Source organism: Amblyomma mixtum, chromosome 4 (assembly GCF_055824585.1).
Source record: "Amblyomma mixtum isolate Tamu chromosome 4, ASM5582458v1, whole genome shotgun sequence".
NCBI lineage: Eukaryota > Metazoa > Arthropoda > Arachnida > Ixodida > Ixodidae > Amblyomma > Amblyomma mixtum.
Window position 1 is genome coordinate 107,085,087 of NC_143015.1, and position 72,089 is coordinate 107,157,175.

Here is a 72,089-nt window from a genome sequence, read left to right on the forward strand (position 1 = left end):
CAGCTATCATTTTAACCCGGGTGGTCGAAATTTCCGAAGCCCTCCACTACAGCGTCCCTCATAGCCTGAGTCGTTTAGGGACGTTAAACCCCAATGAATCAAATCAAATCTTTCCATAGCTCGATGCGTTGTCCTTAACTTAAGATGAAGCCTCTTTGTTAGCCTCCACGTTTCTGCCTCATAGTTGAGTACCGTAAGATACAGCTGTTGTATACATTTATTTTGAGGAATATTGGTAAACTGCCATTCATGATCTGAGAGAACCTGCCAAATGCGCTCCACCCCATCCTTATTGATATTTCCTTCTCATGATCCGGATCAGCGGTCACAACCTGCCCTAAGTAGACATATTCTCTTACTACTTCCAGCCCGTCGCTATCAACATTACATTCCCTGCCAAAGCCCATTCCTTCCTCTTGATTTTGGTTAGGATGTCATTAACCAGTGTTTGATCTTGGCCCACTCTGCCCTCTTCTGATCTCTTAACGTTAAACCGATCATTTTACAAGAACTACCGTGTTCTAAAAACAAATACTTTTTTGATACTGTTTTCTACATCTGACCTTAAACGTAAAAATATTAGGCTCCTCTCGCCAGGTGTACTTCAGACCATGCACGCCGATAGCACCCAGAGCTTACCGATGAGGCGCCGGCACCTAGAAGCCATAGTGCCACCATGAAGGGTGTGAATGAACTGAGATGAACCAGGGACGTAGCGCTCGCCAACGCCATGATCGTCGCCACCAGCAGGACCATGATTAGCAATAATGCTGGCAGCAGAAGAAGAAAAACTGCTGCTGCCAGCACCACTGCTAGCACCGGAAGCGCTTGGAGCACAAACATCATCAGTCGTGCCTTCGTAAGCAGTGGCTCCAACAGAAAGATGACGGTGTCCATTGTGGGAGGTGAGCGATGGTCCACTAGACCTATAGGCCCAGGCGGAGAGCTGCTTGGAGCTCAGGCGGCAACGGCCGCGGTTGAAAGCACGGGATGGGCGCCTGCTACGGGATTAGCCACGGCCGCAGTGAAGCCATGGCGTTAGACGAGTAAGTGCAGGAAGGCTTTTGAAGCTACGTGGGTGTCCAGACCGGCTGCAAGGCCTGAGCAAGCCCCGAGGCCGAGACCTACTGCACCGCAGCAGCCGAGACGGATTTTGATTTGGGCGAATACCGGTTGCTACTGATATTCATGTTGATGCGGCCATCCGGCTTTCTATTCGGGGATCCCACAGTGCCAGGCTAGTTCATGAAGAGGAGTAAACGTTTTAGTGGAAACCAGAAGCGCATATGATTTACAGGAAAATACCCTCAGAGCTCTCAAACCAGTGCGGCGGATTGACCTTAGTCTTAAAATAGTAAAAGCTCTTGCTGGCAGGTCCTCAACCTGCCCAAAAGAAGTAGCTTCTTCGTCTACGCCACCTTCATAGTTGTGTCTAGCAACCTGATTTTTATTCCAAGCCTCTTGGTTGGTGCCATTCCGCCTTGCGTGGACCATGTGGCAATAGCAATAGGTGGGGGGCAAGTAAGGGGCAATAGATGATGGCATGCGGCATGGTTTCCTGCGTCGCACCACACATGCGTCACTGGTTTCTCAGTATAAGAGCCATATGAGGTTAGGTATTGTTTAGATGGGCGTTGGTTTTAGGAAGTAAACCCCAGGTGTTGCTGCGGCATTCGTCCGGCGCTTTTTCGTTGCTCTTGACCACGTTTTTTTTCTTTTGGCTGCTATTAACTTTTGTGCCAACTGATCTAGAAAGAGATACAGAAGGGGGGGAAAGGCAGCTGCCAGAAAGGTTTCCGGTTGGCTACCCTGCGCTGGGAAAGGGAATGAGGGGATTAAAAAGGGAAGAGAGAAGGAACGGGAAACAGTCACAATCTGTCAATCTGATCTAGATTTCTATTCGTCGAAAGGGCCTCCGAATCGTTCCATCGAGAAAGGAACATCCATCGTCCAACACATAGCAGTCCTAAGATCCGTGCAGTACTGAAAAAATGTAGGGAGTCGGTGTTAAGACAGGTCCGTCCAAAGATATTGATATTTTCGTACACAGGCATAGGGCTCTGAGATCCTCACTATTCTTTGAAATAACAAACAAAAAATGCGCCAAAGTTTCGCTTTCACCCATTCCTCCTCCATCACAAAGGCCTTGTATAGCCTGACAATTTATTAAAGGAACACTGCCGAAAAGTCAATTTATCGTGTATGTGCAGATTACCACATACTAATTAAAGGTGATAGTCTAACTGAGAGCTACGCTTTTACAGTGAAGAAAAACCCATGAAATGAAATACAAGTGCCACCAGCGTTCGCCGTTGTCGCAAGAAAACTGCTTTTTGGTTTTGTGAAGACTTGTAGCAACGAAAAGCAGTTTTCTTTTAAGCTTCCACCAACTTCCAGTTGGTGATCGCGGAGCTCTTTTTGGCCTTCACGTCACGAGCTTAGATCGAGTGACCGAACAAAGACTGTTGAATTGTCAAAATAAATTTTGCCAGAAACAAATGCGTTGTTAGCAGTCGACAGAGATCAGCATAAAGAGAGAGAGCCACTGAGCCAATTGTCATTAAGAACAGGCTCACGTTATTAAAAATCTACTCAAGTTAAACACACTAAGTTGGATTTGGAGACTACAGCAATGACCCCGAGGCGCGAGGCTCTCCTGCACAACGGGGGCTACGCCTGGCCTTTAGACGCTAATCGATTCCAGATCCTAGTAGGACATGTTATAGGGCTAGTTGGTGTAATTAACCTCAGGCGGTTGAAATTTCCGGACCCCTTTAGTACGGTGTCCCTCATTGCCTGAGTCGCTTTGAGACGTTAATCCCCCATAAAGCCATCTTCCGACATGTTAAATTTGGGAGGGAATTAAACGTACACAAGACAGGAGAGAGGACTTGAGCAGCTCCTTGTGACAATCCCTAGTTCAACCTGAAAAATTGGATGGAGTTGTCCGCATTTCATTCTCAATATTTTGTTAAAATTTTGACCGATGCGAAGCAATGCGAGGACGTTAAATCCATTCTTCGTGGGAGCACCACTCAGAGCAAGTGCGACCGTCGAAGAGATATTTTTTGCTTGGACAATTGTATCGTGACTAGCATCGGCATAAGAACATGGTAGCTGATCTTTATAGTCTACTAACTTGTTCGGTTGTCATTTTTTCTTTCATCCGTTGCTGCAGTGAAATTATATGGGTCCTTTGCTCCTAGACGCATTATTTAGTCTGAAATACCTCGTAACACAAAGGATACCGCCATTCCCGAGTAAATCGCTGTCACATTTCGAACTGTTCATTACTTCCGATAGAATCGCAGCGCATTTATTGGCCCTACACTTTCAAGCCAGTAAAAATGTCCAAAATATGTAACTAAATTTGCGCCTAACCTCTGTAAGGCGGCACTCCCGCTTCAAGGGCGACATCGTTTATAGTCAGGGCCCAGTTACGCATGCGAGCCGTCGACGACACGCTACACCCCAAAACAATTCAACGAACAACCCTCAACGGTAAGCGTTTGCTACTCGCAGCTTTCGCTCATTCCAGAATGCCCCAGGCAGGATAACTTGTCAAGTCCTATTGCTCTGTGTTGTCTGATGGAGGCGGAGGAGATGCCCTGGATTAAACTATCCTCCCTATAGAGGACAAACTATCTCTAACTGGCAAAGAAAGTTCGGCATTAAGACACGTAGCTACCAGCATCTACTTACGGTTTCAGGACCTAAATCCGACGAATCCTGTTAACGATTAATGGAATTCATTTAGCCGCGTCACATTTAAAATTGTTGTAAAACAGCACCACAATAAAGAAAATGTCGCGGCTGAGAGTCTAGCTGACTGTAATGTCTGCATGTTAGCAAACACCATAGAAAGACTGTAAACGAGTCCTGTTGTCCCAGCAAGACAGCCAGAGTGCCATGAATTGATTCGTTCCATAATGTTGATGATACAGAGATTGTAAATAGTAAAATGGTATATTGCTGTGGTGGCCGTCCCCGCCACACAGTTTCTACAGATCACAAAGGTCAGGGAACGGAAACGGGTCTAAGAATGAAAGCTAGGTAGTCCATGCAACAGATTTGTTTTATTTACGTACTTATAATACAGTGCAAGCCCTATAGAGCTTTAAACGGGAGATAGGAGAACTGCCAAGATTACAAGCAAAGAAATTCTACGAACAGAATATCAGTTTCAACAGCAGATTCACAGGGGCAAATAAACATGGAAAAGTCAGAGGTAATAAAAACGCGAGCATACTGAGCAAAGTTGAAAATAACTCGATTGCGCAAATAAGCAGTCAGTGTCACGTTTTATTCAGCGGGAATAAGCGAAAAAAAATTTAAACAGTGAAAAGGAAAATAAAAGCAAAAACAAACACTTCCGATCTGCAGCAATTACGTCGTCGGAAAAACACGCTGATAAATTCTTAACAATTTTTATTACCCACTTTTCGGCCCTTCCATCCCGTTGGGCTACTGGAACCTTATCTAAAACTATATTAGTGTTTCGCTGCTAGGTCCCTCTGCCATCACATATTAAAGGTTCAGTTTTTGTGTCGTGTGTTAGTTCTTGGTAGACGCGTCTTTTATTAGCAGTGCAGCTGGTTTTGTCATCCCTGAATGTCTTATTGGTCAACAACTCATCTCAGCCCACGCTAAGTGCTTCCCACACCTTTAGTGTATCAAAAAACAAAAAGCTTGACACATACACTAAAGGTCATCGCCGCCATCCGACATGCTTCTCTGTCATTCACAGCGTGCAAGGTTATTAAACGTAATGAGGCATGTTTACTGTGTCATATTAACAGGCGAAATACGGATACAATGGATTTTGTGATAGGAGCCCGCATGGAACGAAGGAATTTCGACGAACTACGAATGGGCATTTTTATGGCCGCTGTACTGCAATCAAAGAACATTCATCAACGATGGAGCAGCTAAAGTAGAACTGCAGATTAGTTTATAATGTGCAGGGTCTTCCACTTCTGAGGCTTACAAACAGGCACGAGCAACAGGAACAGCGGTCATTCAACCCGCGCTTTTAGCACGTGCGCAATAATGTGGACGTCATTCTAATGTGATGCTTCGCGCAGCTGTGACGTGACATCATCAATCTCTTGCGTATGCCTCAGAAGTGGAATGCCCGGTGCATCCTTTGTCCAAATTATATCTGCTGAAGGCTAATGGACTGCTGGACCAAGAGGTCCACCCATCCTGGCTCCGTAATAGTTTATTGGAGACCAATAAGGAGTTTTCTCCATCCAGGTCAACACTATTGCTTCTGGACCGCACAATGGGGATAATGCAGCATCCCTTCCATTCGTAAGTTGTGTAAAGGAGAAGACTCTTTCTCCTGAAATAGCCTTAGTCATATGAAACGACTCCCTCTGGATGCCCCAGAGGAAGAATCGGTGGTTGATAATGTTTCATCCTTGCCCTACCTGTGTTTGTTTGCAATGCAAAGTGACACGCAGTAAATCAACAGCACAAGAATGAACATTTAAATGCACTTGGTTAGCGGCTAATCACTTCACGTAAATTGTGAAGGTCGTATATGAGGAGCATGTGTGGTCACATCGCGATCTACCGTCTTGAGGTAGAAAAAGAGTTAATTTTAAGACCACTAAAATAGATGCAGAGATTGCACACATGTCACCCAGTGTTACTAGTTTGTCTGCCTCCAAAGTCTCTCGCGTAGTAAATCAGATTGTTGTTCACTCATTGGAGCTGCCGCAAGAAACGGGACCACAGCACATTTTATTTTCTGTGAGCGACTCTCGTTAACAACTATGTTATTGTCGCCAGGGGCATCCTGCGCACATAGTCTGCGATTTTATGCATCTAAACCGCTCTCAGTTGTGTTGCCTCAATTTATCTACTAAGGCTGAGGTATACCAATTGCCTCAAACCAAAACAAACACATTCTTAAAACAAGTTCACGTTGATGTTCACTAGTATGGTGTGCGTGCTTAAATTCACAAATGCACCGCTCGAAAGCTTGAAGAAAAACTAGCTGCGCATCCCGCTTTCCTCTATAGCTTTCTTGAGTACGTTTATGAAAATGCATAAGGCTGGTACTAAACAGAATATTTCACCACAAACACGTTTCTCACGTATAAGCTACGGAACGGCTTCGGCATTGGAGGCTGATTCAAGTGTTACACCCGTTACCACTATATCGAAAAACGCATCAGATGTTTTGTTGTCACAACATATATTTCCTGTAGTGTGTTGGGACCTGACAGCAGAAATTCTCGTAGTAACAACATGCTTTTCTGTATTATCGATCATTCTCCTGTCGCAACGACCGATCCAGTTCTGTTGCAAGGACAGAAAACTTCCCATTACAACAGAAATATGTGTCGAGATGACAAAATTTTTTTCACGTTTGGACCGGATCTGTGCTATTCGACTGAGTGGTGTCTTCCGGAACGTCATATTTCCTGATACCTTCTGCAACAGTGCAGACTAGGCTTCAGCTGCTTAATAACACTGATCATCGGGCGTGTTCACCTTGTCTGGTAGGGCAAAATTGCTTACAGAATGGCTAAACGGCAAGAAACAACGAGGTGTGAAGAAGAACAAAGAACGAGCGCTATTTTAGTTTGTACACAAAGCAGTACCGTCAGTGCTTTTGTAGATTATGTCGCAGCGATCGCTGCTTGTTGTGTTGCACAGCCTTTATGCAAAAGTTGTAAACGTTTGAGAATTGCGTCACGTCCACAAAATTTAGTTCTACACGTCAGTATAGTGAGTATTGAAGCTAAGCAAGACAAGCTTTTTTACCCGTCCACATCTGTGAGCAAGTAGTACATGAACAAGGAAGGAATTAGCGTTACGACGACAACTATCCTCATAAGCACAATACAAAGTGCAGCCGCCGGCACCACTGCGAGCATTGAGGGGACGACAACGATCCAGACCACCACCGTGTCCACAGTCGCGTCCACAGCGTCAAACGGCACAGGGAGGGCCAGAAGCAACATAGTAAGCAGCACCCTCGCAACGACTGAGACCACGGACACAAGCTCAACAAATCTTACCAGTGGCATCACAAACTGCACCAAGGCAGTCAATAGCACCAGGTAATCCATCGCCGAATGCAAAAGCCGCCGCAGCAGTCGATTACAAAGGAAGGCAAAGCGACGACTACGGCAGGCGCAGTAGAAGCGCGGTACCCCAGACTTGCTCTGAGGCCGCGATCAGCACGGAAGCCGAGACAGAGTATGTCCAGTTATGCCGGCACAGCTTCCGTGCAAGGTAAAGACGTTGGAGGGTACGGAGACGGCGACTGTGGATGCTGTAGCGATGGTAGAGGTGGCGACGGTGGCGAGACATTGGTCGGCTCTCACTGTGTTAAGCGCCATTACCGTTGTCTAGACGAGATCCTCTCCCAGCTCTCAGGCAACATAGCAGCCGACGGAGGAAGCGATGAGACCGGTATCCGGGGCCAGAGTAGAATCGGACAAGAGCAATGGCGTCCTGTGTGGGGTGAGAAGAAAACGTGGGCAGTGCCTCATTACCGAGTAACCGACCAAGTGAGCATGATACGGTATAACGGAAATGTCAGCAACAGCGTTGTGTGCATATGCTTGCATTCTGGCCTGTGTTTAAAGCATCCGCCGACCAGACGGCAGCATATAGAAGTGACAGCAATTAATCAGAGGAGGTGGTGTAAGTTGATGTATAATTGTGTGTATCAAGAACATTGAGGGTAAAGGAACCAATAGAAGAATGAAAACAGGCAGCGAAACTGATAAATAATAAAAATGGTAAAGCTGAATGCATGTCAGCGCCCTGTCTTTGTCCTCTATTCTCGTCCACGTCTATATGCTGTTCCGCAAAAAACTGACCCCATGCACTGTCACATGCGGTCTGCTTTAAGTTGATTTCAGGCCCAGTTTGTCGGCGACACGATCGAAGTGCAAAGTGTGCGGACGAGACGGGTTCAATTTTATGGCTATGGCTTCATTAACATGCCCTGACAGCGCACAGCACACGGACGCCTATTGCGTTTCACTTCCATCGAGACATGACCAGTGTTCCAACCCACGACCATACCCTCAGCATTAGAAAGCCATTGAAGCTAAGCCACTGCAGAGATGTTTTAATTTATTTATTTCATTATCACTATCATTCTGGAGTGCAGGCATAATAAAGAAAATTTTTCGAGTTCCACTAAAAGAATTGCTAAAACTGAGGCACTGCTAAACTAAGCTATACCACGGGTTATTCAAGTACTCAGTGCCAGCTAGACGCGACTGAATTTTCTTGTAGAACATGTGCCCCTATAGCGTGCTCCATGCAGGGCCCGTAGCTTTGAGATCTTATATTCTGCCACCTGAGTGGCTCAGTGGTTATGGTGCTCGCCTGCTGACCCGATAAACATGGGTTTGATCCTGGCCGCGGCGGTTGAATTTCGATAGAGGCGAAATTCTGAAGGCTCGTGTACTGTGCGATGTCAGCGCACGTTAAAGAACCCCAGGAGGTCGAAATTTCCGGAGCCCTTCACTACGCCATCCCTCATAGCCTGAGTCGCTTTGGGACATTAAAACCCCGTAAACCAACCTAAACCGAGATCTCATATTCTAAACATTTCCGTCAACCGCGCTAACATGCAGGCAACGCGATAAAGTTAACCCGTAGCGGACATAACGGCTACTCACGCGAAGAGCCTCTAAGCCTCCCGCTTGCTTCAGCTCGCCCGCCGCCGCAGAATCAGTCGGGACGTCATCCACGTCGAGTCACGACAACACCCCATCTTGGCCGTTGACTCTGCCGCTGATAAAACGACGTGCGCACTCATGCAAAGCAGGTGCACAGCGCAACTTCTTCGCCGCAGCAAAACAGAGGACGTGACAGTCGACAACCCGAATGCTTTTTAACTCAAAAACCTTGTGCGAGTGCCAGGCATCGTCATCTTCTTTGCAGAGTTGTTTTGGTCAGCCCAGATGCAAAGAGCCAAAGAAAAATACCTTTATTTCGGTCGAAAATTAAAGGGCACTGCGGACAAACAGAAGCTGGCCTATATGCAGTTATTCTTTTAATGTCAACAAGGCTGCTATCATGAAAAAGACAGAAGATTAAGTGCAGGTATCGGCGGCACTTCCTGTTTCCAGCAGCAAACGGCGGTATGTCAGGGCATTTTATACCGTTTTCGGTCCCGTCCGCGCCAGTAGAATTTCGATGGAGGCGAAATTCTAGAGGCCCGTGTACTTTGCGAAGCCAGTGCACGTTGAAGAACCACAGGTGGTCAAAATTTCCGAAGCCCTTCACTACGGCTTCCCTCATAGCCTCAATTGCTTTGGGACGTTAAACCCCCATAAACCATAAACCATAATTACTCATTGGCATCCACCCAAGCGCTGCCATACGGCTGCAAAGGAAAGCCAATGAGTAATTACTCCGTTATTACAAATTTACTCCGCTTTGGGGGATTCCCCTAAACATTTGACCAACACTGTTCCCACTTCGAGTTATTGATCAGTTCGCTCTCACCCTACCATGAGCTTGCCGTCCCGGTTAGCTCAGTTGGTAGAGCAACTGCTCTGGTGAAGTGGTGGTACCGGGTTCGAACCCCGGCCCAGGACGAATTTTTCTTTAACTACGAAGTGTTTGAGAAAGCTGTATAGCTTTCCTTTGTAGCCGTATGGCTGCGCTTGGGTGGATGCCAATGAGTAATTACTCCCTTATTACAAATTTACTCCACCTTGGGGGATTCCCCTAAACATTTCACCATAAACCATAAACCAAGTATTTTATAAGCAGGTCACCTAAGCTAAATCGCACCACCATCCTTTTACCAAAAATGCGCATGGTTTCGCGACAGCCACACCACCATCGCCAACGTCACAAGTCTGAATCGAATGGCGGGAAATATCATGCTGTCGGAACAATAGAGTCTGCCCCAATCACACTAGGAAGTAAAGGAGCACCACAGGGCTCCGTCCTGTCCCCTTTCCTTTTTAACCTCTCCCTCATCAAAATCCCCCCCCCCCCCCGATTGGCACAAATATCAGACCTACATCACACGTTCTATGCAGATGACATCACACTTTGGGTAACCAAAGGATGCGAAGGCTAAATAGAAGACACACTCCAAGAAGCAGTGGACATCGTTGAGGCATGCGCATGGGAATCCGGCCTCACTTGCTCAGAGCAAAAATCTGAACTCTTCGAGGTCCGTCATAAACAAAGAGGTAGGCGTACTACAACTCCCCCCTTACAAATAAACGGCTATGTTAATGGACGATCTGTCAAGGGGGCACAAACCATGATAATACTGGGGTTGTATTCATTGTTTGCTGAGGCATATGACTATCGCCTCAGCAAACAATATAAAAAGGAGGTGAAGAATAATACGTGTTTTTTAAGCCACCTAGCAAACCTAAACACTCACTCCACTACATATAACACGCGAAAGTTTGAGCGATGGCAAGTTGACACGTGCAGGACTACGTATGGTTTGCAAATGCTAAAAAACCGTCTTCCAAGATTGTTAAACGCACTGCATAAGGACAATATAGAACCCGAGAACATTACTTTCAAGAAACTTCGCGATCACTTTAGTAATTAAAAAAAAACTTAATATCGCTAGTTCACTGGTTATAGTTTCATTTCCGGCGATAAACACTTGTCGGAATTTCATGCTCTCTTTCCTAATGATGCTTTGTATAGGTTATCTGTTTCAATGTAATAACTTTTGTTTTGTTGATTGTGAATGTTAACTTTTATTTTTATTTTTTTCCAATGTATGGTGGAATCTCAATACACGTAACTTGTAGTTCTAGACCCGTAACGCGGTTTTCTGAAGCATTGAATGCCGTCGTTTTATGTTTTCCCCTCTCTGTGCTCAAAATAACTAGTGCGAATTTCTGTGTTTAGTTATATATTTTCCTTACCACTGTGTGATGTTGCCAGTGCGGGGGCCTTTGGCCTTGTCAAGCTGCCGTTGTGACAGCTTTTTCCGCAGGCCTCCGGCATCATGTATGCATGATGTGAATAAAGTTATTATTATTATTATTATAAACAAATGGAAAGAATACTGACACACTCACTAAGCTAAAACGCACGGTTTTTCTGTAAGGCGCAGCTTTTCAATTTCTCAAGTTGGCGCAGTGCCACTGAGCTCACGTTAGAGCGAACTCGTTTAAACTTCATCGAACTTTCCAAACTCCGTTGAACCTGTAAAGTCTGAACTGAATCACGAACCACCTTTGCAGGCTGATGGTGTTCGAAACTGCTTTCGCCCCCGAAAGGACACAGCGGGGTTTGCGGAGCCTCTTCCAAGCGCACACCCCTGAAGAAGCCGGGCGCCGGGCCGGGGGTGGCTTGTACCCATTTTTACCGGTGGGTGTCCGGCGGTGGGTTTCGAACCAACCACCTCCCGCAGCCGAGGCGGACGACCAAGCACGACGGTGCGATTATTCCGCCGCATAGCTAATCGAAGACAAGGGGTAAGGGAAAGAGATTTATGCCGACTAGTGCAGGCCTTTGCGTTAAGCAGGATACTCTATGCCACCCCTTATCTCATATTTGCGAAAGCAGGAAAGGACAAAATTGATGGCGTGATACGGCAGGCCTACAAAGTTGCGCTAGGACTCCCACTAAATGCCTCAACCGAAAGGCTTATGAGGTTAGTAATGCATAATACCTACAATGAACTGAAAGAAGCCCATTTAATGGCTCTAACAGCGAGATTAGCCAATTTCAGAACTGGCAGGAGTATTCTTATGAGGCTTGGAATTAACTTTCAACCTACGAATAAAGATTCTAAAGTAGACTTGCCCCGCGACTATAGGACGGCCCTACTAATCAAACCACTCCCCAAAAACATGCACCCTTACACCATGAGGGTAGAAGACAAGCACGAGCCAAAGCCTTACATAATAAATACGGACAGTGCGCTGGAACACTTTATGTAGATGCAGCAGAATACAAACATACGAATGCCTTTGCAATTGTGGCCGTGAATGAGAATGGTGACCACATCGTCTCGGCAACAATCAAAACGAAATCTTCTGAAACGGCAGAAGAGGCGGCTATAGCCCTCGCCCTAGCGCATACCTAAGAGAGCATCATCCTCAGCGACTCCAAAATGGTATCAATAATTTCGCAAAAGGGCGAATTACAAACACCTCCCTTAGAATCCTTAACGCAACCAAATTCTCACCGAATTATTCCGAACTGGTTTGGGTCCCAGCCCATTCGGGGAATCCGGGGAACGATGCAGCCCTCAATAAAGCCCTCACTGGTGTGTCTGCCTTAAAAACTAAAGCTAACTTACCCAGCCTTGAAACATTTCTCGATTGTGTCTCTTTCATATGTTTTATCATTCATCTTTAGGAGAATCAGTCATATCACCTGCTTATCGCCTCTCAAGCCGTATTAACCACCATAAGGCCGTCTACGCCCCCACCGCAAGAACTACCGCTCATTCTCGATCTTTTTATCACGTCATCCCGGGACTGGAATGATCTACCACAGGACGCCGTGCATCACATCAACGCCATCCATTTTAAGAACGCCATCAAGACCATTGTTGTTTAACTGTCATGCCCATCCCTCATGTAATGCCCCATACCAGGGGCCTTTGAGGTATCAAATAAAAAAAAAAGCCCGAGGTTTCGTCGACCGGGCAGTGGATGAGTCTGGCTCCCTGAATTTCACGAAGGACTCCATGATCACATATCATGATCTCACCAATCATTTTAAACTAGAGAGAACTTTCCCCCTTCCAGACAAAAGCCGAACTAAAGAACAATAGGTTACGTGGCGTCGTCTACAGACGAGATCGATACGCACCCCATCACTCCTCGCGCACATTTATCCAGATCTTTACAACCCAAACTGTAAATACTGTGGCCAACGAGCCACCTACGATCGCATCCTGTGGGACTGCAAAATAGAGCCACCTCCGGGTGATCTAGTTACCGCTCCTTCTCTCGAGCGGTGGGAGACCGTGCTGGCTAGCTCTGACCCCAGAACGCAAGTTCTGGCGGTGGAGTGGGCTTACAAAGTCGTCGAGGGCTACGTACTCTCGACCACTTAACGCGACCTCTTACCAAGCTCTTTCGGGCGAATAAAATGTTTTGCAATCAATGCTGTGTGCGAGGAGGACTTTCCTCCCTCCGGACAAAATCTTCACTAATGATCAAGCTGTTACGTGGCGTCGTCTGCAGACGAGATCGATACACACCCCATCACTCCTCGCTCACATTTATCCAGAATTATACAACCCGAACAGTAAACACTGCGGCTGCCAACGAGCTAACTACTATCATATCCTATGGGATTGTAAAATAGAGCCACCTCCGGGTGATCTAGTTACCGCTCCCTCTCTTGGGCAGTGGGAGACCATGTGCTGCCTAGCTCTTTCCCCAGAACGCAAGTTCTGGCTGTGGAATGGGCTAAAAAGTCGTCGAGGCCTATGTACTCTTGACCGCTTAACGCGACCTCAGGACCAATCTCTTTCCGACGAATAAAATATTTTACAATCAATCAAAAACGGTGTTCTGGCGGTGGAGTGGGCTGACAAAGTCGTCGAGGGCTATCTACTCTCGACCACTTAACGCGACTTCTTAGCACCAAGCTCTTTGCGACGAATAAAATGTTTCACAATCAAAATCTGTGATTGCGCAATCGCTAACCTCAGCGAAAGCTTGGCACAAAGAGCGCTAGCGAGCAATGCTGCCTGATCACTACCATGCCTCACACCGCTCGTTATATCCTTGTTGTGACGTCACTAGTCTGCCATATTCACACCGCTGGGTTCATGCAGTGTACACACGCTCATGAACACTCGTTGGCGAATTCCATTCAAACGTAAGACATCGATGCGATATAATCTTGCGCGCTCGCTCATTGATAAACTAACAGAGTGCGGTCGCATACGATGCTGATATTAACCACCATAATAATATCATTTATCATCCTCACCCGCTGTCTTCGCAGTGGAATCGCGGCGCACAGCAAACGCAACAAAGAAAAAGAAAATGATAAAGAGAGGCAAAGAGAGGCGAAGAGTGCCGAGGAGGCGTCAGTGCTTCGCATTCTCGCAATGGGGATCGTAGCAGTAATCTCTCATTCATTCATTCATTCATTCATTCATTCATTCATTCATTCATTCACCGGCAATTCAGACTACCTTCGTCATAAGATCAGAAACGCAAGCTGCAACAAGCCAAAATATTAATAAAGGTAGAATTTTGGATAATTTAAAGCAACCCCAGGCACATCTATTTGTGCAGACATCCCTACGATTCGCTAGCAAGCGCTCCTCCCTGTTGCTTCGGAGAAATAGAGGAGTACCACGTCGTTCAAGCCGCAAATGCTTGGGAACAGTGTGATCCACATATTGAAATCATGGTGATCGCTGTCGTGTCATTTGCAGCGTCGCACAGAAGATTAATGGCTTTATAGGAACGGCTATCGAATGCTTAACAGCACAGTGATACCGCCACGCTGTTGAGACTGCCCTGTTAAATGCAATCATGGGCGCGACGCAAACAGCGAGGGTGGCCGAGTGTGTAAGACCACTCTCAGATAAAAGTAAGTTTATTGGGGCCTGAGATGCTTTGCTGCACAGGTTTGGCGTACTCCCTCCTCTGCAGCATTGTTCATCACAGTTTCAGTAAGTTTTGAATAGAAAATACTTATAGGTATAGAAGCAATTCATATGTGAAGAGTCAACTTGGCGGAGTTTTCGCCGACAACAGTATGGATAAAGACTATTCAAAAGCTGAGAGAGCGAAAGCACACTATGCGTGAATGTGTGCTAGTAGGCTAATTTGATGATCCGTTTTGCAGGACGCATGTACCTGGGGCAGAAACTCTTTGTATGCTCTCCAGGCGGCGCGGAATTGAAATTACCTAGCGAGCAAAGAAAGTCCGCTCAAACGGACACACATGAACTTCCGGCTTCCATAACATAAGACATAAGACTTCCGGCTTATGGTCCGTTCCTACAAAGAGATGGACCGAACACCCCAAGAACTACGACCTTGAATCCAGACTAACAGACTTAGATGGCAACATTGAACCAGATGCCGCTAACAAAGAGGATCGACGCAATATGACAGAGTTGTACGTTTGGACTCCTAGTACCGTCAAGCTCGTACTGGTTTTCAAACTGGTGCTAGCTTGTCCCCTGGCCTAGAGCTCGACTTGTCTGGGGTGGAATGCCTGGAAGATATCTTTGACCGACAGCTCGAGCAGACCAAAACAGGTTATTTTACCAAGCTCCCCTTGCACAAATAAAATAAAATCATAGTCAGTAAAAAAGTGGAATCACTGGGGAATCATATATAACAGAATATAACGCATTTCTTTTTATTCATTTCTTTTTATTCAAAGTACAGTCTCAACCAAGCTCTTCAAGGTGGCAGTGGAAGTTTTTTTGTGTAGAATTCGATCTTGTTTTCAGCACTGTTTACACTAACAACGTCCAGTCGTGGAACTGAGTCCTTCATCCTTGAACAAGGACTTCGTGCTTCGGTCCATTCTTCTGATTTTGTGTCTACTCCCAAGAGCTTGTTGGAGACGTCTCTGAAGAGGCATAAATTAAAGCTTCTTGGAGCAGTCAACTTTCATCTATCCAATGCGCTGACTTGCAGATAAGATGCTGGTATTAGTGCAGACATGAAGGCACAATTCTTCTGAAAAAGAAAACGAAGCACAAGTGTTTATACAATCGTCAGTACATATGCATCAACTTTTTCGTCAACCCACATGTACCCCAACAAGAAACCGATGGATACCACACAGCGCTGTAATTATGGTCCCAAACATCTACACTTCTGCCTATGAGCAATGATACTGCTTGCAATCACTTACCACCACTTGAGAACTTTTACGACGGTTCCGTAGCCACCACCGAAACCACCGGCACCGCCATATGCACCAGCTCCACCGAACCCACCGGCGCCACCGAGGGCACCGTGGCCACCAGCCCCACCAAGACCGCCGAAGCCGCCGGCGCCACCAAGGCCACCAAGACCACCAAAGCCTCCAGCCCCACCAAATCCACCAGCGCCGCCGAAACCACCGCCGACTGCGACGGTGGGCACAGCGGCAACGCTGGCTACAGCCGGGACAGCGACAGCTACAGGACGGGCCACAACCACGGGACGGGCCACAACCACGGGACGGGCCACGGCGACAACTGGACGAGCGACGGCCACGGCGGGCGCAGCGACGACACCGTATCCGGCACCACCACCGAGGCCGAGACCACCTCCGAAACCACCAGCGCCGCCCAGACCACCACCGAGGCCAAGACCGGCTCCACCGTACAGACCGGACACGCTTCCGGTGCTGACACCATACGAGGTAGAGACGCTTGCGGCCGGTGCAGCTCTGGCCACAGCGGGTGCTGCTACAGCGACTGGGGCTGCAACGACGGCAAGGCCAGCACCACCACCGGCACCACCAGCTCCGGCGCCTGCTCCAGCTCCGTGGCCGTAGCCTCCACCAAATCCGGCGCCGCCACCAGCGCCAAATCCGGCGCCGCCAACAGCACCAAATCCAGTGCCGTAGCCACTGTAGCCACCAATGAAACCGGCCGAAGCGGCGGAGACGAATCCAAGGAGAGTGGCGGCGAGCTGTGAGGCGTGATAGAAACGTAAGGAGGGTGAACTGTCAGAGGGTGACCGACTTCTGTACACGTGTTGTGTAAGGAAAATCTGCGTCTCTCTACGTGTGTAAACTTTTCTGGATTTTTATGGCTCTATAGCATTTAGACACAGGACGCCCATGCAGATTTTAGGTCCTCATCTAGATTTTCCTGCCTAAAGAAGTAGCAATGTTAGCTGTGCCTAACCCCTTCCCCCCATAGAGAGAGCACCTGCTCTTCAGCTCACCTGGCACCATGCCACCTGTGTCGCATGGCCCCAAACGGCATTTTCTCTGCATAGCCCACTGTCCTGTTCGTATGGCTTAGTCTAATGCAGCTCACAATCTTAATCACTTTAATCACCTGCCCATGAAGGTGGGATATTCAGTTTGGGGCGGGCTATTTCATTATTGAGAACCACAACGATACCAGGATCCATGAAAGACTTTTGGAATGGTTTTTGAAACCACCGCTCTTAACTGATAGTGGTCAGTGGTGCCAACATATCCAGAATAACCGGCAACGATACGTGTTTCGGGGTGATAGTGGCTGTAACAGGGTTGATACGTAGCTTTAGTAGCTTAGCTTGCCCCGGTACACCTCTTCGAGAGCAGCCGTTTGTCAGTAATACAGTGGATTGGCCAGGTGTCGAAAAATAGCTGGGACATAATGCCGGTACAAGAAACTCCAAATAGTTACCCAAGTGCTGGGTCTTATATATTTCTTTTTCACATTTTTGTGAACGGAACTCCTTATCGAGACAGGTTTTCTGCATGGCCTTTTTCAAATACGTTGATTAATCCTCATCCGCAGCAGACTAACTACGCCCAATGCAGCAGAAAAGCTTCTCCGATATGATTCCAATTAATCTAGTTCTGTGTCAGCTGCTGCCACCTTGCTGCCACAAAATTCTTGATTTCATCACCCCACCTTCATACCCAAATTCTATTACGGCAATTAGAATATTTTCACCAGCTCTAGAAGTCTCGTCATGGCCAGCCTTCACGTATTAGTTTAGTTTAGTTTATGGGGTTTAACGTCCCAAAGCAACTAAGGCTATGAGAGACGCCGTAGTGGAGGGCTCCGGTAATTTCGACCACCTGGGGATCTTTAACGTGCACTGACATCGCACAGTACACGGGCCTCTACAATTTCTCCTCCAAAAAAATTCGACCGCCGCGGCCGGGATCGAACCCGCGTCTTTCGGGTCAGCAGCCGAGCACCATAACCACTGAGCCACCGCGGCGGCCCTTCACGTATTAAGCTCTGCAGAAGGCTCGGATGCTGACTGATATACGTCTAGTTGGCACGTATATGTACTAACTCGAGCCGAATACCAGTCTGGCCACCCTCGGCTACCACTTCGCTGTTGTACCGAGAGGCTAAAGTCTATGCGGACTGGACCATACTCAGGACGAAGACCTCCGATGGATACTGCCCAGGGCTACCATACTCACCACGGCGTTCATGTCGATGCTGGTTAGTTCCACTGACGTAGTAAAGATCCGAGTAACCAGAGCGGTGTGAGACTCGTCGGTGGATGCGGGCAGTTTATATACTCTAACCCGCAGTGTGCAGGGATGGGCGGCAGTCCTTCAAGGGCTTTAAAAAAAGAAATAGTAGGAGAAGCAGCCAATGATAGCGGAGGACGTCGCTTCGGAAGCGAGCCATAGGATAAGGTGGAAAGGAGAATGGTGTACGCGTGAAACTTACACACCGTTCAGTCAGTGACCGCTTCGAACGAAGCTCACGGGAAATCCCCTCTCGAGTCCTCTCCCTGGTGGCGTCCCGGGTGGCTTCTAGTTTCTCCTCCCCCAGCTTTTAGTAGGGCGGGCCGAAGCGTCCGTCAGGGTCCCGGATCAAAAACAAACAAGTAAAACTTAGTACGCAGTAAAAAACACGGCACCACGTCCTCCGCATCGCTTAACCCGATGTAACCAGAGGCGCCGCCCTCCGACTCGCATTCCTCTCACTCTTAACTTGACCGTCCGAGGGGGGGTCTCGGACCGTCCTCAATCCCTGGCACCGCCAACAAGAGCAACACCCAAGGTTGAGGAGTTGAATCGCTGCCAGACCAGGACGGGACCCACAGAACGTGATGAGCGCTCTGGAAGCGTAACCGCGGCGGCAGCCCAAATTCACTTTGTGTGCGAGCGCTGGTTTAACCGGCGGCTCGGTTTCGTTATGCTGGTCTCGTCTTATCTCGGCCGCCGCGCCTGCGTGTCGGGTTGATGGAGCCCCTCGCGAACCTCTCTGCCGTGTTATCTCGCTTTCGATCGTAATTGCAGATACTGAACTGTTCTTTAACTATCGACGCGGGTACCGGACCGGAAGAGGCTTCGGCTCTTCGCAGGCGGCTTTAGATAATTCCCATACTGGAGCGAATCATGTTCTGTCCCTGCATGCCGCCGGTCTTAATGTTCCTTTTTTTTTGCTTTGTGAATACTGTTCGGAGATCTCTCCAGCGTATAATGTTCTATGAAAGACTCGGGAAGAATTCGTTTTAATTTTTGAGGTTTCCGGTGTTGCAACCGTCCGTGGAGATCAGCAGTATGTTTGCGATCAGCAATGAAGGCGTCACCTATGAGATTAAAAATGACTTCCCACACTGGTAACACCACTCGACATAATTTAAATAACGATATGAAGAGATATTTTCGGCGTTTTAGATGTCCACCTACCGACAAAGACTGCCAGTGTGTTACCCATTCATCGATTTCTCTTCAGTACCGATCTGCAGTTACCGCATGCCAATGGAGCTGAGATCACTTCTGTAGGGAGTTTTATTATTTAGATGTGTTCTGAAGCTGAGTGCAGTCTTCATTAAGGATGTTCTGCTGCACACAAGATCTTCATTTTCCACAAAACAATATTTGAGAAAAAAAACAAGCATTCATCTTATGCTTCGTTAGTGGTCGGTAGTAATAGGTCGCTGATTTGACGTATGCCAAATATGTAAGCATAAAAAAATAATATTAAACTCTTCTTGAAACTTAGAGTATTTGGCCGAAATGACTCATCTTAAAAGCCGTTAGTGGTCGATAATAATAGGCCGCTAAGTTGACTTATGCGAAATATGTAAGCATCAAAAAATAATATGAAACTCATCTTGAAATTGTAGTGAGAGTATTTGACCGAAATGACTCATCTTAGAAGCCGTTAGTGGTCGATAGTAATAGGTCTCTGAGTTGACGTATGCCATGTATGTAAGCATCAAAACATAATATTAAAGTCATCTTGAAACTTTAGTGAGAGTACTTGACCGAAATGTTTTAAGAAAATGTTTTTCAAGTGGGATTAAAACTTTCCACATGAGTCATTAGGGAATGCGGTTGCCGACGCGTGATTCCAGAAGGTTCTTTCGTCCTCGCCTGAGTGAGCTCATGCAAATGAACGAAAACGAACGCCCAAGGACCCTGAAAGTTGCTCACGATGCTCAGTTTAGTCAGCGACGCAAGAAGATTGATTAAGTGTAATGACGGCCCCCGGTGCAACTAAATAGCACCACCTTCAGGCACAAGGACACCACCAGCCACGAAAACTTCGGAAGCTAACATTAAGCGTCGCCTTTGTCATTACGGTGCCTCTTAATCGTGCAGCTGGCCCGCATGGTGGGACACGAGAGGAAGATTAACGCTTTTCACTGCTCCAAATTTTCCTCTCTCAGTACAAGGTTGTGGTATGTTCACCAACGAAATCAGACTTGCACTGTGTCGCTAGAAACATGTGAAGACAGTTTAACGCTGGCTTAGACAAGTAAAACTTTTCGGTTTTCGGTGAGGCTATTGCGAGAGGGGTGTCAGTGGTGGGGACACGAAAGAACAGCACACATGAAAGCATCATCATGGAGGACAGTTGGGCTAGTTGGTGTGAATTCGTTAGTGACTGCGACATTGCAACTAGCGTGGAAAGCACAAGGACAGCGACAAAAGGAACCGACGGGACAGCACTAGCGGGCTGTCCCGTCGGTTCCTTTTGTCGCGGTCCTTGTGCTTTCCACGCTAGTTGCAATGTCGCAGTCACTAACATGAAAGCATGCGTCAAAGCCGCGCACAAAAAACAGCACAGCGCCAAAACAGCCCGTGCCAAAATAGCTCGTCGGACAAAACGGTCCAGAAACAAAACAGCACAGCGAAAAAACCAGCACAACGAAAGAAGGCCACACGGAAAAAACAGCACGACGACAAAACACCACATCGGAGTACAGTGCTGCGCTATTTTGACGCGTGCTGTTTTTATCCTGTGCTGTTTTGTCGCTGTGATGTTTTTTGCGCGCCGTTGTGACATGTGCTGTTTTTTCGCATCTCGATCAAGTCTGCCGGACATTTAATTGTTCCCAACGAGAATGGTAGTCTTCCAGCGGGACACGCCACGTTTTGTCTCTTCCATTTCTAAATAACAAGTGCCCTCCAGCAGTGTTTATCAGATTACCACCAGTGTGACGGCCGCCTCCGTTACTTCACAGAATACGTTTCACTGAAACGTTTTGTTAATGTTAAATATTACCAAGCAACCGATATTTTGCTTCCTATAAGCATCTTATCCTATAAAGTTCAAACTAAGGTTTTTAATCGTAACTGCGGGATAATATTGTGAATATATTTCGAGCATTAAGCTCAGAAACTTTTTGCACTGTTGGTACAGTAATGTTCGTCTTCAGTTAATAGAACTGCGCTGCAAGTCTGAACACCCGCCACAGTTTTCGTACATAGCAGTAAAACTTCATGATAAAACTTTGCTCACTCAGCTTAACCATTTGTAAGAAACCCTTCATGACTGGCTATAAAAACATGAGCCCATTGCATCTCTATTTCAAGCTAAGGGTTTGGTAGCATGCTTTAGCTTCACTGTACTGTGGTGCGCTGTTGTTTCTCTTTCCCACGCTGTTTCTTCCTCCTTGCACAGCGTGGATTGAAACTGTGTGCTCTCACAGAGAACGCGTCTGGCCCTGTATGATTCCTTAAGCGGTATAGCTTAACTTGCACGTGTGTTGTTTAAACGCGTAAGTGGAGTTTGGAAACGATTACTTCAACATTTATTTTCAGTTTTTCATACACGCTTGAAAGAAAAAAACATCAAGAACAATATACAAACGTTCGACTAAAGCAATAAGAATAACACAGTTCTAGCATTTTGGTGTTATTTGCAAAGAACGCGATGCTGAACTTGTAGGTATTTACAGCTGAATAGGTTGCGATTTACCTTCCCTTAGTCTTGACGTGCATGTTCGTCCAGCTATGCGGTAAAACACGTCCAATGTCCACCTCGTTTTGCAGGCGCCCCCTTAGCTATTTTTGTCGCGTTACGATCATCGTGCTAGCCTTCTCACTTCCATTGTACTCGACGTACAGGTATACGCCACCTGGTCACGCTGTTATTTTTCAGCCGCCGCTAAACGCAGCCCGGTGCATCCAACAGCGTTGGCGCATTTCCTTCGCCCACAAACCACGTGCTTTAGCTCTCATGCATCGGCGACAAATACCTGCGAAGAAATTGCCGCTTTTCTCGCAGAGCAGGCGCCGAAGGAAGCAGACGCAGCGCCACTGTGCGTGTTGAAAATGCTATACATGTTTCTTAAGGCCTCTGTTTTATCTTCGAGAGAGAAGGGTCTGAGTTTCCAAAAAAAAACGCATTGATGGTGGGCTTTATTTTCTTGCCCATGTTTGTATGTGCATTGAATGCATATTGTTCTTTTTTATTTGTCTGAAGAACGGTTGTTGTTCAACTGGTTGTTTTATTCACTGTCACACTGTAATGAGTGATTATTGCTGTACCCTTGCTTTTGCTGCAAGGGTAGTGTAGCTTCGGGAGGATAACCATGGCGCATCGTTCCTCCATTTTGCATCGCCACCATGACTATGATGTCTAGTATTGTCAGGGCTCGAATAAACTGAGTCAAATTTTTAAAAAAACCTGCCACACATCGGGAAAATAAAGGTGGAGCGTATTCAAAGATACACAGCCCACAGACGCTGTGGCTCGCATGAGAGACGAGCTTTCGCCCTTGCGCCACTAAAGCTCAGGAAGCCCAGAGCCCTTCTACACGGCTTGGGCTGCATGTTTATGACAAAAGCTGTACCTATTTTCGCCAGTGCCTCCCGTGCCAAAATAAACACTTATTGCAGTCCGCTTTTGTTATCCTGACCCCAGTTCATGGTGTTAGAAACACGTGTATGGGAGAAGTACCATAGCATAATAGCATAAAAGCTTTTCATGCGTTGCGCCGTAACTTTACTGACGGAAGCTTTTTAAGGGTCGGTTATAAATAGGTGTTATCAGATTAAGTAGTTATCAAAGACAGCAAGCACATGCTTCTGGAGTAGAATATGAAGACTGTTGAAATTGCCAATTAGGCAGCACTCGCTTTCGCCGAAAGCGTTGTCACTTGTTCTTACATGCTGATTCACAGCGACTGCAGCGCCACCACCTCCAATGGCTGAGTCGAATAAACACTGATCGCTCTCTGTACTAGTGAGAGAGTGAAGAAATTAAGCGTAGTTTTCGAAGCCATATTAGCTGAAAATTTTTAAAGAGTTGCCCAGAGATAAGCTTGACATGTAGTAATCATTTAAAGCTGAACATTGCAGCAAAGTATGCTTCCGTAACTTAGTGTAATATATTTTCTGAACACTGTACACCTCGCGACCGGAATTTTGCCGAATTCTGCTTAGCTCGAGAAGCGAAACTGTGCTATTTTTTCATGTTATTCGCATAACAAGTCATTGCGTATGGCACAGAAGAGGGGAACAAGGCATGTTAGCCTTAAGTAAACTGAGCACACTATTGTAAGCACAGTGCAATTAAAATGACGCACAGAAATGTGCGAGGGGATCGCTACGTATGAAGAAACAACTTCATACTAGGTCGAAAAAAAGTAAATTTTAAAATGTCAGTGAACCACGGCAAGGAAAAAGGTACAAGATGATACACAAGTACAAAACCCTTAATACAAACAAAAAATTTAGTTCGTTTTTATATCAGATTAAGACAAAAACACTGAATTTAGCATCCCAGAGTTATTAATAGTAAGCGATAAGAATAAGAAAACTTGGCACGCCCTGCTACAAGTTCCCGGGCGCACTTGCACTGAGTTTCAGGCTTTTTTTTTTCACCTTCGCGGCTTTCTATGGTCAGAGAGAAGTGTAAAATTTTCAGGTGGGGAATGTAGTAGCACGAAATGTGCGTTGTAGGGCCCAAGATGAATTTTCCCAGTTTGTCTTTTCAAGTTGCAAACTGTGCTTTGTAAGTTTCACACTAACGTAGAAACTGATTTGCTCCCTGGACTTGCTCAGCAGTGTTTCAAGTAGACGTAATCAAGCGTTTCTGCCATTCAAATGATAAAGTGTATTTTTAGTAATGAATTCATAAATTGCATTATCTGGTGTTTTCGTAAATATCTCATGCTTCAGATCATAGATTCCTTATTTCGAATGTGTTATCATTCGTTAGTATGTAGTAAAAGGCGTCATACATCAATCTTGCTCTCAAAGCAAGCTAAACCCATAGTCCAGTAGAAGTCGTGAGGAGCGCTGGATCCAGAGTAGTCCAGGGAATGCTACACAGGGACAACATTAACGGTTGTAAACTCGCTCCTCGTCGCTGTCTCTGTTCATTAATATGTGTCTATACGGTCTATACGGCCAATATATGCAGCTCGGTTTACATCATACCTGCTCAGGGCCTTTTTCAGCAAAGTTGTATCGTTATCATCATCCATGCTTTGCCCACTGCAAAACAATACACTCTCCAATTTATTTCCTGTCAGCACGCTCCTCCGCACTTAATCTACTTCCCCGACCCTTCCGCCTACTGCTACGTCTGTTTCCTTAGTATGCACTCTGTTACATTAGGCACTGCTGTTGAAAGTGAGATAGGAGACGTCCCCATGTCACATACTGTGCTATGACCACACAGCTACGCCCCTGCCAAATGAGCTACGGCTCTATCTGCTTAGCTATGCCTCTAGCAGCTGAGCTGCGGCTCTACCATTTGAGCACGCAACATCCGCAGGCCGTGGGCTAGAATCACACGGCCTCCATGGGGCTCTCTTTTCTTTCTGTGAAGCTATTTTTTACCTAGACGACTGCGCAACTAATTTCTCACCCTAGCCAATACCACCCCAATGAAAAGTTACATTTCTCTATGCTTTACCATTGTTTCGCTCACTGTTAGTTTCTTTCGCTTGTATACCCGTGAATGACTAACAAGGCCTGCAGCAGCCTATGCGAATGGCTGTTTGGAGACTTGTGCACGCATCAATCGCAAGGGGTATTGATTACATATCAATGTGCTTTTTTGAGACCATCACATGTGAGTGTGCAATCCAGCCGACGGTCATTTTGAGGAAGAGCTTCGGACATAGCAGTTCCGATGTAAACAGGAGCACATGAGCAAATGACACAGCATGGAGGAGCGCGTGACGCTGTTATAACGAAACGCAGTGGTTTTTTATTGAGCAACAAACTTCTCAACTTAACTCGTCTCACAGCTAACGAAACCAGCTGCCGTTTTCTTTCGAACCCTGTCTTTGGACCCTGCGAAAGTGCAACTAGGCAACCTATGGAAAACATTTATTCATGTGGTAAGCTTGTTGAGAGTATTGTAGATCAAAATAAATTACAAATATTTTTAGCCGAGCAAGATAGTGTGAACTGAGCACTTTGACTTGAAGATGTGATGAATCCGAGCGTAGTACGAGGCCTCCATGTTCTGGAAGAAAGAAAAAGATCTTGCTTAGGAAACATAGCAAAGCGTAGCTTACACAGTACCGATGTAATGTAGAAAACAAAGAAGAAAGGTTCACGAATGGTTTCCTTCAACTATGATATCAGGTCTTCTTCTTTGTGTAAATCCTGACGTCTCGTTAAGCGAGAGAACAGCTTTCGCTGTTAGGCTGTGAGCAAAATGTTTGTTCTCAGAGGTTTTACAAAGCAACCTGTTATTCGGCCAGCTACGTATCATCGGGCCAAACACGAACTCAGAGGCGAAGTGCACAGCAAATTGCGATCTTTAACAGGCAGATGACATGTTACTATTTCCAAGACGATAAAAATTTCACAACGGCATTGCACAGAAGAACAAGAAAAACCAAAACTTCAACAACACAATTCCAGATAAATGTTATGCCACCTTTCATGCTGTACTGTGCAGATGATACACAACTTTGGGCATAAGTTGCGTCGGGCACTTTTCTGACAAACTCAGCAATTGCAGTTGAAATGCCGCTCTGAGTAGAGCACCACCCGTGCTCTACTGAACTCATTCGTTATTTTTAAAAATGTTCTTTGTCTCATATTCAAAAATTACCCCTTTAGTTTAAAAAGTTGACGTTACAGTTGTTGCAAGCCTTTTTGGTTCGCCTGAAAAGTTCGGTGGAAGATCCGCTAATGAAGGAGAATGCACGAGTACATGCGATGAAAAGGGGGCGACTAGCAACAAAAACGAAATTTGGCATCAAATTCCTTTCCCAGTCCTACACTGCATCCGTGCGCGGTCTTTTGTATAAGTAATAACGACATCTTCCGGCCTCCGCCATTGTACAAGCTTACCACCACTTAGCTCCGTAGCCGTACGTCACGCCGAGCTTGCCAAGACCACCGTATCCGAGGCCATGTCCGAGACCATAGCCGAGACCATAGCCGAGACCATAGCCACCTCCGACAGCACCCAGGCCACCTCCATAACCACCACCGATACCACCAAGGCCGCCAAAGCCACCAAGACCGCCGACGGCGATGGCCGGACCAGCAGCGACGGTAGCGACAGCCGGAGTAGCTACAGCCACAGGACGGGCCACAGCAACAGCCGGAGCTGCGACGGCTACGGGCCGAGCTACAGCCACAGCTGGAGCTGCGACGGCCACGGGACGAGCTATAGCCACGGCTGGAGCTGCAACGGCTACGGGCCGCGCCACAGCAACGGTCACAGGACGAGCGACGGCCACGGCGGGAGCAGCGACGACACCAACGCCACCTCCGAGACCACCGAGACCAGCACCGAAGCCACCGAGGCCGCCCCCGTAAACCAGACCAGCGCCACCATAGCCAAGACCAGCGCCACCGTATCCGAGACCTGCGCCACCGTGTCCGGCTCCGCCATACAGAGTGGTCACGGATGTGGTGGTGCTGCCGTAAGAGGTGCTGGCGCGTGCTGGGACGGCGACGGTCCTAGCGATAGCGGGGGCGGCGACAGCGACAGGTGCAGCGGCTACGGTGAGTCCGGCACCGTAGCCAGCTCCGTAGCCAGCGCCGAGCCCAGCGCCGTAGCCGGCGCCGAGGCCACCAGCGCCGTAGCCGCTGTAGCCGCCGAGGAAGCCGGCGGAAGCAGTGGACACGAGCCCAAGAAGAACTGCGGCGAGCTGTGCGGAACGAGATGGCAAAGCGCGGATAACGAGTTGCTCGGCGTGAAGCCAATCGCGCTTTACAGAGGGCTCCATTACCACAGCACAACATTGCTTAGCCAGTGGTCATCGAAGTTAGGCCTTAACTGTAGCTTGTGAGCCGCAAAGCTAAGCAGTTTTCATGATGTATAGTCAGTTTAAGTGCACTTTCTGAAGTTTCAGACCCTTCAGGAAACGAAGTTCCGATATTTATTTTCATGAAAAAAAAAAGAAAAATCGAGCGTAGACTATCACGTTCGGTCGTACTATAATATCAGGTTACCCACCCGCCGCAGTGGCTACGTGGCGCTGCAGCTCTGCTAGTGAGCGCAAGGTCGGGAGCTCGATTCCTGGCACCGGTGGCCACATTGTGATGGAGTGGAAACGCAAGCGGTTCGTATGCTGATGTTTTCGTGCTCACTAAGCTACCCCGTGTTAAATTAATCCGGAAGCACCTGCACTACACTCCACATAAGGACCAGTCCAGAATTGGCAGGCACAAATTCTTTGCTAAAACTCGGGTCACCTAAGAAGCGGATGCATAATCTCAGTGGAGAGCACACGCGGAAATCAAAACGCTCGAAGACTCCTCCAATGAGAGAAACACAGATTTTTGCTGGTGGCATTATTCGCTGTAGGATCTGGGAGCGTTTATTTCTCTTTTTCTCGGCTTTCTTCTCGTTCCTTCCGGAGTTAGAGTTTAAAATTTTAGAGACGTACTCCTCACAGTGTTAAATTGCTGTTCATTAAGAATTATTATTTAAAAAACACCACCTAATTTCGCTACTTGCACCTAATTTCGTGACTTGCGACCATTTATAGGCTTAGTTGCACTACTGGAAGTTGGTTGGGTCATTGTCAAACACGCTTCCCCGTATATTGTTTAAAAGATCTTTCGTCGGACATCTCTTTGCATCGTAGGGAACGAAATGGCGCCCAGTCCATATACTCACGACGGGATTCATGGCGAGGCCGTTTGGTATCTCTGCTGCGGCGAAGAAAGATCCGAGGCGGTGTGTGACCACTCAATGTCGATGCCCGCCTCTTTTATAGTCGAAAGCGTAGTGCTGCAACAGTAGCGGCAGCTCGTGAGAAAGCAAAATAAAGAAGCAAATACGCCAACGGTAGCCAATGGTCGCTGCGGATATCTCCAAGGAAAACGTTCAGAGGAGAAAGGAGGAGGATGAAGCGAATGGCAAACTATCCAACGACCTGCGCCCCAGCAGAGAATGCTCGGAAGCGCGTCTCCTACCGGGGAAGCCCCGACTCGGAGGCCTCCTCGCGTCTTCCGCGGTGCCTCTCCTCCAGTAGGGGCGGGCCGGGACGTCCGCTTGGCTCGTTCAAAGAGCAAGCGAGTTTCAAACGACACACGCTGGGATGAAGCCACTGCTTCGCCCTCGCTCATCGCTCTTAAGCCGATGTAACCACGACTACAAGCTGGCACCGCCCTCTACCTCACTCTCGTCACCCTCACCCTCGGAGGGGATCGTCCGAGAGAGGCGCAGGGTCCGTCCTGAATCTCATGCTCACCAGTTCATTCCAAGGTTGCTGCAGTGAATCGCTGCCAAGCAGGAGAGCCGCTGCTGCACGCTGCGGGATGTGCGTGCAAGAGCGCTTGCTTTGTGGCCGCGCGATTAGTATACAGCGGAACGACGACGTGGCTCTTATCTTGGCGCGCCCTGTGTTATCTGGGCGTGAATGGCTTACGCCCACCAGCCCGCTTGTAAAGCCGGAAAAGGTTTCAAGACAGTGGTACGTAAACTTGTACTCTTGACTTTAATTGCTCTCAGTTTTAAGTATGCGCCTGGTGCATGCCACGGACTTAAAAGGGAGCGGAAGGATTTACTTCAGTGGTTATTTGAGTTTAGATGCGTTTTTGATTTTTTGGTACGCTTGTAGCATGCTTTCAGTTGCGCTTTCGCAACGTCTGTTGTGTTAGCTGTGATACTGAGTGGATTTTTGCATACCAAAAATACACGCAGATCATGGGAAAGCGTGCAGATAAGTTTCAACCAGCTTAGATAGCTTAGATTTCCTCACATACATCAAAATTTTCTTAATGACGTACCTTTTCGCACTTTGCCTTCCCACCCCTTCACTAATAGCGCAGTCCAGAGGTCCACCTGAAGTGAGGTGGTCACTGAACCTTTCCTCTTTTCACCATTTTATCTAACCTAACTGAACCTAACCTTCGTTTCCCTTCGATCAGAATGTAGCCGGATATTATAAACCCAAACTGGAGCTCAGCAGGAAGGTCGTATTAAGTTATCAGTCTACGATCTCCTCACATCGCCTGTATCAACGTTCCTTTGAGAGGTTTTTTATGGTTACAATCTTTATATGATAAGCAATACTAAGAACTGACGTGTTCAAGCCACGCTGTGTTTGTGTGTATATAATATATAATCTTGATTCTAATTTTGTTCCAAGACATTAAACTTATACAATGCTGAATTTACCAACGTCATCCTTATCGCAACCCGTTGAAATTGATTAAGCTTCGAGGCAATGGGTTAGAATTCAAATGCATTAATATTTTATGAGAACTCTCTCGATCACTCTACGATCACTCTACGATCACTCTCTCTTTTCGGGCAGTTCACATATGCCCTGAGAGTCCATACCATCACCAGATGAAGCGTTTACGTCAGCAAGGCCTACCGTCAACTTTCTGTTGTGTTTTTATGCGCGGTGGGTGTTTCTTTTTGTAACTGTATCGCTGAGCGTCTGCAGCGACAACAGGCAATTCCAATTAATTACGCGCGGTTCTTATTCATTAGTGAGTATTCACCGAGAGACCAGTTTACGCTTTCAGTGCGGCCGTAGAAGCAATGAGTTATATCTTGGGTCAGAAATGTTGCATTCGATTCCTCATGTTGCAGGAATCCTGGGCAGCGGTCGAGGCCTACCTTCTATATTTCTTCACTTTAAAGCTTTCTACAGTGAAGCACAAATATTGATCATCATCATCATCAGCCAGACTACACCCACTGCAGGGCAAATGCCTCTCCCCTAACTTTAACCCTGTCCTGTGCCAATTGCGGCCACGGTATCCCTGCGAACTTCATAATCTCATCTGCCAACCTAACTTTCTGCTGCCCCCTGCTACGCTTGCCTTCTCTCGGAATCCACTCCGTTACCCTTAAGGACCAGCGGTTATCTTGCTTTCGCATTACATGACACCCCCCCCAAGCCCATTTCTTCCTCTCGATTTCGACTACAGATTTCATTAACCCGCGTTTGTTCCCTTACCCACTCTGCCCGCTTCAGGTGTCTTAGCGTTACACCTATGATTTTTCTTTCCATAGCTCGCTGCGTTGTCCTAAACTTAAGCTGAACCCTTTTCGTTAGCCTCTACGTTTTTAAATCTTGGATAGGCATTTTAAAAATTCAGAATTTCAGTCACCAAGATTGGAAGCCCTGTTTTGTGAGGAACGAAAAAAGAAAAGGTTAGAATACGCACATGAGTTTATTCGCAGCCAGAAGGATAGCCGGATAGCTTATCTTATCAGTGTCCAATAATTAAAGTTTACAGTGACCACCTAGATTAATATACTGTTCTGCATTGTTTTACCTCAGTGCATTGTTTCTGAGTGAATATCCCACAGTGCAGTTTGTTTCAACGAAGAGGAATAACTTCCCATTGTTCTAGTTTCCGCATGTTCGCTCCACTCTTTCTTCCTTCCATTGTACGGATTTTGAAGCTAAAGTTTTAAACACTATTCTTAGGTTTAAGTTGCCCTCGCAGTTGCAGCGAAATCCTTAATTGGCCAGGTCACCCCACTGCCCACGTGGAGCGTCCAAGCGAGCTTTGTCCATTCAAAGAGAGAGAGAAAGGAATTTTAATGAGGGAAAGGTGGAGAGGTCGGCCGGTGGTAACATGGCCCTGGCCTGCTACTCCACAGTGTCCATTCACTTACACGGACAGAGTGCTTATAAACGCGCTGAACAGTGTCACCGCCTTTCTACTCTCGATAGAACACAAAGAGTTGGTGTTCGATGGCCCAAGTAAAGCGCTTATGGAAGTCGACAGTGGCTAAATGAACTTCCGCATAGGTCACTTGGTGCATGTATGGCCGCTGGTGTGGTCACCAGAGCGGATAGATGCCGGGAACAGTTGAGGAGTCATTTTTAAGACCACCTGAGTTTTAGAACGAACGTTTCTTAAATCGTTTTCCTCAATTCACTGAGTAAACAACCTTTAACTGTGCCGCCCTAAGACAGGGCCGTAGAATCAAAGCACTTAAGAGCTAAACATGTTAGCAAAAAGAAAACAGTTTCGAAACTTTGCAATGTGAGATGTGTGTGGTAGTGGCTGTTGAAACCTCAACCATAAAACCATAATCTTGATATTCTAGGAAGAACTCAATGGATACTTTGATTTAAACGGAGGTAGATTTAGCTGCAGTTGCCCAGAATTGGTGCCAGTGACACCAGTTCTCAGACATGCGTGCTGCAAGAATGGCAACTTAGGATAGTTGATTAGTCATTTAAAAGTGAACAGCCCAGCACCGAAGACAGGAGACCAGTGAAACACGCAATGGGCGCTGACTAGGTTGTTGCAATTCAATGGTCATTTTAGTGCGATAACATCATGGGGAAAAAAATGTGCTGTCGGCCAGAAAGTTCAGTGATTGGCTGGAGCAAAGTGGCGTCTCCAGACCGGATATGACGTCACATCCGGTAAAGGCATCAACAGCTTCGAATGCTATCGTGTTGCCAACACATAATAGAACAGGTGCTGCTGTAAATTTTACAAAATTCTGAATTTCGCTCGTCTCTCGACTTCGTTCCTGGGTTGCTTGGCCTCGAACACACATGCACGCCTTTCGAAATCCTGTGACATGTTCCAGTGAGTGCACCTGCAACGATGAATTGAATTATAGATCACACCTCGCAAGTTCCTCGGTTCAAAACACTGCAGTCAGGCACGTTGCTCGAGGTTTCATAGCCTGTTTATTATTCCGTGCGACACCATTCGAACCAGTGTGTTTGTGCATTGTTCATGTCGTAATCTAGCTTATTCCGCCTTCTTGTATTCTCTAATAAGTAAGTTGTATCTTTACGAGCCAAAGACACCGACTAAACGCTGTTGGTCTGTTGAAAAGACCCTATAGCAACTGTAACTTCCCCTTTATTTTTATTCTCACCACTTACGTTTAAAGTTGTTCCCGTTCTTTCCTAAGTGCAACAGTGATGATGTACCAGACAAAAACAAGTTCATGGAGGAACATATGTTAGGTTAGGCAATAAAAAAGAAATGAAAATAAAGCACAGTGTGAAGCAATTATATTGTAAGTGGTTGTGGGAAGCAGGTCACGAAGCATTTCAGTCCTGACAAGAAGCTAGGCTGGGCCGTGTTGTACATGTGCATCACGTACGTACGACGCATTGAGTGGTTGCGATGTATTTTTCTATCTCTATTCTCACTGGCTATGCAGTCCCCGTGCACTCATATTTTTATTTTGAAGTATTCTCCAAATATATGCACTGAAATAAGTTAGAATTAAGAATTGAACGTACAAGTGACGAATTATTGGTAAATAAAAAACAACGAAAACCTTTTCCTTCTTGCTGGCACTGCGGACGCTCAAATTATTAGCCTAATCGCAAACTATCAAGAAAATTATTCCGCAGCAAAATGAAGGGGGAAAGAGAAGGAAACACGTGTGCATAAGGTGTGAGGGAGAGAAATAGAAGGAGAGAAAGAGAAGAAGAGGGAGGTTTATTTACAAGTCAAGAGAGGTTGACCTCAGTGATGGTCCTCTGGGCCGATTTTTTGCGAAACATGTATCAACTAAGCCACTAGAGTACAAAAACCCAGGGAAACGCTCGGCTAGCTTCGCACTCAGGGCCTTCAGTGATATTTTCAACACACTGCGACACAGGACAGATTGTTCTAGCGCCTCCCTTTCTCCCTAGTTATATCCTTGTTCTTACAAGTTTAGACATTCGGTTTAACACTGTGACCAACTACTGCGTCTCAGTCACCACAGATGAGACTCCACAGCTCTACCGCTTATGTTAGAATCATCATCATCAGCCTGACTACGCCCACTGCAGGGCAAAGGACTCTCCCATGTTTCTCCAATTAACCCTGTCCTTTGCCAGTTGCGGCCGCCATACCCCCGCAAACTTCTTAATCTCATCCGCCCACCTAACTTTCTGCCGCCCCCTGCTACGTACGCTTGCCTTCTCTTGGAATCCACTCCGTTACCCTCAATGACCAGCGGTTATCTTGCCTTCGCATTACATTCCCTGCCCAAGCCCATTTTTTTTCCTCGTGATTTCAACTAGAATGTCATTAACCCGCGTTTGTTCCCTCACCCACTCTGCCCGCTTCCGATCTCTTAACGTTACGCCTATCTTTCTTCTTTCCGTAGCTCGCTGCGTTGTCCTTAACTTAAGCTCAACCCTCTTCGTTAGCCTCCACTTTCTGCCCCATAAGTGAGTACGTTAGAATATAGCCCTTAAAACGATACATTTTTTCGGTCACGTATGCGCTAAAATAACGTGCGATGAATTATTTTTTCCACTTTTTTTTTTCACTCCAAACACATGATAGGATATCTAGTAGAAATTATGAAGTGATTTTTTGGGTTTCGTTTTATATTTAGTTTTATAGTTTATTATCTCAAAAATCTAAGAACATGTCTACTGCTTACAATCACGTGGTTGTTAAACGTTAAAAAAATGCAATGTAGTCAAGATATATACTAAGAAAACTGGTTATTTTTCAAGAAGTAAAAACAAAACAGCAGAAATTCTACCTCAGCACCAACTTTCATTGGCACCACTAACAAACCAAGAGCCTCTGAGTCAGTCACTAAGGAATGAGGTTTATCAGAGTGAGTCACAAGCCTTGCTTCATTCTCGGCAGTGCCCTTCACTCTGCATCTGCGTTCACTCAAGGACGCAGCGACGAAAGCGCGGGGTTGCCAGAATGGTCGTATTTTAAGCACAGTGTCCCACAAACAGGTGTTTGGCTACAGCTTCACGGCTGGAAACCTTGGGCGTAGAAACAAGACAGAATGGTTTTAAAGCCACAGTGGACACTAGTAATCGGAACGAACATGCAAAAGTGTTTAAACTAACACTTCATGAAGAAAGAAAGGGCGCAGCAACTGTTTCTCTCTAGGTGGACATATTAACCGTACCACAAAGAAAGGAAGGATGGAAGGGATGAAAGACGGAAGAGAGAAAGAAGCAGCATAGTAGAGGACTCCGAATTAATTTCGATCACCTTGAGTTCTTTGATACGCTACGAACCCTCAGTACACGAGTGCTTTTGCGTTTCGCGTTCATTGGGATGCATGGTTGGCTGCCGCGGCCGGAAATTGAACCCGCGACCTCCTATTCAGTGAAGTAGTGCCACAACCATTGAGCCACTGGGGTGGTAGCCGCAGTGGGTGGGGCAGAAAGGCAAAGGCGGGGGGGGGGGGGGGGGGGGGTACAGGACGAGAGGGCCGCGCTCAATCGCTGTACTCTGCTTAGATGCTGGCTTGGTTGTCTTCAGTCGGCCTTTGTTTTCGTGTTGCTCACGTGCACAGAACGGTCGTTCTGTGCACGTGATGTGATTCCGGAATTCGTTAATGGTTTCAACGTGGCCGACCGGGGCGTAAGCGGCTACTACAGTTTGGCTGATGAACGCGGCAAGACGAATTCATTCCTTCTACGACGGCCATGCTAGCGGTGCTGGCGGACGCCTTCTCCATTAGGCGTCGGCTTACTGTCTTGCTGTCTGTCTGTATCTAGACGGAATGTAAGAAAAAGAAAACAAAAAGGAAAACGGCATCTTTGTACTGGGGTGTTGGTGCACGAGGAAGCATATTCCAAGCGATCCAAATCAACCCGGATTAATTGATTGATTGATTGATTGATTGATTGATTGATTGATTGATTGATTGATTGATTGATTGATTGATTGATTGATTGATTGATTGATTGATTGATTGATTGATTGATTGATTGATTGATTGATTGATTGATTGATTGATTGATTGAACAGTTTTTATTACTTACTTTTGTGACGCTGAGTGTGCCGCGCGGCATAAAACGTGGTGTTAGTCACGAGGGGTAGAACAGTTTTTATTTCCATCATAAAAGACGTTTATCCCCGTCCCCGGCACGCAGGCCTGGGAGACGGGAAGTTGCGTGTCCGCGGTGAGAGGCGCATTTCACTGAGACATCACTCATAGCCAATGTGTAGCCTGCACGAGTAGGACCCCCACCGTGTTGTGTTACTCCGCTAACATATCGCAGAAAAATTAGAATAAGCTTTTAGTTTTTCACTCCACTAAGCAAGTCAGGTGCATTGAAATTCTTGCGCTTATACTTGCGTCATGTGCTGAGCTTTTTGTTTAGTTAACAGGAAAGGGTCTAACAACGAACTATTTTTTGTGACAGAGGAGCAGTGTAGGCAGTTATCAGTGTGAGCGAAGCTTGATTGCAGGCCAGTTTCATCCCGCTGCAGTAAGTTTGTTGCGGACGACGAGGATCCATTTTCAGTGAGGAGTTTTATACATTGGCAAAAATAAAAATGCATGCAAGAGTGCGCGCTGGGAATTTATAAAAAAAAATTGTTTCAAACGGGCATGGGCATGGTATGGGATAGTCAGAGTATGTCTCGGACGCTCCGTGAAAGATTCTTTGAACCTAGGTCAGTCGCTGAAGTTTGCCCGGCGAACCCTGTAGAGCTCCCGGCGCGCCATAGCATTTTCACGGCCTAAGAAAAGCACTTCTTGTTCATGGCTAAAACTTATGATGTTCCAAATAATAGAACGAGACTCAAGGCTTGGGTTTCTTCACTGCGCGCGCCAGGAGGCCTGACAACTTTTTTTATGTCCTGTACGTAAAGCTATACTGCCGGTTTCGAACCAATAGAGATTTCGCATGCCGCAAATCCGAGGACTGTGCCAGTTTATGCGTATTTTAATTTTAAACCACGATAGCGATAATCAAAAAATTATTTATTCACATCGCGCATGTGTGACATACACAAGCGGGGACTTTCATTTTTAGTGTTTTGAGTTTCATGGATTCTTGGGACACCTAGCGAGGCACACTATGCGCACATGATTAGGGTTTTCATTTGCATGTTTGTTTGTTTTTTGTCAGTAGAACATCGGTCGCAGTGTATGTCAGGGAGATGTATGGAAGGCAACGTCTTTCTGATCAAACTCAGGAGCTTCGTTGAATTTATACATCCCATTTTTTTATTTTTGTAAAGCGTAACATCTAATATGCACTACATGCACTTCCATGAACAGCACAGGTGTTTTGCTATTATCATATCAGTGATAAGGTTTTATCTGATCTAAATTTGGATAGTCCTATTGCAGAAGCCGTGCTTTCCTGTCAGGAACCGTCTAACGCGCTTCGCAATCTAATTATTCAACAAGAATCTGAAGCTATTCGTGAACTTTAAAGCATCAGTGCCATATTAGCGAAACGCCGAGACCCCTCCAATGATTGTGCTGCGTGACAGAAATCACACTGCACCCACAGCTGAAGCGAAGGATCGTTTGTGAGTCACCTAAACGGGTCAACTACAGCTCTGTGCAGCGCCTACAAAAAACTATGCTTCTATCAAGCGCTTTACCTCCTATCTCAGCGTGCATAAAGCAAGTGCAACACTTCAGTGATACATCACCTTCCTTTTCAAAGTAATTTGGCCCTGGTGACTTTCTCTCCTTTAGCTCTCCCGTAACGATACAAGCAACCAAAGTTGCATTTTATTCGTAAGGCTAACTCCACCTGCCCCTTAAAGCCACCAGCCACCTAAGAGTATCGCCATTCCTTTCTCACCGATATAAATGGAATTAAGGAAAGATATATGGCTTATGAAAATAAACGTCTAGAAAACTTCTTTGATGTCTTTTCACCGCCGTGGTAAGTACCAAGCTCCCACTTACCGCCTTTACGACTGTCCTCTAAACGTAACCGACACGATTAAGTACCTAGGGATTAATATTTCCCGAGACCTATCTTGGTGCAATCATATTAATCAAATTGCTTACTCTACTAACCGCACTCTTGGCTACATATGCCGTAGCCTTGCCGTAGCCTTGCCGTAGCCTTGCCGTAGCCTTCCCTTAGCGCCCCCTACCATAGAACTTATCGCCCATGTCACACTTGTCAGACCCAAACTAGAGTATGCTCATTCCATATTCGGTCCCCATCAAGCTAACCTAACCAATTTGCTCGAATCTGTTCGAAATCCCGCGGCTACATTGATACTTCTCAACTGCTCGCATCACACTAGCGTCACCGAATTGAAGTCCCAACTTGATCTCCACCCCTTAGCTTCCCGCCGCAAACTAGCACGCCTTTGCCTATATACCTAACTTGTTCATGCCTTGCCTCCGGACAACATCCCCATCCATCCAGCCCATCACTTATACCGCCACAGTCATTCAAAAGCCTTTTATCCAAAGCACACCTGTACTACGACATTCCAGAAATCATTTTTCCTACGAACAGCCCAGGACTGGAACGACCTTCCCTCCCAGATCGCCTTGTTAACAGACCATCAATTTAAGACCGCCATTGAACGTCACCTGTAAAATCATCTGCGTTGCCGTACTCCACGCCCACCTCTCAAGTAATATCCCGCAAAGGGGCATTTTAGGTATAAATAAATAAACAAATAAATAAATAAAATAAACGTGCAGTCGCGTAAGGCCTTCCATTGCCTCTTGAGAGACAGCAAGGTCAGCTGAATATATTTGTCCTGCTTTAGCGATACTCCGACTCCCTAGCAACTAAAGGGCCCGTTTCCTACACGTGTCAAATTTTTCCAGCCAATAATTTTAAGCATCTCGGGAACGGACTTGCACTTGCGTCATTTTATACCTGCGCCAAAGCTACTGCGACTGTATTAGAGAACGGAATATTTTTGTCTTGCTTTTCAAAGCGTATACGTATCTAATGCATTAAGAGCTTTGATGCCAGTCAATAAACGTTGGTCTTCAATCTTGCCGCGAGTGTTCGTCGGTACTCAAGGTTGCTACACTTGATAGACAGCCTCTCTTGGCCGCAGGTATATCCGCCTTTCTTATAAGATTGATTGCCAGCGTTTGTAGTATTGGCATAATCGATATGCATTCACGCGTGACCAAATTGCCCTTAAAGCATACCGAGTGTCTCTTTTTGCACACACTTTGCAAAGCTATACAGCACTTTGAAGAAAAGGGTTCATATGTGCCCCAAGGATACAGCAGGCGTCAGTATATCGCACCAAATGCACCAAGGTATTCGCACTTTCGAGTAGACTTGTCTGACACAACTTGCGCTATTTATATTCGCGTGTGCAGGGGCTGAGGGAAGTCACAAACCATTCATATATCACGTTAAGGGCTTGCCAAGTTTGATCCCTCACAAGCCAGCATCAGGTGTATGCCATTCGCCGTAGTGCACAGATCTTGTAAGACAGTGCTTTGGTCGGTATCAGAAGGCAGTGGCGGATCTGTTTCTATGCGGGTGTTGGTGCAAACTAGGCTTCTATGATAAAGGAAGTTAAAACGTTTCTAAAAGGTTTAATTCCGGTGAGTTCCTATGTAGCTTTTGCTGTGATAACATGACCCTCGGTAGGTGGTGGTGGTGGTGGTGAAAAACTTTAATCCAAGAGAGCTTGAGGGTAAAAAAAAAACCCCTGCTGCATGGTCGGTATCCTTAGTCCGGGACACCGCACGACGAGGCCCCGTCTCGCGCCCGCTTGACCAGAGCCCTTTGGGACTCCAGTGTGGAGCAGTTGAGGAGGGCAGTCTCCCATGCCTCTCGGGTGGGGGTGGGGGAGGGGGAAGGTGAGGATTCTGAGTACATGCCCACACCATGTGAAAGATATCGCAGATCTCTCCACAGTGCGGGTAGCGCCCATCTGTGTTCGGATCGAAGTGTTTTGCTATTGCAGGACAGAGAAGGGTTCCTGCCTGCAGGCGCCGCAGAGTTCGCTCCTCCGCCTTACTCAGCCCCTTGGCAGGTGCCGGGTAGAGACGGTGGCTGTCGCAATAATAAATTAGGATTTCGCGGAACCGCAGAAGCGGTTTATGAGCTTCTGAGCCATGAGAGCTAGGATGAGGAGCCCGGTGTGTGAGCGCTCGGGCGGCCGCATCAGCGGCCTCATTGCCTCGTAGACCCTGGTGGCCAGGAGCCCAGATCACTTTTGTGCGAGTTGGATCGGCGAGAGCGCGTCTTAGAATTTGCGAGGCAAGAGGTGATATTTCGCCTACAAGATAATGTTCACAGGCCCGGCGAGAGTCGGTAGGAGCGCACCTCGAAAATTCAGCTTTAAGATAACAGAGGAGCACCAATGTATTTGCAAGCGAAGATGATTGTCGCGAAGAACACGTGGGTCTCTTTGGAGCTCTGGCAACAGAACCACAACCGCAATGAAAAACATCCTTACCTCACCGAACTTTTCTTCGCGAAGTAAATTTTTTCGACTTAGTCTTTTCCATAGAATGTATCATCATAACGCTGTATCAAAGAATCAACCTTTTCCTCGCCCTTCATGCATATCAATTTGCAGAACAAAACTGTTTCACAATTCATTTGTTCCCAAAACCAGCGCAGACTGGATCGACGTTTCATCCTTCATCGCTGTCATTTCTGACATTGACAATTTCAATGCCACTGTATCTTTTGTCGTTTTGTAAACTTAATATTGTGTCATAATACACTGTTTTTTTTATGTACTTACCACTCCTTTCTGTAATGCCTTCGGGCCCGGAAAGTACGTGAAATAAATGAATAAAATATATAAATCCACTAGCTGCATAGAGGAATGCCATATTGAATTTATGTTGCAGGTTCTACGTTTGGGCCACAGGCGTTTGCGAATTTCGTTCAGTTTCATTTTATTCACCATCGATCACATAAAACCATTGCAGAGGGAAGCGGTGGAGGGAAGCGGTTTTACACTTTTTACAAAAGTGTAAAAAGCTCGAAACCAAACAGAATGCAAACATATATGTGATGTTAATCTATAATAAATAGCTTACTACAAAACAGATTACCTGCTCATTGTGAAATAGAATACAGTTTAAACGGCGGCCGCTATCCCTTGGGCAGCGGCGGCGTCTTCAGCCAACTGGGGAAGGTTGATCTGTGTCGCCGGGTCGGGGCTGAGCATTAGAACCTCCCAATGATGTGAATCAGTTTTAGTTTATTTGAACGAACAAACAGTACATACACATATTTGTTAAATACAGGAGGATGTCCCAAAGCCAAAGGCTGCACAAGGAACCTCCGAGGGACCTCCAGGGGACCTCCTGAGTCGTTAATGAAATCATTCGAGGATAGGAACTGCGGCAGTTCCATATCACATGATTTATATCAGCTTTGCTATCATAATTTTCGCATTTGTTTGAGTCCTTCCGAATAGAAGCTACACAATTAGGGATTGTGTAAAATCCCCAGTTTTGTAGCTTCCCCAATGGTGTAGAAGAATACAATATCTTTCGTAGACCAAATTAATTGGACTATGAAGTCATTCCTCATGGAATGATGGTAACCCAATGTCGCCGTGAACTTCCAAAAGGGCTCCATACCGTGAGATTAAAGCCGTATAACACGCGCTAATGTACTTATTGAGTCTGCATTCTTAACGTTTATTTTTGGCTGCCTTTCTTTACGTTCTGAAGCATCGGGCCTATATTTCCCTAAGAGGAGGGTAATATTGTGAACGTTTGTAATGTTTGTTCATGCTCAAGCCGCTGGCGCACGGCTCTATTAGGTTGTTTGTTGAGGTGGGCTAAGGCGAGTGCACCAGGTCACGAAAAATCCGCGCGGGCCACCTACCGCGTGACGCAAACGTCACTCCTCTGAGTGATCTTCAGCGTGCTGCGCCCAAGTGAACTCAAAACCAAACGCTCACTGAGATGCGTGGCGTTTGCGCCACGGGTAGGCGGTCCGCACGAGTCGTCGCGATCCCGTCTGCTCCTCTGAACCCTTTTCTATGTTAGATGCGATCATCATCATCAGCCTGACTACGCCCGTTGCAGGGCAAAGGCCTCTCCCATGTCTCTCCAATTAACCCTGTCCTTTGCCAGCTGCGACCACTGTATCCCCGCAAACTTCCTAATCGCATCCGCCCACCTAACTTTCTGCCACCCCCTGCTACGTTTGCCTTCTCTTGGAATCCACTCCGTCACCCTTAAGGAGCAGCGGTTATCTCGCCTTCACATTGCATGCCCTGCCCAAGCCCATTTCTTCCTCTTTATTTTGTATAAAATGTTATTAACCCGCGTTTCTTCTCTCACCCACCGTGCCCGCTTCAGGTCTCTTAACGTTACACCCATCATTTTTATTTCCATAGCTCACTTCGTTGTCCTTCGTGAACCCTCTTCTTCAGCCTCCACTTTTCTGCCCCATAGGCGAGTGCCGGTAGGATACAGCTGTATACTTTTCTCTTGAGAGATATTGGCGAACTGCTATTTATGATCTAGGAGAACCTGCCATATGCGCTCTGCCCCATTCTTATTCTTTTAGTTATTTCCCTCTCATGATCCGGATGAGCGGTCACTACCTGCCCTAAGTAGACATATTCTCTTACTACTTCGAGCACCTCGCCACCAGTCGCGAACTGCTGTTCCCTTGCGAGACTCTTGAACCCTACTTTGGTTTTCTGCATGTTAATTTTTGCACCACCGTTCTGTTCTGCCTCTCTAACTCATTGATCATGCTTTGCAGTTAGTTCATGTCCTGAGTGATTTAGCAAGGCAATGTCATTAGCGAATCGCAAATTACCTAGGTATTCTTCATTAACTCTTATCCACAGCTGTTCCCAGTCCAGGCCTCGGAACACCTCCTGTAAACAGGCGGTGAATAGCATTGGCGAGACCATGCTTCGCTGCCTGACACCCTTCCTTATTGGAATTCTATTGCTGACTTTATGAAGTATTATAGCAGCTGTGCAGCCGTTATAGATATCTTACAATGTTTTCATATGAGACTTCTGTACACCCTGATTCCGCAATGCCTGCATGACTGCTGATGTTTCAACTGAGTCAAATGCTTTCTTGTAATCAATAAAACCTGTGCATAGGAGTTGCTAATATTCTGCGCATTTCCCTATCACCTGAGTGATAGCGTGATAATGGTCTATGGTCGAGTATCCTTTACGAAAGACTGCCTGATCATTTGGTTGATTGAAGTCTAAGGTTGTCGTGGCTCTATTAGCGGTTACCTTAGTAAATACATTGTAGGCAACGGACATTAAGCCAATCGGTCTATAATTTTTCAAGTCCTTGGCGTCTCTTTTCTTATCAATTATAGTAATTTTATCGTTCTTCTAACCTTCTCGTACTCTCGAGGTCACAAGGCATTGCGTATACAGGGGGGGGGGGGGGGGGGGGCTAGTTTTTCGAGCACAACCTCTCCTCCGTCCTTCAACAAATCTGCTGTTACCTGATTCTCACCAGCTGCTTTCCCGCATTGCATTGCTCCTAAGGCTTTCTTCCTCTTTCATTAATGGCAGGATGCCCCACTGCTGTGCGTAAAGACTCTGATTAAACTGACTACTGCATAGATTTGTGTAGAACTCTTCAGCTACTTTATACTTTACTACTTTAAATACTGATATACTTTAATATACTTGTACTTTACATTATTTAATATTAAATTACTTCGCATTTATTTCGGCGAGTGTCTACTTTAACGTTATATTGACATTGTGTGCTCAGCATTGGTTCACTTATGGTGCAGATACATGGCGGCTTGACGAAAAGGATTCAACTGAAATTGACCACAGCGCAACCAGCTGTCGAGAGGAAGATTATAGGTGTAGCGTTAAAAGGTAAGCAGAGAGTTTAATTGGTTAGGGAACAAATGCGAGTTGATGACCGCCTACACGAGATAAAGAAATAGAAATGGGCTTGGGCAGGGAATGTAATGCGAAGGCGAGATAACCGCTGGCCCACAAGGGTAACGGAGTGGATTCCAAGAGAAGGCAAGCGTAGCAGAGGGAGGAGGCGGGGGGTAGAAAGTTAGTTGTTCGGATAAGATTAGGAAGTTTGCGGGGATATGGCATCCGCAGCTGGCACAAGATAAGTTATGTAGCGAGATACATCAAAATCAAATAAAATCAAAATCAGTTTATTCGGATATGAAACACAGTACATGCCCACGGGATGAGGCAAAAGGACGCTAATAGCATACTTCCTGACGAAGCCTCACCGCGGGTTATACATCAATGGCGGAAGGATGGACAAATCCATTTTCCTAAGAAAAATTAAACAACAAGATATATGAACAACACAAACACCATCAATTTATGTTTTGACATAGTTAGTTATTGCGACACATATGGCATTATAAACACAGAAAAATACAGCAGTAACGCTACAATTCGTGACACAAAAGGACTGATGATGGGACTAGGGAAAACACTGCATGTCATAGTATTTGGTACATCAGGAACTAGTGAAAATAGCAACTTCATTTTCTTTTTAAATGGAAAAATAATTTTACTGCTTAAAGCGTTAAACTGGAGACGCATGGGCTACACGGTAGAGGCATTTGTCCTGAGTTTGGCGTTGTCAGGATGATGATGATGACGATAGTGGTGTGGTGATAATGAGAACCAGTGGTCGCTAAGACCACACGGAAAGAATACGGTGCTAAAAAGTTCCCGATTAGTTGCAAGGATCATGTCTACAGTGGGAGACGAACCAGCAGTAGTGAGGGCTGGGCTATAAGCCATATGAGTGAAGATAAAAAAAAAAAAGAACTGTGGAATGCCTGATACTCCATGAAAAATGTTGTGTGACGGGGTGGAGTCGATGTCCAGTGTGTAAAAGGGTAGTTAAAATCTACTTCAGCAGCACTACGAATACTTGGTAAGCCTCGTAATAGTAGTGTTACTCGTATCATGCAAAGTCATTAATAAAACTAGTATCGGAATTAGGGGACAATAGAAAGCTCAAAGTATATAGTTTTTATTCTTATTTGTAATGCAAAGAGCTACACGGATTCTGGTTTGCTGGCAATGTTTATATGACATGAAGTCAGTCCTTTAGAAACAGCCAAAAAAGTCCCACCCCCTTGCCATCCATCGCGGCGAACCTAAGCACATATTAGGGCCTTAAAGTTCGAAACATTTCTCTGTATTCGACCAGGGAAAATTGCTGGTCACGGCGGAAGCAGAGCGGTGCTAAGCGGACAGTTTTCCACTATTCCACTATACCACACGCCGCAAACTCTAAGATACATGTTCATTTTTTAAAACAAAGCAAGACCAGGAGTACTGGCGCAGTTATCCCCTTCCCTGCTGACGTGGTAGGCCTCGGATATCTCACGGTGTAACCTCGTGTGTCTTCAACCAAGCACACGCGTGGCATCAAATGCTGGGATGCACCCACAACGCCTACAACGTTTTGCCAAAAATTTCTCCGTCAACACTGCCTAAGTGTTCGACTAGAGAGCGTTAGCTACGGGAGCTTCAAGTGTATACATCGGCGTGCTCAGCAAACGGTGAGAAGACCAACTCTAAACATCCGCGGATGTTTCCTTTCCTAAACATTGCTTCGCTCCGCGGCCTCGCGGAATGTCGCTCTGGAACAAAAACGCATTGACACAAAGTGCAGGGCGGAGCGAGCTACGTCACAGGCGCTCACAGACGCTGTGTTACAGTGTGAAGCTGCCTACCAGGGTGACATTTTCTCGCTTCGTTACGCGCGCAAAAACGTTTTTCATGAAAATCTTTTTTCTTGGCGGAACTGTTTGGAAGACGATCTCCAATACTGCTAATACAACATATCCCCTAAAATAAAAATGATAAAAGTTAATTAACGTATTCAGTTAATCAGCGAACTAATTAAAGTAGTTTGACTCTTACCTGGTGTCCGCCGTAGCCCTCAGTATAGCCCCAGGGTTAAAATAAATCTAAAGAAATTTACCTTTCTTTAAAAATTTTGGACCTTCTAAAAAAAAACACCCGGTATATATATATATTGGGCTTCATCTAAATTAGCAGTTTATCCTTAGAAATATTCCAAGTCATATGACACCACCTCATACGTTCTGCGTCGAATGGGTGGCCCCCAAATTGTATGCAAATGGTGGCCCCGCGGTTGTGGTCCCACTTCGATGGCTGCTATACTGGCCCATATACCTATAACTGATCGAAAGTATAAGTATCAAATGAGGCGCTACGCATCCACTGTTGCTATGTGGTGTAGTGTGGTCACGTGGTAATTGTTTTGGCGAATTTGAACTTGATTGCAGACAGACGCGTCCTTGACAAACGTAAATAGTAATAGCTGACGCTCTTAAAAAACCGCCCGCCGCTAATGAATCACCTGCTGCATGGTGCTCTTATAGTCGGCCGTTTATGCAAAAGTCATTACATTGGAAAACTTGTATTATGATACAATTTTTAATGCGACAACATGAGACTTCACATCATGCGATTTCGCGACCTGCGTCGGTCGCAAATGTCGGTGATTGGAAGAGCGAAATCCTGACCTTCTGACGTCATCACAACCTTGCCACCGTGGCAGGTGGCAACCTACCCACTGGGTTCTGAACAACCTGCCCACTATGGCAAGTGGAAATTAAATTAATTCAAATAAATTCAATGCAATTGCTACGTGCCCACCGTGGCCCTGCACGCCATGTCATGGCGCGTTCTGCATTAGTAAAAAAGTCGCTATTGGTCGCGAGGACGTTAACTTCACAAGTGACCTTGCGGCGTCATCCCAACCTGCCCGCCATGGCGGCTGAGAATTAAATTAATGCAGTTAATTTCAATTCACTTGACACCTGCCCACTGCGACGCGAAAATTGAAAACTTAAAAACAAGGCAAGAGCGTGCCACCAAGAAAGTCCGAGACAAGCAGGTTGGAGACAACCATACATGCTGCTTGTAAATCTTACCCGGTGCCCATACTCATCCACTGGGTTCCAGCTCGCACAGACGCCCATAGCATCGCACCTGACATATCTCGTTCGACTCATGTTCCAGAAACTACACCTGCCTCTTTGTCACCAGATCCACTTCTGACACATCTGACATCTTCAGCCTCCCTCAGGCAGCGTACACGTGCTCTTATTCCGCCGTGTACCTATCACCTTCCCCCAACCTATCTCGGGTGCAGGGGGTCTCTCTGAGGCGGCTGCGGGTCGGAGTGGCCCTTACGCCTGCAGTTCGCAACCAGTGGCAAAGTGACAAGATTCCTGTGCCGCAAAATTGCCCTCACTGCAAAGCACCCGCTTCCGACACCAATGTCCACCACCTACTGTGGACATGTCCCGGAACTTCACTGGTGCGCGCTCGAGTTCTTCAAGAGGCAGGCCTGTCTTCAAAAAATGACTCCAATTTGCACTTGTGGCTAACGAAAAACATTTACGCCCGAAGCTTATCAGACTTTTTACACGCAACCGGGCTTCATGGTTTTTTGTAACGTATTATACGGTTCCTCATTAACAGCACGTTTTATGCCGCGCGGCACACTCAGCGCCTCAAATAAATAAATAAATAAGCAGGTAGGAAGAGGTTTCGGGCGAACTCAGCGCGTGGTTATGTGCATGCAAATAAAACTGCAGAAGACACTTGAGCTCCGCCTTAACGATATGACGCAATAGCGCTAATGAGTTAGTGCCCATATACAGGGTGTTTCACCTAAGACTGTACACAACTTTTAAAATAGGCTTTAAAAATTTTCAAAATAGCGTGCTCTGTGAGCAGGAGCCGAATTCAGGAAAGGTTTCGGATATTAAATAACGCGACAACGCCGATGACGACGATATCTGTGGCGGACAAAAAAATCCCCTAAGCAATTTTCGTTGCAAAAAAGGAGGTCGCGGCACCGAATCTCACTATAGGCGCTACTTCTTTTTTGTAACGTTTCTCGTACTGCATTATCTAAGCAACAAAGTATTGATTGTTTGAAACTAAACAAGAAAAAAATGTAAGAATGACAGGTACCCGTGATTCGAAGATAGCACAAGAGAAGGCGAGTAGTCTTCATAGTCAGGTTGAACGTTGGCTCTCTGCCATGCCTTAACCGCCGTGTGGTTTAGTTATATTTAAAGAGGTCTGCAGTTGATCATCGCGCCATCTAACTCTTGCTCAGCGGAGCGAGGGTGGTAATAAAAGGACAGAATGGTGATAATACAAAGACATTCATTACGTGTAACAGATAACGCGAGGTGTATTTTGGTGGCGGAGTTAATGCCAAGAAAGGTCGAACATCGGCGAGATCTAGGAGCAGCTCGTCCGGTGTACGAGGGGATACCCAAAAGAAACCGGACTTATTTTTGTTTGAACTTATTTGTTCACATTTTAAGCACTGACCTTCAATCTCCTTCAAAGTATTCCCCACTTGCAATGATACGCTTGTCGAATCTTTGATTCCATTTTTGAAAACATTGTTTAAATTCATCTTTTGTGATGCTTGACAGTGCCTGCGTCGTTTTTTTCTTCACCTCAGCAACATCAGCAATACGCTTTCCATTCACCTATTTTTTCATTCTAGGAAACAAAGAAAGTAGCACGGGGCAAGGTCGGGAGAGTATGAGGGTTGAGGAATAGGGGTCATGCCATTTTTGGTCCGAAATTGTCGTAGAGACAGGGCTGTGTGAGCAGGGACATTGCCATGATGGAAAAACCAGTCACCCGACCGCCACAAATCTGGCCGCTTCCACCGCTCACTGTTGCCCAATCTTTTCAAAACATCCAAGTAGAAAGCCTGGCTAACTGTCTGACCCTGCGGAACAAATTCTCAATGGACGACTCCTCTCACGTCGAAAAAACAAATCAGCATTATTTTGAGGTTTGGTTTCACCTGAAGGGCTTTCTTGAGGCGAGGTGAATTTGAAGTTTTCCATTGGCATGATTGTTGCTTTGATTCAGGATTCGACTCAGGAACACTTGAGTTGTCCTCATAGCATCGTCCTTGTACGTCTTTCTTAGTATTTCAAGAGTTTCCATTCAGCTTTTTCCGAGCAAAAATCAGAATTTCACCGGCCTACACTGTTCACAAAAATCAACCATTGCAAAAACGACATTCACACAAAACAGTCGTCACTCTAAAACTCTGCCTAAACTAGTCTGACCTCCTTCAACGACGGCAATCGGCTTACTGACTCTGGAATGTTCGTTCTATGCGCTCCTAGTGGCAAAACGCGGTACCACAGAAGCTTTGCCGACCAAAAAATTTAGTCCAGTTTCTTTTGGGTACCCCCTCGTATAAGGAAGGTTTCTAACTGCGGTGGTTTTGATCTGCACAGCTTTTGGACAAGACGGGCATTGGGCTGGCTATTTACTTTCGAAGTCTGCACATGCTTTTTATTTATTTATTTATTTATTTATTTATTTATTTATTTATTTATTTATTTATTTATTTATTTTTAATTTATTGTTTTATTTATTCATATTGTCTTGTGACGCTATGATACCTAAAGCAAGACAGTGGCTGGCGATAGGAAACTAGTTAGTTGTAAGCAACAATCCTAGCAACATATTTTATTTCTTTTATAGGACAGCCTAGGTAGCGTATGACAGTGGTAGATTAAAGAAAGAAGTTTTTGTCCTGTACTGCACTGAAATAGCTAATAATGAGCATGGTTATAGTAATAACTTAATGAAAGCTTGTTTGAAATGCACTCTGGAACTCATTTAACACTAACTGCATTCAGCAGCTAGAATGGTTACAGCTCGCATGCACCAATGCATATAAACACCAGAGACGGAGTGGTGGCGGAAATTCTTCAAACGGCGTCCATTTGTGACAAGTGACACCTTTTCTCGGCTATGCATCAGCTCTGCATCAGAGGACCAGACGGGCGCGATACGGACAAGGGAAAATGGACAACTTATAAAGTACGGCCTCAGGAGTAGCATTGGTTCTGTGCCTTCCACAAAGGCAACTTTGTGATTGAGGCGAAGTAAATCCTAAAAGAAAGTAACGGGGAGCATTATAAACGTACCAGTAATTAACAGTAATTAACGTAACGGGGAGTAACGGGGAGCAATTACAAAACTAACAAGAATAGTGTCACGGCTATACAGTCGGGACAGCCAGGTCACGTTTTACTGAACAGCGCCAGGTAGCAGCGAACTCCCGAGCGGAACCCGAAGAAGAGACGACGAAGAAGCCCCGCCCGCCACCATGGCTAAGGCTAGCCAGGATGGCGGTTGAGACAGTTCGGCCAGGAGACGGCGCCACGAGAATGTCCAGGAATGTGGCATTGCTCCCCCCCTCTGGAAAGCGCCGCCCGCGGCGCTGGAGGGCGTGTGGTCCGGCAGCCGCTTCCCCGGGCACAGGCTTTTGGGGCACGAACATCCGCTGATCATAGAGTGCCCTTGCAGAGGCGCAGTAGTCCTGGTGTATATAGTAGGTATCGGCGACGGGCGCGGAATCCACTTTCTCGGCCGTCGTGATCTCGTACGCGAGGAGAGGGAGGCATTAAGACAATCATCATAGATGCGGATAGCTGGAGCATATGGACGGTCAGAATGGAGAATGCCATGATCTTTGCTCTCTTAGTCGTCTGGACATAGGCTACTTCCAGTGGGAGCAGCACGCGGTCGTTCAGCGTTCGCGACAGTGAAGCGTGGGTACTCCGTCCGACGAAATATTCAAGCTGCAGCGTGTTGTGGTTGAACAGCACGGCAAGTGTGGAATGGATGTTGACGTTGCCGAATTCCATGAGGCGGTTCTGGCCGATCACCATCTCGACGGGTGCGCACGGTGAAGAGCCGAGTGGAGAGAGAGAAGGTAGAGACGAGTGAGCTGCTAGCGGGCGTGGTAAGGCTTCATTCGGACGACATGCACAACTTCGGACGTTGGTCGCCTAGAGGAACGAACAGTTCCTTGAGGGAGAACTTCATAGTTTACCTCGCCGAGTTGGCGTAACACTTCATAGGGGCCGATAGTAGGCGCAGAGACCCAGAAAACGGCGCACACTTCGCTTGTCAGCAGGAATGGGAAAAGAAGCGACGGCGGCAGTCTTGTCGGGGTCTGGACTAACGCCCTTGGCGCTCACAATGTGGCCCAAAAACTTCAGCTCCTGGAAAGCGAAGTGACATTTCTCGGGCTTAAGGGAGAGACCAGCTGAACGGATAGCTTCGAAAACAGCGCGTAAGCGGCTGAGGTGTTCTTCGAAAGTGTCGGAGAAGATGACAACATCATCCAGGTACACAAGACACGACTGCCATTTGAGATCAGAAAGCACAGTGTCCATCATCCGTTGGAAAGTTGCCGGAGCTGAGCATAGGCCGAAGGGGAGCACCCTGAATTCGTACAAACCGTCCGGGGTAATAAATGCGGTCTTCTCCCGGTCACGTTCGTCCACCTCTATCTGCCAGTAGCCGCTGCGTAAATCGAGTGATGAAAAGTATCTGGCGTGGCGCAGACGGTCTAGGGAGTCATCAATGCGCGGCAAAGGATAAACGTCTTTCTTAGTGACTTTGTTCAGACGTCGGTAATCAACACAAAACCGGAGGGTCCCATCTTTCTTTGCAACTAGGACCACAGGCGACGCCCACGGGCTCTTCGATGGCTGGATCACGTCGTCGCGGAGCATTTCTTGAACTTGCCTTCGAATTGCATCCCGTTCCTTTGAAGATATCCGGTACGGCGACTGGCGTAATGGTCTCTGGCTTTCATCAACTATAATTCGATGTTTTGTTATCGGCGTTTGCCTAACTCTGGAGGTTGACGCAAAACAGTCCTGGAAAGAGTCAATGACAGTCTGCAGGTTGCGTTTTTGACTAGGCAGGAGATTCGGGTTCACGTCGAGTTTAACTGGAGCATTCGTTGATTCCACGGATTTCGTAGTCTCTGTCAACGCGTACTCTCCGGCGCATTCCCCGAGTTCTTCAAAATAAGCAATCGTTGTGTTGGCCGCTAAACGTTGGGGCTCACAACCGAAATTTGTTATCAGTAGTTCGGCTCGCTTATTGTTCAGTTCTATAAGCCCGCGAGCTACACACACTTGCCGACCCAGGAGCAGTGACATGTTGGCTTCAGCGATGCCATGAGTGCCGGCGCTGTCATCGCACTCCACAGTTACTAGCATGGTGGTTCTCGACGGAATCACCACGTTATCATCGCAGACCCGCAACTTAGTCCTGCGTTGCTGCGGTTCGTCGCCAACAGTACGGTGTGCGGCAAACGAGACGATCAGCTCCTTAAAGTCGATGACAGCCCCATATTCCTGTAGGAAATCCAGACCGAGAATCAGGTCTTTAGAACACTCAGGAAGCACAGCAAAGCAGCCGGGGAAAGTGACGCCGCGGATCTGAATTCGTAAGGTGCAAACGCCGGTCGGCGTCACAACATGGCCGCCGGCTGTGCGGATCTGGGGCCCAGTCCAAGGTGTCAAAACCTTTCTAAGGGTCGTGGCTAGCCGGCTGCTTATCACAGAGAAATCAGCGCCGGTATCTACCAGTGCGGTTACTTCACAGTTATCGGCGGTTACTGGAATTTCCGTAGAAGCCAACTGCTGGCTCTTCGTCGGCGGTGGGATCGTCGGGTCAGGTGGTCGTTGGTCTCGTCGTCGCTGCAGATCGTCGAGTGGAGGCTCTTGTTTCTTTCTAGCTGCGGCGGCCCTACCCCCAGAGGACGCCGTCTTCAGTTTTCCCGCCGTGGGGACCTGCCTCTGAATTCGCCAGAGGTCGACGGGCGGCTGGGAGAAGAGAGTCTCCTGGGCGATGGGGATCGAGACTGGCGTCGCGGCACGGTCTGAGCCTGCACGTTGGACGTCAGGTATTGTTCAATCTCCTGGGGTCGCTCGCCGTAGCGTGGTCGAGGAGCGTCTGAAGCGAAACCCCTTAAACCCATCCGACGGTAGGGGCAGTGGCGCAGGATGTGGCCGGGCTCACCGCAGTGGTAGCAGAGTGGCCGGTTCCTCGGCGTTCGCCACATGTCCGCTTTACGCATGGCGGGCCGGAATTCCTGCGGCACGGTGGTGGGCACAGTTGGACGTGGGTACTGCACAGCCGGCACAGGTGAAAAAGCTTGTGCCACTGCCGCAGGCCGTCGAAGTGCCTCGCTGTAGGTCATGATGTAGGGTTGCGGCTGCGGCTCCGGAACAACTGGTGCTGGCTGCACCACTCGACGGATTTCATCCCGTACCACGTCCGGCAGGGCGGCGACGCTGGCCTGTGGAGCTTCGAAGCGGAGTTTCGCGAGTTCTTCGCGAACGATGCTCCTTACAAGGTCTCGAAGATCTTCGGGAGGCAGCGTCGTAGGCGTGCAGGTTTGAGCGGCTGCCATACTAGCCTGCCGGCCGTACTGTGCACCGCGTTCCTGCAAGGAGCGTTCCATGCTCACTGCCTCCTTCGTAAAATCGGCCACTGTCCTTGGAGGGTCGCGGACAAGTCCAGCAAACAGCTGCTCCTTAACGCCCCGCATCAGGTGCCGCACTTTCTTTGCCTCGGCCATAGCAGGGTCGGCTCGACTGAAGAGGCGCATCATGTCCTCAACGAACATGGTGACGCTCTCATTAGGCTGCTGCGATCTCGAGTGCAGAGCGACTTCCGCCTTCTCTTTTCGTTCACTGCTGCCGAATGTCGCCAGCAGCTCGCGACGAAAAACCTCCCAGGTGGCAAAAGAGGACTCGTGGTTTTCGAACCAGATCTTTGCCGAGTCCTCTAGCGCGAAGTAAACGTTCCTCAGCTTGCGCTCACCGTCCCACTGGTTGAAGGCTGCCACACGGTCGAAACTGGCCAACCAGTCTTCAACATCCTCGAACCTGTCACCGTGGAACGTCGGCGGTGACCTGGGCGCGTGAAGTACGAAGGGAGTGTCAGCTCCAAAATGTTGAGTCGTCTGGCTAGCTGTGGTTGATGTCATATCTCTTGCCGGTTTTGTCAGGCCGCTGAACTCTGGCTGTAGGCCTCGCAGGCGGCGGCTCGCTTTGTGGACGGGGGTTGTGTCCACGCACTGAGGGCTGGCTTCAAAGGTGTCTTCAGAGTCAGTGTGCATGGGACGTTACCCAGCACCTCCACCAAATATGTCACGGCTATACAGTCGGGACAGCCAGGTCACGTTTTACTGAACAGCGCCAGGTAGCAGCGAACTCCCGAGCGGAACCCGAAGAAGAGACGACGAAGAAGCCCCGCCCGCCACCATGGCTAAGGCTAGCCAGGATGGCGGTTGAGACAGTTCGGCCAGGAGACGGCGCCACGAGAATGTCCAGGAATGTGGCAATAGCATGTAAAGATTCAGCATAAGAGCGAATTTTTGCATAACTGCACGCTAGTACAGAGTTAGTAGGGTGGCTTTTTCGGCTCGTTGGTGGTACATCGCTTCAAAACACTGTAACGCAACCAAAGACGCGGACAAAAATTAACAGAAGGAACACCACGAGCGCTAACTTCCAACAAACATTATTGATCTCAAGCAGCACATTTATGCGCCAGAAAAAAACCATTTAGTCTGGTGTATTTAGTCTGGTGTTCCTCCCGCGCTGCTTGAGATCAATAAAGTTTGTTAGAAGTTAGCACTCGTGGTTTTCCATCTGTTCATTTTTCTCCTCGTCTTTGGTTGCGCTACAGTGTTTTGAAGTTGAAGCAATGTTGTCTCCTTCCCATTCGACATACATTGGGATGGACCAGTTTTCCTCCAACCAAGCTCGCAATTAATATTCAACCATACTAATTAATCAATATTTATTTGACTTGCACCTAAGTGCAAGCAAAGCTCACCACAAAACTTAATGATGTATGAACTGTTAGCTTAGCGTAATTTATTCGCACTTAAAGCACAGCTGATATCCATTAGTTCTTTGCATTCGATTCTCATCACATGTCACCTCAGAAACGCTGCTCCTCAACTAGCCATCCAGTTAGCTCTATGAGCATAACGAAATGGATCAGAGTGCGTATCGGCGAGCTCTCCTCGCGTCCGAAGCAACGAGAACAGAAGAAAAAAAAGTTAACGTTTCTCGCTACCTCACTTGTGCAAGGCGAAGGAAGGCTCGCAGCTTCGTCTTAATTGCAGCCGATTGACATCCTCTCTCCAACCTCCTCGCCCCCAACCCCAACGCCTGCCACTGCGCAGACACTTGTCGACCCCCGCGCAGGCCCACGTGCGCAGAGATACGCGATCATGCAAGGCCGTTGCGAACCAGGAGACGAGAGAAAAAGAAGATGAAAAAGAGAGGCAGAATAACGAATAAAATAAGGCAGAAAACGCCGATCTGATGAGACTGCTCGCTCTTATTGCGTCAGCTATTTGAGCAGCTACACTGTGTACAGTCGTCCGCACTGCTGTCTGGAACGCTCGAGCGGAGAAACGGAGCACGTCCGATATTCTTGAACAAACATTTTGAGAATCGAAAAACTGTCAGATACTGATTAGGAAATATTGAAAATAATAATCTATTTTTGCGATATGTAGCAATATCTTTCTTTTGCAGTGTTTCCATCACTCACATCGAGCAGTTAACACTGCCAGAGAAAACTAAGGGGGAATGTTTTTGACGATAGAAAAAATAATAATAGCAAAAAAAATGCAAGCCTATTGCCGGGAGATCTGCGAATATATTGATTGTTATAGTGGAATATTACAATATGTGAAAAAAAATTAGTTCATAGACTCTTTCCCGTTGAAAAATGCTTCGGTCCAGAAATGCTAGGTAAGGTACTCCGGGATTGTAATACTGTGCAGTGTTGTCGAAACAGTAGCACTAACATATACAACTGATTCAGCTATCTACGTATACCACCAACTACTATTGTGTTGTACAGAAGACGTGATCATCTAGGGTTACTTGAAATTTTTTTTCTTTTACAGGAAAGCAAGCATTTTGTGAGGTAATGGAGAACTAACCTATACTATGCCGGGTGATTTTATTTAACGTTTACAGGTTTTTATTTTAAAAGCTGTGAGAGATACGTCGGTGCAGTCTGTGGAGGTGGACTCTACAACAAGACGGACATTGTATACGTGATAGAGCTCAAGAAATGGATGGTTAATAATAAAAATGAACTAATCGACTTTTTTATATTTGGTTTCAAGGGGCAAGAGTAGGTCACAAAAATTGAAGGCCGTACACATTACAGTTTTGCGTAGCTTCTGAATATTGTTTAACAGAAATGTGGTTTGAAATATCGATCGTCAAAAATACGCATTTTAAATCTCTTTGAGTTGGCTTTCCCGCAGGTCACGTGTATGAAGTGGTGCCGCTTGCATTTCGAATGCACCAAACACAGGCACCGTTTGGGTATTTTATGACGTAAACGAAGTTAACGTTAGTTCAGCGCCGATATTAGGCGCAGCAGTACCAAATAATAGCTAAGCATCGCAGGAAAGCCAACTCAACGAGATTTGAATTGCACAATTTTGACTTCCGATACTGGGAACCCCATAGCCATTATAGAAAATTTAAAAACTGGGCTCACCATTAATGTTGGCGGCTTCCGTTTTCGCTGTGTGATCTTGCCGCATAAAATCAACAGTAAACACGTTGATCAGTTTTAGTTAATTAATCTTCTAATTACTGAGCTCTGCCACGTAGACAATGTCCGCATTGCTGCCCTATCGACCTGGACAGATTGCACCGACGTATCTCTCAAAGGTTTTAAGGTAAAAATCTGTACGCGTTTAAAAAAATGTCCTTTATATTATAGTTACGCAAAGTTATACAATGATTTCCTCGTATATTGTAGTATAGACTGTAAGATCACCAAGTGTTAATGATTTCTTTTTTTTTTACAGGGAAGCAAGCCTCTTGTCACGTACTAAACAAAGACCTTGTCTCCCTCTGTCTGCAGCGAAAAAACATTTTTAGCAGAAAGAGAGAAAGACAAAAAGAAAGTGAATCAATTTTTTTTCCGTGATGACCACGCACGAAAGGTGGGGCACAGGTTGAAGTCGAGGACTGAAATGGGACCGCTGTGCAAGGTAAGAGAATGAGATTAATAGTAACTAGATAAAATAATATACATACGGATACGCATCTCTTCTTGTCGATACGCTGCAAGCACCTTAGGGCTCAATCCTATCTTGTTGACTTTGTGTTATCAGGAAACCCATTTACCTGCTATATAGTAATACCAGCCAAAAAAATTATTAATACTTAGTAATCACGCTAAGCGAGGATGAGGAAGTACATCTTAATTACGATGGGCATACTTGTAGATTTCAACAAATCGTAGCCAGAGATATTTGAAAGGACGCAAAGCAAGCAATACAACGCAATATTAATACTGTGATTCGTTACATTTCCCAATGTAATGGAAATTCAGCGACGTCTTGTGCACATCTGTATCGTAGTTAGATCAGCAGTAGAGAACGCCTCTTGCAGCGTAGGGTGGCCAGACAATGGTAATGCCGTGAGGTCGGGGTTTCTGTTGTCTACTAAGACGAAAGATTCAGCACTTCCTGTATGTCTCGTGGCAAGCAGCGACGACTTGACACATTTAAAGTAACGTCGAGCTAGAAAAACTTGCTCGAAACATTTATTCTTGCGAATAAACTGCTCGGACCAATGCGGTATGGTTTCTTTGTGTTAAGAATTCTCGTGTAAAGCGCTGCTACGTTTCGGCACAAAATCAGGCTGTTATCGCGAAAATGTGGCCCTATCGCTTATTTAAACGTGTCTAAAATGACAGATACACAATCCAAAACTGCGGCTGCTCTGGTTTGGACGGACAAGCCCTGGCAAACATTTCTCATTCACCCTATTCCTGCCAAAGGCTCCTTAGAGTTTCATGACTTGAAACACACTTTTATTCTCATTCCTGCTGCGTTTTGAAAGCTTTGTTTCTAAAGTTTCCAAAGCTTCAACGGTTTCTAGCATTTTGTACCGTTAGGTAGGTATCCTGGATATTGCATTGCTGTTTATAATGTTGCTCTCCAGCTTCAGGCTCCGTCCAGTTAAGAACGAAACATGCGAATGAGAAGGGTTTTAATCTCCTTTACTTATTAAAAGTAAACAATCTACCTTTTTGCCAACTGTCGTGTCCATAACAAGCGCTCAGACACCATACGGCCGCATCTTTTCGCGAAATAACGGTGTGAATCAAATACACGTTCACATTAGGAATCACTTTTCTAGGCAGACCTCTAAAAGGAGCATTGCATTCGGCACCCGAGTGTACGTTACAGTATTTGAGCATATTATGGGTCGTTCCCGAGAGTCAGTCACTCGATGATTTCTGGTGTTTGAGATTTTCTATACTGTTTTTTTTTTCATGCAGTGTATGAAAAAAAAAGAAGACTGAGAAGTAGGTGAGTTTGGTGGCACATTCTACAAGCTAAATTTAGGTACCAGTCATTCAGGTGTAAAATAGGGGCTTCTGATTTTTCTCTCGAGCTTGCTGTGCTTCTACAGCGTGGACCCGAGCCCATTTGGAGTTTTGTAAGCATGCATGCTCTAGGCCATGCGTGGTCTCTACGCTCCCATCTTTCTCCATTACCGTCCCTGACAACTTAGCGGAGATTCTCGCATGTTGTGAGACAGTTGTGACGCCTTTCCTTTTATCACATCCCCCTCCTTATTTTTTAAAAGAACCCAACGAGTAAGCCTGTAGAATCTCCACTGAGTATTTCATAATGATACCGTTGTTTGAAATTTAAAATATTGATATGGCATTGTTGCTCACGTGGTGTCACAAGTGAGAGTCCAGAGGTATTCATATGGCACTGCATGATGCAATTTTTTTATTCAGTACAGACCATTCAGACAAGCTTGTCAACGATGCAGAAAATATTTGAGCAAAAAAAATTCCTTTCCAGCTACCCCAGAACGCTAATAACAAATCTAATAACAGATTTGGCCGTCGACTCCTCTTATTTGGAACTGATGTGCTTTTATAACTTAAATCCGCGTCGAATGACATGAGCTTGGTGAAGTCTTCCTAAGTGTATACATAATTTAAAAATCTATGGCCGAGTCAACTAGCGTAAGTCCAGCGCGTTGACGTGCCGATGAGGTGTGGTCATCCATTGAATCTTCCAGTCATCTGTGCTCTGTAACAAAAAGAAATCATTACTGAGGGAGCAATCAACCACCCGGCCCGAGCTGTACGAACTAGTTTCATTCATGAAAGTGCAACGAAAAACGTCAGTACTTGAACGCTGGACGAAATCTGCTTGTTTATAAAAACAACACAGCCTTTCAGGTTTTTAGCTAGTGCTGCATAAATGTTCAGAAAACTGTGTTTTTCCTCTTCTGAGACAAAAGTGCCGTCTGCTGCGCGGTGAGCAAGGCAGTGTTATGATGGGACAATGTTGCATTTTGACCGGGCAACGCGGCAAATTAATTATGGCCGAATACAGTTCCATAAATATGGGATTCGGGCACAAATAATGTGTTGCACGAGCACTGAAAGCAGGTAAAAGGCCGTTAACCGGCGCTGGAGCTACTGCTATGGTGATAGGTCTATATGTCATTCCAAACGGCGACCAAGTCCGCTGAAAAACATGTTTGCCGGCTTTGTGCTAGTCTTTTAGTCGAAAGTGAAATTAATTGTCTTCTCTAGTAAAGAGTGGTGGATAACGAGTGAGGACTAATACTGGAATATTAGCGTTCTATTGTCCAAACATCCTAATACTATTTTTGAAGCTAACACTGTAGCATAAGGAACCAGTTTCCCAAGCCAAGACTGGGAACTCTATCAAGATAAACTTGTTTGCACAGCAGCATCCGTGACACAATGCTCTCCGCGGAGGCTTACATGCCACTCACGGCAAAGTCATAAAAACTGCAAACGACGGACATTAGCCCTGAATCTGGTGAGTCTTACAGCCTTTGTAGTTCTACAGTTGTGGTATCATGATCTAAACCTTTTTCTACGATTCCTTTCTACTTCGTTTCGTCTCAGGAGTTTTCAGCCCCAAAACAACTTACCAGCCCTTGTATCCGAAACCGTGGCCGAATCCGAAACCATGGCCGAATCCGAAGCCGTGGCCGAAGCCACCGACCGCGACGGCCGGGGCAGCAACGGCAACAGGGGCAGCTACGGCAACAGGGGCAGCCACGGCGACGGGAGCAGCCACGGCATAACCGCCGTAGCCGTGACCGTGTCCGCCGTACAAGCCGAGCACGTTACCGGTGCTGACGCCGTAGGATGCCGACACACCCTTCACGACGGCAGGGGCGGCAGCAACGGCGACACCGCCGTAGTGACCGCCGTAGCCACCGAAGCCGCCGTAGCCGCCGTAGCCGCCGACGAAACCAGCAGAGGCGGCGGAGATAAATCCGAGAAGAGCGACGGCCAACTGCGGAGCAAGAGGGAAAGCATTAAGGCCAAGACAACGCGTCTTCATAAACTAGGACACTCTAAGACACTTCTGTAATGTTTCTTGCACTTTCTATGGCTGCCTAGCTGAAATTCGTGCCACTCAGACAATCACATTGACAGTGATTGACCTTCAAAATGTGTCGACGACACAGCTTGTTAGGCACAGGCGTACTAAGACGAGGCTTAGTTAGCAGTTACTGGGTTCGTGATTTGAGGCAACAACAACAACCTTGCGTGTACGGCGAAAGGAAAATTCGAAAACAGGATCGCTGTAATGGAAAACCTTGGGCCACTTTTTAAAAGCAAAACTGCGAGTAAATCGGCTCTGAAATCTTAAAAATATTCACTCTGCTGATTCCTGACTAGGAATGGTGCGCTTCAGACATTAACGAGTCGTTTCGAGATGATAGCAGTTGACAGAAAGCATTTCTCGAACGTTTACAAGCTGTTCGCTGCCGTACTGGGCAGCAGTAGAAACTAAAAAAAAAACAAAAAAAAGGTGCTTAGCTGGTGATTTTAATGGATCAGTGTGGAGTAGTTCATCGCATATGTAGTTAAGCCAGCCCCAATAAACCTCGCAGTTGCTCGCGTTACGGCCACTTTAACTTTTAACTTGACGTTTAACCTTATTATTCTTTTCCAGCACTTTGGTAAGTCTAACCCGCTGTAACGCTTCTGCCTGCGTTCGTGTATAGTAAGGCTCAAAGCTGTCCTTTTCATGTTTCTGTCCTATCACTGGGGCCTTCACCTAAACCCCAATTTCGAATGCCATTGGGACAATGCAATCGTGCTTTCTTGCGCTCAGCCCGCGAGATACTTTAAGCTGACCCGGCGCCCTGTCTAAAACGGCAGACGCTAAGATTCTTCCCCTATCCTCCTGTACTCACAAGGGCGTTCATGGTGAAGCTGTTAGTTCCGCTAGTGGACGGGCGAAGAACACAAGAGACAGTGAATGTGGAGCCGCTGGGACGATTCGTCTCGTTTTTATACTCGAAATCGCCACCCGAGAGTGCAGCTGACCGCCGGCGTGAACGAGAGGTTGACGCGCAGAAAACAAAGAGAAAAACCGGACCCATGGTAGCCAATGGTCGCCGTGGGCTGGATTCTCTTTCGGAAGCAGTTGGAATGAACAGAGTGGAGGGTGAGCGGGAGAGGAGGAACTGTATAGTGGGTGGGGTGATGGCAAGAAGTGATCGCATCGAAAGGGTCGGAGGAAAGCCCAGGCCAGACTGGCTCGTTCCAGCTTTCCACCGGACAGTCCAACAACGCCTCTCGGGTTCCCTTTCCTCTCCGACCGTGCCGAAACGTCCGCATTAAAAGACAAGAACCTATGCGCGGGCAAGAGCCGCAATGAAGGCCCGCCACTCTCTCCGCGACTACCGGCACCGCCCCGCGCTGTTTCTTTCTCGCCTTCTCTCGCCCCGAACGAGACCTTCCGAGAGTGACGCCGGGGCCCGTCCTGAATCTCATGCCAGCCAAGGCTGCCGGACCAAGCCGAGGCGTGCGGTACAAACGAGAACGCGTCGGTCGCCCCTCGTGCTGGCGTAACCTGCGCTAACGCTTGGGCCGCGGCGTGGCTCCGTGCAAAACTGTCGATGAGCGATAATTGCAATGCGCCCGTAGTCTTATCTAGCCACCTCCCAATTGTTTCTCGGGTAGACGGGTCACTGGGACACTGCCCCGCAGTCTGTGACCTTTTTTTTTTTTGGTGCAATTTCTCATTACGGAGCATCTGACGACTTCGGGAAGTGTTGTCGTGATATGAGAAGAAACCTCCGGCTCCATTCTGAGTAGCGGATGGCAGAGGCAACGCAGTGAGGGACGGAAGTTGTCGAGTCTTGCTGTACGCTGAGAACAATAGAGCAGCAAACCCTAAAGACAGCAGGCGGGAAATGAACAGCACGGGCAATTTCTGACACAACGCGGTTCGAAGACTAGGGTGACTCTAATTGTTCTCAAATAACTGCTACTCTCCGCTAACCCGCCGTAGTGGCTTAGTGGTTAGCGCGCTCGGCAACCGAGTCGGAGGGCCCGAATACAGTCCAGTCCGGCGGCCGCGTTTCGATGGATGCTAAACGCAAAAGCTCCCCCCCCCCCCCCGCCCCCTTCTGCTGCGCAATGACAGCTCACGTTAAAGAACCCCAGGCAGCCTAAATTCTTCCGGAGCCCCCCCCTTCGGCGCCTCTCATAGCTCATGCATCCCTTCGAGACTTTAAACCGCTCATTATAAAATGAAATTTTCCCAAATATCTGGTCATTCTATTTCTTTGTAGTTGTCATCGCTGTTTCCTTCCTGCAGTCTTACATCACTCTTAACTGCTACTATAACTATAACTGGTACTACAACTGTCTGACCTTGAATTCAAAAAACAAACTGTTATGCTCCATTGGCTGTTTGTACAAAACCACTACATCAGCAGCTGTCTTTCTTCTTTAGAGCTGCTCATCTTCGAAGTGACAGACAGTGGTCACAATGCTCTAAGCATCTCAGATTTTCAAGGGAGCACTGTGCTTTTCTTCCCTTCTTTCTTTCTTTTTTTCTCAGGGGCAAGCGTAAACAACGTCAGGCGCCCTCTGTCCTGAGCCTGTCCAGCTACTGACATGATTAGGGCCGCTTATTATGATGACGGACAAAAATTTTCGCCACAAATTAGAATGCCTATGTCTTTCTAGGAATGCTAGCCTGCGTACACAAAAAAAAACAATGTGAGTGAAACCTGCCTCCGGCTTTTAAAGCAACTGCGGTATACAGGACTTTGCCTTGGGTTAAACTGCATCGTAGTGTGTCATGGCCCAGAAGACATCTTCCTTCAGCAGGACGATTAGGATGTCAAGAGGCTGGATGGAGAGTTAGTGCTCTTGATGATAGGCCTTCTACGGCCACGCCACAGAGGTCTTCTTGGTCAACATATCGTTTGAAGTGAGTGCTTTCATCGGAAGGGAGACGGGGTGAGGGTGAAAATGGGACAGAGTGTCTGTAGTCCCTTCTTTATCTCTGATGGATAAGAAAATGCTGAATTTTTCACCACGTTGCCACAAATGCTAACCAAAAAAGACTCGTCATGACCCATTTAATAATAAATATAGCGATCCCTTTGGGTTGAAAGAGCTCCACGGGTGTTTCGGTGAAGCCTCAAATCTAGCTTTCGCAGGCAAAAAATTTTGGATACTAGAATATTGTAAGGTATTATTATGGAAATATTGAAGGTAATGGTCCAGTCTTCCGACGCACAGCAAAACCTTTTAAAGTTTTTTCATCGCTCGCATTTAGCAAAGACTGCAATAGAAAACCAATGGGGAACGTTTGTGGCGACAGCCAAAACATTAATAGCAAAAAATGCCAGCCTGCCGAAGGCAGATCTGCAGATATATTGGTTGTTATGATTAAACTGCGTTCATAAACCCTATCCCGTTGAAAAATGTTTCTGTAGAGAATTGCTGGGTGTGTTTTAATTTTTCTGGCGGTAGCGCTCACTGCTTGAACAGCCTCGTTAAAAATGACAAGAAAGAGCCAAAACAGGCGCAAAATGCAATCAAGGCCATCCTTATTTTTCAGATCGCCCTCGAGGTGTACCAGTGGCGACGGAGGCTCTCGCCAGAAACCGAAGCTGCTTCTGGCTGCGCGACCACTGTTGTTGCTGGTGCCAATTCAAACGCCTCGCTTGGACATAATTAAGGCAAATTATGCGCGGTCGTTGTTTCATCGCAAGCAAATTCAAAATTCCCGAACAAGAGAACTCTACAACCGAGTGGTCCTTGCCTGAAAAATGTTCCCAGCGCTCTCTTGTTCTTCATCCTATTCTCCCGAGAAAAATTATTCTCAGTGCATTCCTTCTGTACGGGCATTCAGTGCGTCCTTGTGTGAGCGTCTCTGTTTTGTGCCCTGTATGCGTTTTGTGAAAGTGTAATAGTGCGTGCGTGTGCATCTGTATAAGTACTCAGTTTGCTTTCTGCTATATCTCGACAAATAAATAGCAGTGACCCCGACGTCAACTTTTCAAGATACAGCGCACCATATCTGGGTTTTAGTAATACGCGAACTTCCGCCTGTCATATTCCCTGAAGATCCCTTATCAATGCTATGACGTTAGTTAGCTCTGGGCCTTGATGTGAAACAATATTCTTTCGCTTGTGCACACGTAAAGTGACAGTGCCTATTACACCCATATCGAAGCAGGCTTATCATCTTTTATTTGGTATGCCGCATTTTATTTGGCGGGCTTCAGTTTGGTTTAGTTTGGCTTAGTTTGGTTTATGGGGTTTAACGTCCAAAAGCGACTGAGGCTATGAGGGACGCCGTAGTGGAGGGCTCCGGAAATTTCAATCACCTGGGGTTATTTAACGTGCACTGACATCTATTTAGCGGGCTTCACTGAAGTAACGTGAGTTTTCAGTAAATTGTTTCGGTCAATTTATAGCAATTTCAATTCGGTCAATTTCGGTCAATTTATAAAAAAAAATATTAATTTATAGCAGTAGTTGTACTGGCACTCCCTCTGGGGCAAACAGCTTCTTCTTGGTACGGCTGCTGGCGATTCTGTCCAGGTCCACGTGCCCCATATGGGACGAGCTTCCCAGTACACGCGTCTCATTTTATTTGACGTGGAAGTGTGAATTAAGTGACATGTTTATCACGTGCTCACCCCGATTCATCCTAAGGTACACGTCGTCCAGTCCATGCGTCCCTTAATGGATGTGGGCGCATCATTAACGAACACGTGCACCAAGTGCTCACCACATGCCTCCATGCACTCTAAACCGTAATACGCCTATATGGGAATGAAAAAAGAGTAAGCTGTCCTCTACCTCACTCCTTTCTATTTAGAGTGTAAGGGACACGTGATCCAGTCCACGTGGTGAGCCCCTGGTGCACCTGTTCCTTAAGGGACACTTCCACGTCCAATACGGGAGATGCGGACAACGCCTATATGGGAGTAAAAAGGGAGTAAGTTGTCCTCCACCCCACTCCCTCTACCCCACTCCTTTCTATTTAGAGTGTAAGGAACACGTGATCCAGTCCACGTGGTCAGCCCCTGGTGCACCTGTTCCTTAAGGACACCTCCACGTCCAATACGGGACATGCGGACAACGCCTATATGGGAGTAAAAAGGGAGTAAGTTGTCCTCCACCCCACTCCCTCTACCCCACTCCTTTCTATTTAGAGTCTAAGGAACACGTGATCCAGTCCACGTGGTGAGCCCCTGGTGCACCTGTTCCTTAAGGGACACTTCCACGTCCAATACGGGACATGCGGACAACGCCTATATGGGAGTAAAAAGGGAGTAAGTTGTCCTCCACCCCACTCCCTCTACCCCACTCCTTTCTATTTAGAGTCTAAGGAACACGTGATCCAGCCACGTGGTGAGCCCCTGGTGCACCTGTTCCTTAAGGGACACTTCCACGTCCAATACGGGACATGCGGACAACGCCTATATGGGAGTAAAAAGGGAGTAAGTTGTCCTCCACCCCACTCCCTCTACCCCACTCCTTTCTATTTAGAGTCTAAGGAACACGTGATCCAGTCCACGTGGTCAGTCCCTGGTGCATCTGTTCCTTAAGGGACACTTCCGCGTCCAATACGGGACATGCGGACAACGCCTATATGGGAGTAAAAAGGGAGTTAGTTGTCCTCCACCCCACTCCCTCTACCCCACTCCTTTCTATTTAGAGTCTAAGGAACACGTGATCCAGCCACGTGGTCTGCCCCTGGTGCACCTGTTCCTTAAGGGACACTTCCACGTCCAATACGGGACATGCGGACAACGCCTATATGGGAGCAAGAAGGGAATAAGTTGTCCTCCACCCCACTCCCTCTACCCCACTCCTTTCTATTTAGAGTCTAAGGAACACGTGATCCAGCCACGTGGTCTGCCCCTGGTGCACCTGTTCCTTAAGGGACACTTCCACGTCCAATACGGGACATGCGGACAACGCCTATATGGGAGCAAAAAGGGAGTAAGTTGTCCTCCACCCCACTCCCTCTACCCCACTCCTTTCTATTTAGAGTCTAAGGAACACGTGATCCAGTCCACGTGGTCTGCCCCTGGTGCACCTGTTCCTTAAGGGACACTTCCACGTCCAATACGGGACATGCGGACAACGCCTATATGGGAGCAAAAAGGGAGTTAGTTGTCCTCCACCCCACTCCCTCTACCCCACTCCTTTCTATTTAGAGTCTAAGGAACACGTGATCCAGCCACGTGGTCTGCCCCTGGTGCACCTGTTCCTTAAGGGACACTTCCACGTCCAATACGGGACATGCGGACAACGCCTATATGGGAGCAAAAAGGGAGTAAGTTGTCCTCCACCCCACTCCCTCTACCCCACTCCTTTCTATTTAGAGTCTAAGGAACACGTGATCCAGCCACGTGGTCTGCCCCTGGTGCACCTGTTCCTTAAGGGACACTTCCACGTCCAATACGGGACATGCGGACAACGCCTATGGGGGAGTGAAAAGGGAGTAAGCTGTTTTCTAGCGCACTCCATTGTATAAAAGGGAAAGCGTTAGAGAAGAGCTTACTCCTTTTTACTCCTTTCCGTCAGAGTGTGGGGTGTAAGTGCTCTCAAATATGTGCCAGCTGCGGCCATGTGATCCAGCTGGGCTTTGACGTAAACAGTGCGGAGAGAGAAAAAGGAAGGGTAAGAGCGCGACACACTATTCGCTGCTACTTTTGGACCGCAACAAAGTTGGAAAACTCCGTGGCTCCAGCCTTTTGCCCTCTCTGCCTCTCTGTCCTCGTTTATTTATCGCTTGAAAATGCCTGCGATTTCAAGTGGTGTGACCTGACCAGCTGAAGTAGATATAGGCTCTCGCTGCTCAAGCTACCCATGCTGTCGGAAAGCTGTCAGAGATAGAAGTGTTTTTTTTCTCGTTTTGTCTCAATAAATACCGCTCTAAGTAACAAAACATTACCTTTCAGGTGGACTCATAATATCACCGAGACGGATTGTCAGCTGTAAGTAGTGCGACATTTGGTGATCGTGTGCTTGATATGTTGAGCTGCTTTTTTTCGCGTTAAGTTTCTGGATACCAAAGATTCGGCTCTGCTCGTTTTCTCTAGGGCTGAGTAACTGCCAAGACGTCTTCTCAAAAAGAAAAACGAAAACTTCGAAGGCGGGCACCTCTTCTGTTAATGAATTGCAAACTGAAAGACACCGAAGGCCGCGCCAACCAGTCAATGGGCTTCATTAACACATGTCGCCCAGATTACGTACGTGCTATTTCCGAAACGAATGTGAACTGCCTGTTGTAAAGAACCGAGAACCCATGCGCTTGCATGCACACGCTTGAAAAGCGCTGTTTACTACATCCGATTCAGGAGCATTCCTACGCCCACTACACACACAGGCCCGCTTACGATTTCCATACGGCCAAGGTCCCTTCAACGGCGAACGTTCCGTTCCTACAGACCGTTAAGTTGTTTGCGAAATAAAAAAAAAATCATACTAAGAATTGTAAGTACGAGCCACGCCTTTTTTGCAGTGTGCCGACAGAGCTTAAATTCGGGCGTTAAAGAAAAGTGAGATTCAAAACCTAACATATCGCCTCCCCTGTGCTGTTCCAGGGGCGAGAATCATGGACTGTGCCGAGTCCTCATGAATATTAATTGCGCACAGCCCGGCCCCGTGAGGTCCGCAGTTCGATAACCAGCACAACGACTGAGCCGGAAAGTCGAAGAAAAGCGCCGCACCAACCGTGCGCGGAGGCAGAGGGAAAGTTAATCACTCGCAGAGATAGCCAGAACCTGCGTTGGGCGAGCAGCGGCTACTCGAGGCTGACTACCGTAACTAGTGCACCGCTGCCGAGTTGGCCTGCAAACCGGGTAACCAGGGTGACCTCGAAGAAAAACAAACAGCTCTGCGCCACCCGCTCGGCGGCAGCCTTCAGTGCAATCATGCACGCGCACTCATACTGAGGGAAGAATAGAGATTCGTACCGTGGTGGAGCCTACGTGACCGAATGCGTCAAAAGAAACTACATAGTGGGAGCTATGAAGCATGCCACAGATTCCGCGGCTTAAGGCGCTGATTGTTTCGATTAAGTATGTCGTACGCTTTTAAGTTACTTGATATCAGGCGCGTACATCGCTATGCCCAGTGTCCATTAAAGAAGGAATGAGGTTGGTAGGAATCAAACTGCGGATATTGCGACTCGGAACGGATATGCAACCTTCCGCACGAATGGGGTGCCTCTGATATAGACAACAACAGGGAGATGGATCAGATAGGTAAAAATAAGTAAAGATAACAACCAAATGATAGATAAAATAGGTCGGACTGCGCAAGTCGCATTCCGTTAATTCCGTCCGCATAGGCTGGCTTTTCATTGTTCGGCGAACTTCAGCACCCGGCTTTCCCCAATCCCATCGTTCAGGCCTTTAGCGTCGTTTAGGCCACTCCGGTTTGGTTTTCATCAATTCAGAAGAGTAATAAGATCCTGCTGGGCTTCATTAATTGCGCAAACATTTTTATGCAGTGGTGTTTACTCGTAAGATGGAGCCGACCCTTTCATCAGTTAGCTTAGGTTTGGTGTCAACATGGTTTTCCGCCTCGTAGATGAAAGCAAAAATCAGGAGCTACCTTTACGCTATACTCTTGACCTCCCTCCTATGTGCTTGTTTCCTGAGTTGCTTATTTATTGTGCGTTTGTTTTGTTTTTTTTTTTTTCACAGAAGAAAAGAGCGTACCCTGAGACATCTTGCCAGCGTCCACCCGCTGAAGTTTTATGTTTTTTGAGCTTTGGTGAGAAAGGGAGCTGGTCAGCAATATTTAACCTTACTATTTTTTTCGTTCACATCAGAGCTTTGACTTGCACGGGGGACATGAACAAGAATAACGGAAGTCCTGGCTCCATACACTGTTGTTGTCCATACACTGTTGCAGTGTGGCTCTTGCAAGTCTCGAACTACCGGCAGCCAACTTCCTTCGCAAAAATTTCTTTTAACAATCTCCACGTTATCTGCAAACTTTTGTATATCATACTTTCAGTGGGTAATTGTCCATGTACTACCTGTAAACGATAGTCTATATTGTCTATGGAGCTTGAATGGAATAAAATAACTGGACTGTCTATAAAGGTACGCCTATGGACCGCCTATAGACCTGGAATAGACTAAAGTAAATAGACTCTATCAACTCGTTTCAGACAAACTGACAACTCTATCAAGGATCACACTTTAACGTGCTCAGCTTAATATCAGGCGACTCTTCATATCCAACAGAATCCTTTCAATTGATAAGCCGAATCTAGCGCACATTAAGCCCGCGCATTTAAAAGATGCATGATTAATCCTCTCCAAAGTACGTGGAAAGTTGCGTGTTTGTGTTTCAATGCTACGTCTAAAAATTGCTCTTTCTGCTTATCACACGAGAATTTTTATTTTTCTCAACATGTAAACATGAAATAAACGACTTCTCAGTCTCTTCGATTTTGAGAATTTACTCAGCGTCCCTTCTGCGCTCGAATGCAATCAAAACTGCAGAATGGGCTACAAAGACTTACTGCTTGGACATGCGAATCTGTGTCACGCTTTCCATGCCAATAAGTCTACCTTGCACACGAATTTATTTCAAAATACGATGTAGTACCTTAACACTGACGTCGTTCACATAGCACATCATCTAGCGTGTTATTTCATCGTCCGAGTTTCTATTCTACTGCTGTATGGCTTTGATATCGTTTTTGAATATCTGCAATTAATGTGTGACCTTAAAAGCACGGCTTCAACATGCCCTTTTCGCTTTATATTTTTGTCTCTGTTCTGTGCCGGATTCGTAATGTCACAACTCTGTAATCCCAACACTGGGATAAAGGTTTCAAGGAATAAAAATTAGTAAACACATACAAATAAAAGCTATATGCGCAGCAATATATCCTTTTTACAGCTAATGTAATAGAGTGAATTATTTGCTTTTCTCCGGCAATAAAATGGCATTCTGGCAATCTTCTTGCTTATGTACGGCATTATATTAGACCAAATAGACGAAAAAATTATTTTCAGCTCTACGTTCTTTTTTTCATGCTTCCTTGATAGGAAACATTTGCTTGGTGCACTCAAATAATGCGGCATCTACGCACCGTTTTCCCTGAAAAACGTGCAAGTCTTGATCCAGGTGCCCTGGGGTTCCTTGGAAATCACTGTTCAAGGCTCGCGAGTCGTATAGACTTTTTCACGTTTGCCTTCTTGAGCGCAGCCATATTTCTACGGGGCCTTGCCAGCTGCGTTCTGATTGGTCGATTTAATAAAGGCGTCGACTACGCATACGCAGCGCAGTCCAACACGCATGCGCTCTTAGTCAATCTTTTAATAACGAAAACGTCTATATTTAGAAATGTTGCCGCAGAAGCGAGCTTCGCAGCAGTGTGCCAAGTTTTGTAAGGAAGCCTTCAGTGCGCAGCGCTCGTTGGAGGTCCGCTGGCGGCGGAATGGAGAGCAACTACAGCAAGAGTAATTTCTCAAAAAATCTTTTGCAATAGTACCCAAAAGAAGACCAGTTTTTGTGTTCCATGTGCCCACCTCTTCGTACATCACCCCAATTTCTCTCAGAAAGTTTCTTCTAAACCGCTTTGCTAAAGATTTTGGAATAAGCACGCGTTCCCCTCATGCCCGTCACAGGGAGCCGCAAAGACTGGATGACTGTTGACCAGAAATGTATTTCCAAGACTACGAGGGACATAGTCTAGGCAAAACTGTGAAGTCAAAGTTGTCTTTAGAGGCTCGATGACGTCTACCCATTAGCACTAAGAAGCAAGAAAGACCGTCAGAAAGACTTACAAAAACTAAGGGTTTCTGCAGAAATGGCATGGTAGCTGCGGAAGCTTTCATTTTATTATCTGCTGCACAAAGCCTCCGGCAAGCAGACGAATCGGGACCTGTGGACCACTTTCAAGCTTTCAGTAAAGGCATGGGAGCAACGTCGACTTCAAATTCTATCCTCTGGCTTTGAATCGTAAGAATAACTGTCGTGTCCGGGAAGTGATTTGAGCGGGTGCTATCCATCGTTGAAAATGAAAGAGCACAATTTGGGACGAGATTTTTTTTTTTTCATTTGACAGCATTCGTTTATTTCTCGAGCTTTGTTACAAGCAAAGCGGGGATATGCACAATCAAAAAAAAAAACAGAGGGGAGAGAGCGGAGTATAGATACATAGCTTGTGAAGAGAATATTGTTTCTCCGTGTAATAATTCTCATGAGTGACTAAATGTGCGCGAAAAGCAGCTCCAAGAGTTCCTTGCCTTTTTTAAGCCCGGTTCCCAATAAGATACAAAGAGCCCCGGCGGCCATTCGCTGGCTGTTCCCTTTTCGTGTTTTTTGCTTGATCTCCCGTGAAAGTGCAGAAGCGTAGAGCGTGATTCGTTTTCAATAACTTAAACATTTTATTAACGACAACAACCAATGACTCCGTGCCCACAACGGGGCCAAACGCAGGCTGGACGCTCGCGCAGTCCTCGTCCCAAAAGCCGGTCTTCAGGCAGGACCATCCATTCACTATTTGTTTCCTAAGTGTTGAGGTACCACCTGCAAAGATAGGTAATGAAAATAAGAGAACACAGACATGCTTCGCCACTTCCAACAGAAAACAAACAGAAACCGTAAAATGCGCTAAATACCAGATGCAAATGCTTGGAAATAAGTTAGGGCCCTTAACATGAATTCATTTATCTAAGCGAAATGACTCAGCAGTAACGACGGTCAACGCGTCGATATCAACCAAGATCTGTACGCCTATCCCTACTTGTTCTCACCTCTAAGGGTTCACAACACGTAACCCCCCCCCCCCCCCCGGGAAAATGATTTTTTCTCATTCATTTCCCCAAAATCTTAGCTAGGGGAGTGAGATCGTGCATCTTAAAATACCTCTACGTCGGCAAGCTACTTGCTACCTTCCAGAGGGCCGCAAAATCGAAGTGCGCATACTATAGGACGCACATCTGCACCATAAGATTATGTAAGGTCTTTCAAGACTTCACATGCCGTTTCACGTGTTCCCAGGAAGGGAACAGGAAATGATCTGTTCCCTGTTCAACCCGTTAAGGGGTACTTAAGAGCAACATGAATTCTACCGTTAGGTCTGGGCGTTAGTTCCGGCACGATGAAAGGTGGGCCTGGTAGCATTCTTCACTCTACACCGCAGACCACGCTCCACCGCATTCGGTTCTTAACCCGTTTCCAAGTCCCGGACCACGTACCGCTTAGTACTTCTTGAAGCCGAGACCGTAGCCGCCATAGCCGCCATAGCCGAGACCGTAGCCGCCATAGCCGCCATAGCCGAGACCGTAGCCGCCGAAACCACCATAGCCGAGACCGAGACCGTAGCCGCCGAAGCCTCCATAGCCGAGACCGACGCCTCCGACGGCAACGGCGGGAGCGGCAGCGACAGCGACAGCGGGACGAGCGACGGCGACGGGGGCGGCGACGACGGCGGGAGCAGCGGCGGCGACGGCGCGGGTGCCGTAGCTCACGCCGTGGTTAACGTGGTTAGCGTAGGAAGAAGCCACAGCGGGGCCGGTCCGGCCGATGGCGAAGGCGGGAGAGCCAACGACGGCGACACGGGGACGAACGGCGGCGGCGACGGCCACCGGGGCGGCACCGTAGGCGAGTCCACCACCATAGCCTCCGAGTCCATAGCCGCCAAGGCCGGCACCATAGCCGTAGCCGAGGGCACCGCCGTGGCCGTAGCCGAGGCTGCCGACGAAACCGCCGTGGAGTCCACCGGCGTTAGCGGCGGCGAAGAGGCCGAGAAGGACGACGACCTGCGGGAAAAGGAAGCTTGGCTTGAACGTCTGGAGTCTGTGTCCAAGTCCATGACTACAATGGTTCTGAACACAATGTATAACTTATCGACTACCTTCCTCGTAGCTGGTGTTCGTTCAAGCCAGCAGAATCCAGTAAAATGTTTTGATATC

General features: G+C 46.9%; 3 protein-coding genes across 4 annotated transcripts in view; all 3 read right to left on the reverse strand.

Annotated features, from left to right (window-relative positions):
- Window positions 1-15,377: 15,377 nt before the first annotated feature.
- Window positions 15,378-27,988, reverse strand: LOC149347739 (uncharacterized). The gene is made up of 5 exons (XM_089586035.1): window positions 27,935-27,988; window positions 26,152-26,960; window positions 24,075-24,132; window positions 15,826-16,592; window positions 15,378-15,647 (listed from the first exon to the last, which is right to left on the reverse strand). Coding segments are annotated over exons 1-5 (1,647 nt in total). The 5' UTR covers window positions 27,947-27,988; the 3' UTR covers window positions 15,378-15,646.
- A 29,585-nt stretch (window positions 27,989-57,573) lies between these two features.
- On the reverse strand, window positions 57,574-60,259 carry LOC149347740 (uncharacterized). Its single transcript, XM_089585662.1, has 3 exons — window positions 60,069-60,259; window positions 58,788-59,158; window positions 57,574-57,907 (listed from the first exon to the last, which is right to left on the reverse strand). Coding segments are annotated over exons 1-3 (561 nt in total). The 5' UTR covers window positions 60,258-60,259; the 3' UTR covers window positions 57,574-57,906.
- Window positions 60,260-71,375: 11,116 nt separating this feature from the next.
- LOC149347741 (uncharacterized) overlaps window positions 71,376-72,089 on the reverse strand; it is a 9,726-nt gene continuing 9,012 nt past the window's right edge. For both annotated transcript variants that reach the window (XM_089585664.1, XM_089585663.1), the window contains exon 2: window positions 71,376-71,936. In XM_089585664.1, the coding sequence (XP_089441790.1) occupies window positions 71,376-71,936 (561 nt within the window). The remainder of the gene's footprint in view (window positions 71,937-72,089) is intronic.

Bases quoted from the DNA above. Each gene is read 5' to 3' on its own strand.
- LOC149347739 (XM_089586035.1), bottom strand. The intron at 24,133-26,151 runs GTAAGCTTGTAC...CTCTGGATCCAG, and splicing joins GGCTACGGAGCTAAGTGGTG to CGCTCCTCACGACTTCTACT. The intron at 16,593-24,074 runs GTATGACGCCTT...CACGCCTCACAG, and splicing joins GCTTTGAGAGCAAGATTGAT to CTCGCCGCCACTCTCCTTGG.
- LOC149347740 (XM_089585662.1), bottom strand. From the start codon at position 60,257: ATGGGTCCGGTTTTTCTCTTTGTTTTCTGCGCGTCAACCTCTCGTTCA. The intron at 59,159-60,068 runs GTGAGTACAGGA...CTTGCTCCGCAG, and splicing joins GCTTCACCATGAACGCCCTT to TTGGCCGTCGCTCTTCTCGG.